Source organism: Phyllopteryx taeniolatus, chromosome 3 (assembly GCF_024500385.1).
Source record: "Phyllopteryx taeniolatus isolate TA_2022b chromosome 3, UOR_Ptae_1.2, whole genome shotgun sequence".
Classification (NCBI taxonomy): Eukaryota; Metazoa; Chordata; class Actinopteri; order Syngnathiformes; family Syngnathidae; genus Phyllopteryx; species Phyllopteryx taeniolatus.
Genome location: NC_084504.1, coordinates 20,707,928 through 20,762,058, shown reverse-complemented (window position 1 = coordinate 20,762,058; position 54,131 = coordinate 20,707,928). Strand labels below are relative to the sequence as shown.

Here is a 54,131-nt window from a genome sequence, read left to right as displayed (position 1 = left end):
TTTTTGGAGAGAAAAGCACAAGGATTTAATTTATCATCCTTGAGAGATTTCTGGGAGAGCACTGCTCCTATTCCGGCATCAGACGCATCAACTTCTACCACAAACTGCTGTTTGAGATCTGGCAAAGTAAGGATGGGATCGGAGGTAAAGCTCGACTTGAGTTTTTGAAAAGCTGCCTGACAAAGCGGGTTCCATACAAAAGGTTTGTGTGGCGAGGTAAGATCATGCAAAGGAGAGGCTATAGAACTGAAATTTCTGATGAATTTTCTGTAGAAGTTTGCGAACCCTAAGAACCTTTGTACATCTTTGCGTGACGTGGGAGTAGGCCAATTAATAACTGCATCGACTTTGCAAGGGTCCATCTTGACTTCACCTTGAGCCAGGACGAAACCCAGAAAAGAAATGGACGCCTTGTGTAACTCACATTTCTCAGCCTTGACATATAGTTGATTCTGCAGTAACTGCTGCAAAACAGAGCGGACATGAATAATGTGAGTCTCCTCATCCGGGGAGAATATCAAAATGTCATCTAAATAAACAAAAACATAAACATTCAACATGTCACGCAGGACATCATTGACAAGGTTCTGGAAAACAGCTGGAGCGTTAGTAAGCCCAAAAGGCATTACCAAATATTCATAATGTCCCGTTGGTGTGTTGAATGCTGTTTTCCATTCATCCCCCTCCCTTATCTTGACTAGATGATATGCATTTCTTAAGTCCAGTTTGGTGAAAATCTTGGCTCCCTCCAGGAACTCAAAGGCGGTGGAGATGAGAGGAAGAGGGTACCTGTTTTTTACCGTGATCCCGTTCAGACCCCGGTAATCGATACAGGGTCGCAGGGTCTTGTCTTTCTTGTCCACAAAGAAAAATCCTGCTCCCGCAGGGGATGAAGATGGGCGAATGATCCCAGCTGCCAGTGATTCCTCCACGTACTCCTTCATGGCCTTGTGTTCCGGCCATGAAAGAGAGAACAACCTCCCTCGTGGGGGTGTGGTTCCAGGCAGCAAGTCAACAGCACAGTCATAAGGTCTGTGGGGTGGAAGGGATTTGGCCTGGGACTTGGAAAAAACGTCTTTAATATCCTGGTAACAGGTGGGCACTTGAGATAAATCAGGATCCCCAGATGGGGTCTGTGGATTGTCCTTAGAAACATGACCCTGAACATCACATGGCGGTTTGAAACAGTTCCGGGCGCAATTGTTGCCCCATGACATAACCTGCCCAGAGGACCAGTCAATGTGGGGGTTATGTAATTTCAACCATGGGTTCCCTAAGATAAGGTCATCATTCATGGCGTCAAAAACATGAAAACTAATGCGTTCCGAGTGAGAATCAGGAAATGGCAATGTGAGTGTTTGGGTGCGGTGAGTGATCTTGCCCATAAAAGTGCCGTCTGCAGCATAGGTGTTGCGGTGGAGTTTTATTTCAAAGGTTCTAAGGTGCATACGTCTAACGAGGAGGGAGTTGAGTAACTTTGCGTCAGAACCAGAGTCAATTAATACAGGTGTATGAACTTCTTGATCAGGAGAGCATAGTGTCACTTTAGGAAGAACCCGTGTAGGGTCTTCCTTAATGAAATTCAGACTCACCTCTCCCGTGCCCTTGCTACCGGCACCGGCAACTTTGACGTGACAGTTGCTCACGGAATGACCCAACTGACCGCAGTAGAAGCACCGCCCTTACCTCAGCCGGCGTTGACGTTCCTCAGGGGAGAGACGGAACCTGCCCAGTTGCATGGGTTCATCCGTGTGGACGCTAGCCAGTGGGTTGAGACCGGAACCAGGGGATCTGCCTTGGTTTGGCTGGTCACCGAGGCTCGTCCTCCAAGTGCGCGGTGACGCAGCCCTCCGCCGATCTCCATCTAGCTCGCGATCCAAAAGAGCGATGAGAGTGTCCAAGTCGGTCGGCAGGTCTAGCGGGACTAAATGATCCTTGATGGCGGGGGATAGTCCTTGAAAAAAGGCATCGAGTAGCGCCCGATTATTCCAATGACTCTCCGCTGCTAGAATGCGAAACTCAATCGCGTAATCTGACACCCTGCGCTTGCCTTGTTGTAAAGTGACAAGGGAGCGAGCTGCCTCACGATCGGGAGTGGAGTTCGCACTGCGTGATGAACGGCTTAATGTTCCCAGAATTTCCAGAGAACCTCTCCGGTCGAGAGAGCTGTGGGCAGACAGCAGCGGAGGTGGCAGGTGGCTGCATGGTGACTACTTCACATGGAAATGCCGTGGCGGTATTGGGTGTGGTGCCAACTGGTTCCTTCTCTTGAATAATTTTTACAAGAAGTTCAAACTGCAAGGCCACCTGTTTCATCATATTGTCCTGATGCCTTGACAGTCCCTCTAGATGAAGGTGGAGGGCAGCAATCTGCTCATCCTGCTCCCAGAGGCGTTGACCCTGCGCTTGAAGGGCTTTGCGCACCGGGTCTGAGTCTGCTGGGTCCATGTTATGGCCAGTTCGTTCTGTCATGAACGGAACAGAGGATAGGACCCAAAAATGCACGACTCCAAAACAAATGGACAGCTTCCAAAAAGAGAGGTTTAATAGACGGGCATAGGTCGGTACACAGGCAGGCATTCCAAGAAAGGCAACAGTATCCAAAAACATGAGGCAAAGAGGCAAGGTCGATAATCGGAACAGGGTCAAGTCTTACTGTGAGTCTGTGACGTGGAAACAAGGAATGCTGGAACGCGACGACAAGGTACAACGAAAGGGAATGAGACACGAGGTTAAATACAAGGGGTAATTAGGCTGATTGACCGGGAGGCAGGGTACACCCTGAACTGGTCACCAGTCAATCGCAGGGCAGATACAGTACAGACAAGCTATTCATAATTCAGGACCAGCACTATACTAATTACATTTCAGGATGAAAACCAGAGCATATATTGCACTTTTACTTGACAGCATTGGGGTTGAATCAATAATAGATATACTCGTAATTTAGCATGAATTATGTAAAATGTAATGGAATACTGATTAATAAAATACAAAGCCACATATAAGCTATAATATAAAAATATTAAAAACCAGTAAAATTACAAAAATAGTCTTCCAATCACCGGATGTGAGGTCAGCTGATGTCCACAAGTTTCCTATATTCGTGTTTAATGCAGCTGTAGATGGCGTGATAGAAGCGTCGCTCGGCCGCCATGAGGTCAGTGATCATCTCCACGTGGTCGACCTCGGACAACACATACAGAGACGCCTTCACGGACAGTGAGGTGAGGCGCTCAGAGAACTTGGCGGAAGCTTCTGCCGGAACCATGACGTCACTGGTCCCGTGGATCAAAGTAAATGGAGGCACTCTGGAAGGAGGAGAAAGGAGTCTTACAAATAGGTGTTGTCACTTTAATAAGATATCACGTATTAGCTGCTCGCCTGCTCAGTTTGTCCTGGTCGAATGTCTCCAACCAGTGCGTGGGTGAATAGTATGGGAAGTTCTCCACTCCATTCATGGCTTTATGCATGGCCGAGACATATTCCACTCCTCGTTTCTGCTCGTACTCGTAATGCTCCATGATGTTATACACACCACTGAGTCCTGCTCCAAAAAAAAAAAAAAACAGTCATAAATCATTTCCATCAATAGATTCAATAGCGATTGACATTTTTCCACATTTGTAATAATAGTAAACACATCTCGTGACATTCTCAATTTTCCTAATTACACGTAAAAAGGCATTAACCGCTGTTAATATTAATACCTTACCTAACAACCAAATATGTGATGTAACACAAAGGTGATTTGCAATGCAGACTCACCTTTTTAACATTTATGTAAAAAAGACTAATTGCGTGTATACAAATACAGTAAACCCCTGCTATTCAAGGCTTTCTGTGAAGAGTGAAAAAACACAATTGATGGCCCCCAAAAATATTTCCTTTATAAATAGTTTAAACTGTAAATATACCCAAAAAAACTATGATCACAAACCAGTTTCATACAATTTCAAACTCATTTTACAACATTACCCTTTAAAACAAATGGCTTGCAGATTATTTGATTTTTTAAAAATGCACCGGAAGTGTATATATACAGGATATGCACATGTGACAAAAACCTCAATAACTTCCACTATCAACCCAGACTAAACTTAGCTCCTCCCTGACATACAAAGCTTGTCTCTCAATTGCAATGGATCACTTCAACATCCTTCCTTGACACGGATAAATACTTTCCTATTTAACCAGGACTTTAGCGGCATCTTAGAGCGTTACAAAAAGAGCACAAAAAATGCGAATACATGAGTTTATTAGCGAATAGCTGAGGATAGATTCCAAGGAAAAAAACAAATAGGTAAATTTGCAAACTGCGACTCGTGAATAGGCAGGGGTTCACTTTGGTTGGGTCTCTGGAGTGCCTGGCCACCAATCAAGTGTGAAATTTTAGAACCAAGTATTTTTTTTCTTCTTCTTTTATCTGCAATTCACATTGTACATAATGGATAAGGCATTAATATATTTATTTTAAAAAGCATTAACAGCCTTTGTGCATCTTCACTTAAACAGTTAGCATTTTGTGACATACAGTGTATTAATACATTTACATTAGGACCAGCTGACTAGGAATAAGACAAATATTATTTGTACTACTATAAGTTTTGGAAGTGTTCGAATTGTTCAAATTAAATGAAGAAACCTCCCTTCACCTAAACCCTCCTCTGTTTGGGTACACGATGATCCATTTAATTCTTATTCATCTCTGGCCACATTTGCCACGTTTTTCACCCACTTATTATAACTCAAAGTTTTGCCACTTAAAGATCATCAGATTGGCCATATGACACACAGTGAGTACACTGAGCGTTGCACACATACGTAGGTAAGCAATATTGTGCGTCAGTGGACGCAGATTCACCACGCTTTATGCGTCCCTGATCATTTTTGTGCGTCCAGGACGCGGGACGCACATCAAACATGATCCCTGTACAGTATCAACCTGTTTGGAACAAACAATGAGATTCTCACCGATGACTCCTTTGATCATCGACGCCAGGTCCTGCTGCTTGCTCGCCTCAATGAAAAGCTCTTCCCTTGCATCGATGAGGAACAGCGTGGTCAGTGCACACAAATGTGCACCTGCCGAATGGCCAATTAAAACGATATTGTCCTGCAAATGACATAAATAAAATGCGCACATTTTCCCCACTGACTTAGTGTTGAAGACACCAGAGAAAAATCCCATTTCTTTAACTTTGTTAATAAGTTTTCCACTTTGAATAGGACTTTTGAGAAACAAGTTATGCTAAACGCGACTCTGAAAATCAGCCGAATTTGCAAGGTCATGCTGATTTGCTTTAGCTAGTCACAACTGTATAACTAACAGAGTTGGATGAGACTGCAAATAGGGGGGATCCCTTGAGATAATAAACAACCACAATGTCTGCTGATGAGAAGTAGCAATACAGGGTTGTAGTCATTCTTCTGTTTTGCGTGCAGAACACGTCATGTAGTTCAAGAGGTTCATCTTTTATCATCAGTCTAGTTCTGAAAAGGTTTCTGTGAGCGAGTCATTCTGCACTTCCGCGCTACTGTTACATAACAGTGGGGCTAATATACGTAATAACTGCACCCACATGGAAATTCTTCACCCACGACATGAACAGCTGGGCGAGGGCAAAGAAATAGAGCCACTTTCAAGCGACGGCCAGACATCGGAAACACTGTCACATCCCCCATGGGTGCAACGCCACAGCTATCATGCCAAATCCAAAAGGTAAGCAGAGTTGCATCGAGTGTTGGATACACAGATTATCGTTAGTAAAAAGCGTAAAGATACAGAGTGTGAAAATGCTGTAATCCTTTAATTTTTAAGACTAAGGGTATTTCGAAAGTATGTCATACACACGTTAAGACACCAGGAAACTGAACGGCTGTAAAAAACCAAAACCAAAAAGCATGTCTCCTTTAAAACAATGGTTGTACAGTTTATACAGGTTTGAATTAGTTGCAGTTCGGCCTTGGATTATTTCTATTTGCATTATTCTTATGGGAAATTTTGTTTTGTTTTGACAATTTATGATTTATCAAAAAGGTTGATGAAACTGTAATATACCAACTTCTTACACTAGGTGGCGCAGCAGTGCTTATTGTGCTTTCATCCATGGGCGGAGAATAAAATCCAATACGTGTTCGTCTGATAGATTATGGCTAGTTATGACTACTATTCAAAGTGGAACAGCTGCAGAAGTAAACTCAGTGAGGGGAAATGAGTCTGCTTGTTGTGACGAGTAACATCAATGTTTGATTTTTCTCACTTTGTCAAAGTTAAATTGGGGTCCACTCTCTTGAGCCCAAATCAGGCAGTCTGCAATATCTTGTACCATTCCTAAAACGTTCATCTGTCAATCAGAAGAAATGTGTGGTTAGTAACATAGATTATTAATTTATTTATTTTTTTTAAGTCATGTTTTAACTCACTTAACTATTCATATTTCAGTCTTGGAGAGCAGGGGAACATTTGGAGCTCTAACCTTTGGATAGGTAGTGTAGTCAGGACAAACGACAGTTGCATTGAGTTCTTCAGTCAGGTGTCGGGCCAGCAGACAGTAAACGTATCGTTCTCCGGAGGACCAAGCACCGCCGTAGACAAATATCACCAGTGGCAGTGGTGCAGCCATATCTCCAGACTTTGCCAACCCGGGAGGGTGGTACAAGTCAAGCTTGTTCCCACGCCGACCGAATGCGATGCCCTTCAATGTGAGACGACCACAGAAGCGTTTCCCGATGACCAAAAAAGGTAAATAATATATATGTAGGGATGCCTTGAGTGACCCGACTTGTTTTTTTTTTTTTTTTTTTTTAAAGATACGTGCAGTGGTTCGGACGATTATTTTTTTTTTTGCTTTGACAATTCTGTTCATTACCTTTATGGACAGAATTTCCAGGCTGTGGGTCGTGACCCAAAGAACAAGATAATGGATACAAGTAGCTGAAATGAGTTTCCTGTGCAGATAGGGTGAGAAACTCCGTCATCCGGGAGGGGCTCAGAGTTGACCCGCTGGTCCTCCGCATCGAGAGGTGCCAGATGAGGTGGCTTGAGCAGCTGGTTATGATAACCCCCGGACACCTCCCAGGTGAGATGTTCCGGGCACGTCCTACCGGGAGGAGACCCCGGGGACGACCCAAGAGACACTGGAGAGACTACGTCTCTTGGGTGGCTTGGGAACGCCTCAGGATCATCCCGGAAGAGCTGGACGAAGTTGCCAGGGAGAGGCAAGTCTAGGCTTCCCTGCTTAAGCTGCTGACCATGCGACCCGACCTCGGATAAGCAGAGGAAAATGGATGGATGGATGGTTGTTTTTGGGATGTGGGAGGAAACCTAAATACCCGGAGAAAACCCACAAAGGCGTGGCGAGAACATGTAAAGTCCACACAGGCGAGGCCGGATTTGAATCCGGGTCCTAAGAACGGTGAGTTGGCCACCATGCACTTGCAAGTCTAAGCAAAATAACAGCCTATCTCGAATAACTCATAAGTCGGGTCAATCGTATCTCAAGGCACCACTCTAGTTGTTTTTCTTTGCACAAACAAGTGGTTAGTGTGTCTGCTTCACAGTTGAAAGGCTCCAAAGTCAAAATTTATTTCTATTTTTCAAGAATGTTTAAAAAAAAATAAAATACAAAATCAAAGATAGAAAACACACCTTTTCATAATGCATTCTGTTCTTGTCATTGTCATACCATGACTTCAGCTGTAAGTAAAGTCTCCCATATTGCAGGCATTTCAGTGACTCCAACACAGCTCTTGTAATGCAGTAAATCCGTCTGGTTGAGATGGAAAGTGTCATGTCAGATGGAATCAAACTTTTGTTTCTTCAGAGCAAACGACTTCTTTTGCTCATCAAGTTACCTTGGTTTTACAGCCTCTAAGTATTTTTTATATCCAGGTTTGCTGGGCCAGCCAAGCATCAACTGGGCAGCCAGAGAGATAGAGTATGGGAGACCCACAAACATGACACCCACAGCCACTGGCAACCACAAGTGGTACTTGAACCCTGACCTTCAAAAAAAAAAAAAATAGAAAAATTGGTAAAATAATCTGTCACTAGTAAAGTCATCAGTAATGTTTTTCAAACGTAAAAGGCTCTTTAAAATATACATATATATTTTTACATTAATAGGAACAAAACGCTAACTAAAATTTAAAACCCTAGATACCGAACAGCATCAGAGCTATTTTATTGGACGTTTAAGGAGGGTACACACATACCGGTAATCAGGCATAATTATTTTCCTTTTCCCCCCTTTTCCAATAAAAATCAGCAAATGTCTGGTTGTCAGAGGTCTCTGAAAGAATAGTGATTATCCTGTGGTGTGGAGTGTGTTTAGTGAGTTGCAACATCAGATACAGAAAAAATATTAAATATACTTTTTTTCCGTATAAAGCCTCTGCCACGTTTTTGATGAACACTTGGGCCTACTACGCTACTCAATTTTAATGTTGCTCACCTGTCTCAAAACTGATAGATTAATAAGGAAAAATATAATGTCTGACTCTTAGCATCCCCCCAATCAAACACTTGCTAAAAGCAGTGAAACTACTACCCACGCGTTAAACATAATATAAATGTTAAGTATTACATTATTTTAAAACGAGTTATTATGTTACTAAACGAGGACAACAATCCTATAGTTCCCGTTCCGAGATGTAACGTTGCGAGTTTCCCCTTATTTTGACGGGCAAATGGTCGAAAACACTGTGAAACACAACACAATAACATACATTGATGCAGTTACAATTAAGAGTCCCAGTCGATCTCCGAATTGCCGTGGACGTGATGAACTAAGTTAATAGATCGCACTCCTTGTCCTCGAGAGACCATTCAGGTACCGCACTGTTAAACGAGGGATCAACGTTGTAAAACGAGAGAACATCACTTCCGGGTTTAACATGGAAACGTATATGTCAAATTTATAAGGACCTGGCGACAAAGAGTTTGTATTGTGCATTCTTTTGCCTCTCCGTCAATTAATTTTGTATTATGAAAAAGATTATAAACACATATTTGTCATTTTCAATACCTTAATTGTGGCATATAGAGGGTGTTCGTACGGCTACAGATTTCCGTGTGAGAGGATTAACTATTGTTCCCAATGTATTTGCTTTGGCAATAACCCGGAAGAACATGACTTTTCTAGTGGTCGAGTTAATTATATTTTGAGCGTTATGTTTTCGTTTTACTGTCAAATAAATGTGGTGCGTCGCATTTTTAAAAACTATTAACGTCAGTATACTTTGCAAACAAAAAACGCTGCTGGGGAGCACTATGTCCAGCAGAGGGAGCGGGAAGGCCGTATTTACAGTGCCCGCCACAGTTTCACAGGTATAGTTTTACCCCAACACTGCACATGGGCATAAGAAAAGAAAAATGACTAGTGCTTCAAGGTGTGTAAATAAACTATACAAACTTCAGAATGAGGTTCAGGCTTTGTTTTATGTACGTTGAGAACATGCTGGTAAGTTGTCATTCAAAAGTCAACATATTGCTTGGTCACATTTCTTTGACCCCCTCATATTAGATCAACAAATTACTATCTTTAACCTCCAGCATTCATAATGTAGTCCTGGTCTGCTTTCATTGGCCTTGTAACATGGAACCTCTCTGTGCAAAATCACAAAAAGCAGTACCAATCCAAAGGTTATTGTTATGTTTGGCCCCTGGGAGCGTAGCTTCCAAACCTGAGTGGGTGTGTGGTTCCTTCTCCATCTGTTACGATGTGGGGAGTTCCAGGTGTTTTTTTCAAATGCCACAATAGAAATTAAGCTGCTATGTATATATACTGTATAGTGCAAAGTCAGGCTTTCGGCTGACAGCCTGAAGCCGAGTCAGCCCCTTTTCAATTCAGCGGTATGATTTCACAACAGTTGCCCCGCACTTGTTTAGGAATTATATGATCCTTACCGGAATTATTGTATTCACAGTGGTGCTAAGATAATAACTGTGAACAATCCTACATTGCGTGTCGGTACACTGGGAGCCCTTGAAACATGTAATGGTGGAAAAAGTGGGCTCGATTAAAGAACATTTCACTGAGATGGTAGTGAAGTGAGGAATAATAATAATGGAGGTGGTGGTGGTGTAAATTAGACACTGACGGGAACTCTCAGCCTCCTTGCACTTTATCCAAGAACTTCCATCCATTCATTTTCCATACCGCTTATCCTCACTAAGGTCGCGGGTGGACATAATGAGGACAAGTGACATTGAAAATGGATGGATGGATTTTGGTTTGGTTGAATTTTTTGTTGTTGTTGTTTTTTTGTTTTTTTTTTAACCGATAGACATATTGGTCAACTTCAGCACATTCATGGGGAATCCTTTTACTGTAGGTTGTCAAAATCGGTCCCTGTGCGACCGGAGTCAGAGTTTGGTCCGCATATCCGTCAGAAAGACTCGTTTCCGGTGAGGGTTGGACTCCGCCAATGGTGCCCTTTATCACCGATTCTGTTCATAACTTTTATGGACAGAATTTCTTGGCTTGGCGGTAGGAATTCACTTGGTGACGAACACAGCGGGAACACTGAGGACAAGGAGATACACGGAGGTCAGAAAGGAGACGAAGAATTGTGTCACTTATGTGGAGACTGGGGAGCCATTGTACTGCTGGAGAAGCTCTAATACTCTGGCAAAGTTTTCTGGGAAAAGCAGGCTTAAATGCAGGTGGTAACGAGGGCTGATTGGTGACAGGTGCGCAGGCTGGAGAAGGTGCTGGAAAGAGAGAGGGGAAGAGAGAGAAAGAGGGCGATAGGGCGCAAAGCGCCACCTAGCTCCAACAGTAGAACTGCAGGATGTTCTCATGACAGTTAGGTTAATTGAAGACTGCATATTGCCGATAGGTTTGAATGTGAGTGTCAATGGTTGTTGGACTTTGTGTCAGTCACATTGATAGATGATTTATACAAAATCAAAAATTGACTTCATAGCTGGCTGCAGTCATGACCCAGAACTGGATAAATGGTCTAGAAAATAGAATAAAAAAGTGTAAGAGTTATTTAATGCACAATTTTTAAAGTTCATATTGAGGCCTGATCGTATCATTAAAGTTAGGTTACAATGCGTGCACACTGGTGTGTTTACTCCCTCCTGTAAAGCCCTACTCCCCCAAGCATGGCACCTCGCCAGTACTGAGAAGTGTCACCTCTGTGTTTCCTCTTCCACAAGGCACAACTCGAGCAGAGTTGCAGTGTAAAGCGGCTGTCAGTGAGCCTGGGACCTCCAGGATACAGAGCCATCTTTTCACGTGAGCTTCACAAACACATACCAGGCTTAGAGAGGAGCTCCCTTTGATTCTTGGGGGGATACCATGGAAACTGGCAATGACGGCAATGTCCAGTTTCTAGGCATCCCAGTGCCCGGAATCACACCCAGACGGAGGAGTTCTGAGGGTAATGTGGTTTTTCATGGAGGCCCTGTGATTTATTCAAGCAAGACAGAGATGCCATTGAGATGTACGGCATGAATACCAACAAGCCGGTGAGGATGTTCAAGCATGCAGGAGAGAGAGGAAATAACTCAGATAAGAGAGTTGGTGGCAAAAGGAACCGAGCAAATAAATGATGGCTAGCAATTGTGCATGGTGGCTCACAGGTCCCGCAGGTTTGGCTGGACAAACGTCTTTCAGTGGCGGTTGGTGGAGTCTTCTTTGGGGGGAGGGATTCATCATTGTGTATTAATTTTTTAATCACACTTTACACAATGTCCCAACTTCACATCGATGTCCACAGGGAGATATGGAAGTCACGGTTAAGAGAAACAACTCTTCCCAGTCTGTGTTCCTCTACACCATGACAGGTGGGGACAGCATTCTGACACTCAAAGTAATAATCAAGTTGATAAAAGTTCTCTCAAACCACATCGCTGCGTTATTAGCAACTTCAAGCACACGCCTTAAAAGAAATTAGATAAGAATCAATAAAAGCAAATGAAACAGAAAAGTAAGGACGAGAGAAGTGCTGGTGGTCATGCATGGCAGCGCCCACACAGCTGGCAGCCAAGGGGTCCGCGAAAAATTAATTAGGACCTACTATACATGTCAAACTTTTAACGAGTCAATAGGTACAGAGTTGTGCGTCCTAGACCGGAAATATGGCATGAAATCAGTCAAAAGAGATGAACGCAACTTTACTCGTCATTAACTATATGCTATTTATCCTGCTTATCTAAAAATCGATATACATACATTTAGATTTTTTAATCATCAATACTTTTATTAATTTTTTTTTGTCTTCAAGGAATGTAATGTGATTACCACTGTCAGTGGTGGTGGGGCGGCACCCTAGCGCCCTCAATTGACCAGCCACCACTGACATCTTTCTTTAGTCCGAGCCCTTCTGCGGGGAGCGAGGTGTCGAGTTGCAGTGAGTCAACAGAAGCTTCCATCAAAGGCTGCTCTCCTTCAAAACAGACATTTACTGATGCATGGATAGTCAGCTGGGATAGGCTCCAGCGCCCCGTGACCCTAACCAGGATAAGCGGTGTTGAAAATGGATGGATGGATGGAGCTCGTAATATATCAGCTGTGCCACGCAGTGCAACATACCATCCGTGCATTAAAATCCTTATTTTCCATCACGAAAGTTCAAAGGTGAAGGTGCTCATGTCATCAGCTTGTTGCATCTTTTGCACTCGCTCCCTACCCCAATGGAAGAGGCTAATGGGACAATGTATTAATAGAATCAAAGTGACGCTTCTTCTGCGGATATTACGTGTCTAAGATCACGACTTTTTACCTAAGGAGAAAATGTTTCTCAGTGTCCTCATTGACTCTGACGTCTAGGAACAAGTTGGTATTCCTGCCTCTTAGGACAACGATGAATATTCAACACAAGAGGCCACGCTGTAGGAGAGCCACGCTGGAAATATCCTTGAATAACGCAATGTTTCGCCAGTTAATTTTCATTAAAATACTAACAAGAAAGGACACCTCACCTTGGACTTTCTTTCTGTATTTGTTCATTCACTTTGAGGCCAAGGCTGACCACGTGTTAGAAGCAGACAAGACGGCAAAAGTTTTACAGACATTAGATAATTTGCGAAGATCTCTGCCTCACAGCACGGCACTGTGCAGCTGCTGCAAATCATTTGACTACAAACGCTCTGCCTCAACTTGTTTCTCTGTTTATGTAGTTTAATATTTGTCAGAAAATCATGTCCCGTACCATTGAAACAGAACATTAACATCTAACTAATTGCAGAAAAGTGAAATATCTGCCTTTGTCATGATTTCCTGAAGCAGCAGGTTTAGTAATCTCATAAAGCCATCAAAGTGATGCAAATGTGGTCAATCAGAAACTTACTGGACTTTGTTAGCATCCCTTGAGCTTGAAGATCTGGTTTCAATGTAGGAATATGGCATGCTCGAACTGCCTCATTAATGTCATATTACAAATCAAACATGGATCTTGACAGTTTTATCAGAACTGGACAAGAAGCAAAAAGTAGCTCCCAAGTTAGTGTTAAGAGTTTCAAGTTGGTGACCAATATGTCATCCATATTTCGCCCACAGTCATCTTGGATAAGCTCCAGCTCCTCGCAACCATGAACAGGATGCGCCGTATAATACATGGTTGGATGGAAGTCAGGGTTAGGATTTCACGTCAGTTACAGTTAAGGTTTCAAGGGTAGATTGACGCACACGCAACACCTCTCCACACCTAACTGAGTGAGCAACATAAGTCAGCATTAGAGTAAACTTAGCAACCAATGTTAGCAAACTTAGCTTCAAAATTGCAGCGGTAGAATAAGACATAAATCTTGAAATACATAATAGTAACTCAAGCAGACAGCGAGTAAACTTTGAGGAGCTTGACGAGACCGGAAGTCGATTTTTTGTTGTTGTTTTAACTCTATTGAAATCACCAAAGGCGGCGAGTGCATAGAGCCGAGCCGGGATGTGACGTCGGCCAGCTCGGGGTGCTGTAATGTTACACCCCATTATGTTCTATCTATTGCATTTAAAAGAGCTCCTGCGCATATCAAACTTGTAACGAGAGTCAATGGGTGAAATGTTGTGCAGTAAATTTGAGAAGCCACTTTTTCCACAAATGGACTTAAGGATACTCTTGTGAAAGCAACTGTGTCATGTCATCTTTTGGGCTTATGAAATATGCTGTGTGTTTCATGTTGCTATTATCACATTTTGAATATAACAACAATAGAGCTGAGCCAATGAGGTCGTGTGTAAACTGAGCACATTGTGCAGCAAGTTGGAGGTGCAGTGGATTTAGTTTGTTTTTGATGTTTTTTAGTTGTGTGTTGATGGCCTAGCACAGTACGGTAATTAAGATTTTGGCAGCTTGTTTTTAACAGATGATTACAAGGTGGGTGACCAGCACAGAACAGAAGAGTAGGTACCTACACTGCAGCAGAATCATTGAGGTTGAGAAAACGAATGCACGCACATCTGTCCATCACATGGGTCTGTAAAACAAACTGAATATATTTTTTTAAGGCATGGCACACTCCAAACCACTGCTACAGTAAAATGGCATACGTGTACCTTGGTATTTTTAAATTCAGCACCTTTTGTTTGCTTTGCAGTTCTGAGCGTGCAGTGTCCACAGCTAACATTCTTTCCACAGTTTAGCAGTATCAAATACTCTATGTCTAGCATAGGTAAACGCGCTTTTATTTTTTTTAAATTGCGGTGTGCTAATGTATTTTCTAGATTTTCATGGGAAAATGTGTTTTTAATTCCAGCACAAATAATGGTTCAACCTTCACCTAACTATTCTGGCTCGGCCTGTATGCTGACTCAGGCTGGACCAGGCTCTGCCTTTGTCCTCTGCCTAGATTCTTCGCAACACTCCAGGGCAACAAACACCTTTATGAAGAAAACAGGAGGGGTGATATTGACTCCTGCGCTGTGCACTTTGATGTACTGTACACCGTGAAGGCAAACAATGAGAGACACTTTCGTTGTGGCTCCGATGACATTTAGGTGCGCGGTGCAGGTTTTTTGTTAAAGGAGTTGGTGGAACAGGTTGGTTAAGGGGGGCTTGGAGCGTTAAGCGGGGGGGGGGGGAGGCGTGGCCTTGCGTGTGAACAGGTGCACCATTGGGTGGAGAGCTCAGGTGACATGCAGGAAGTCTAACGGCATCTGGTTGACATACCGCTGTAGTAGAAGTAGTGGCTATTTTGTCAGAATTTGACTCTTAATGCAAATCCAACATAGGTTACAAAAAGATCCAACAGATGGTGTTGTTTTTAATTCCAATATGTATTTTTAGATTGAATACAGAGTATTAATTCAATTTATAATGTGTATAAATAAACTAATGATATTAAAAGTGCAGTTTGAAGAAATCCAACTCAAACAGGCTCGCATATACCTTTTTATTCATAGCCCAATTGGGAACCCATGATTTAGCCCTGTGATTTCCGCACGACTTGGAACATAATTAGGACAGAAAATGTACTCATTTGACCTCTTAATCTCAGCAACCTCAGCCGTCTTGTGTTTATAAATAGTGAGAGCTTTAAACTACGACACATGCCTCTGTTTATATGTCTGCATCTGAATAGAGATTTAACACAATCCTGTATAAGAATGTTACAAAACCTTAAAAACACAGGTAGCTACTGGATCCAACTCATTATGACGCAAGTTCTGGGGGTTTTCTCACCGCTTTGGAATGTCTTGCATGGAAATATACATGTTTGCACAAGACCACACAGAGGACTATTGTACAATACAGTATTATAATAATCCCGCCACACCCCACCCGACTGTATACTAATCTTCCTTGTATATTTTTGATACCACGTGATGAGATCGGAATCAGGGATGTCATACTAATTTTTGTCATGGGCCACATTGTGGTAACATTTTCCTCAGAGGGCTGTTATGACTGTGAAACCATATGCCGGTAAATGTTTAATTGCATCATTATATTATTTCATAAATACAACAAGTTGATGGATAATTCGTTTTTAAATCAGAAGTCAAGGATAATAGTTTGTTAAACTATTGTTCAAGTTACTGTTAAAAAGGATTTGGTAAAAAAAAACAACAAGAAAAACCTTGTACATTTGCTCAATGTTTATTACATTTAAAATTTTGGTACAGATTTTAGCAAGATATAATATTGTGAGACTTCAGCTCAACGGGCATCTAAAGTAATGTCTCCTGAATTTTGTTTGACCTTTTAAATTGTGTTGTGGGCCAATAAAACCAAGTATGAACTTTTTGCCTATAATTACGAAATGTCCTGAATGTTTGGTCCAAACACATCACGGTCATTACCAAAAGAACACCATGCCTACAGTGACGCATGATGATGGCAGCATCATTCTTTGAGGCTGTTTTTCTTCAGCTGAAAGAAAAGAAAGCATAGTCAGGGTGCGGGGAATTATGAATAGCTCAAAATACCAGCCCGTGTTAGTGCAAATCCTCTAGGCTTCTGTAAGAAAGCAAAATAATAATAATATGTCAGGAAAGCCTACGAAAACAACTGCACTTTATTTGGGGCTAATCAGAGGTACTTTAACTGGTGACAGGTGTGTGCTGACTCCCTTTTAACATGAGTTTGAATGTGATTTGTCAATCCTGAACCCAGTCACATCGCTGGTTATGAGAGGATCGGCACACTAGTGCACCCACATTATCTCAGTTGTTTATTTTTCTTCATTCATAGTGGAAAAAGTTTTGAAATTATAGCTCTTGGCGTCATATTTTTGTGTCACAAAAACCTTTGAACAGTGGTGTGTAGACTTTTGATATATACTGAAGTTCCTACAGCGTATAATCGTGCCACAAAAATAAAGAAAAACATTTCTTTTATTCTGCATTTTTATTCAATATGAATTAATATTAATATTTATATTACAGTTAGGAAATTTAAACTGTTACCTAAAAACATTTTGTTCAAATGAATCAGAATCATTTCGTTCAAATGAATCGGAAGTTGAGCAGCGTCCCTGCACGAATTGTGTTTGACCATAGTGGTTTCGCTGTATTGTCATTCATTTCTTTGAAAACCTTGCACTAAGGACAACCATCACTTTCCAAGGCAGCTGAGATCCAAGCATATAAAGAATGCAGACAGGTTGAGTATAAAAAGGAGAATAAATGGCTCAATCATGCACGTCGGGAAGTGGTCATTTCGTGTATGTGTGTGTGAGAGAGAAAGAGCAGGCTCAGTTTAATTCACATTTGATGGGTGTGAGAACAAATGCCTCTAATCACCTGGCATGCTACCAACTCAGGGTGCCCTCCTTCCCCTTCATCTCATCCATCTCCTGTCCCCCTCTTGCTCCCCTTTCCTTTCATCCCCTCGAACTCACTGCCACAAAAATGCCTCGTATCCTCTTTTTTCCAGGTTCTGTCTGGAGCTCGTGTGAGCTCGCGATAACATCGCATCTGAGATGGATCCCAAAAAGTTCCGTGGCAATGAGGGAAGAACCTTGTGGAGAACATGTGAGTGCCGTGGTCCGTTCCGTACACACATGCCTCTTGTTTGTTTGTTTGATTGTTTTTTTGTTGTTGTTAGTTTTTAAATCAAACTTCCAACAGAGGGAGATAGAAGAAAAAAAACAGGGTGGTTCTTCAACGTAGGGGCTCTTAAATTTTCAGGTGGAGAACATTTTCCAAGGACCCCCAATAATCCTAATAACAATTACACATTACGACCAGACTACCCCTAACTACCATGAGAATTAAAAAGCAGCCGTCCAGAAAAAAAAACTTAATATTACAATCACAAATTCATGTTGTGAGACTAAGTCACTGATGGTGTAGTGGTGCACTCACCTGACTTTGGTGCAGGCAGCGTGGGTTCAGTTCCCACTCAGTGACGTTATGAATGTGAGTGCGAATGGTTGTCTTTGTCTGTATGTGCCCTGCGACCGACTGGCGACCAGTTCAGGGTGTAGTCTGCCTTTCGCCCGAAGTCAGCTAGGACAGGCTCCCGTGACCCTAACCAGGATAAGTGGTGTTGAAAATGGATGGATGTTATGAGAATAAAGTCATATTTTTTCAAGAAAAAAAGTCAGAATCTTTACAAGAATAGAGACGCATTTTGTCAGGTTCAAATTTTTTAATCTAACAAGAATGACGTCATATTTTTAGATAAAGTTTTAATATTATGATATTAAAGTCGCCGGTACGGTAGAGACTGGTTAGTTCATCTGCCTCACAGTTCTAGGGACCGGGGTTGAAATCCCGGCCCTGCCTGTGTGGAGTTTGCATGTTCTCCCTGTGCCTGGGTGGGTTTTCTCCAGGCACTCCGGTTTCCTCACCACATCCCAAAAAAAAAACCCATGCGTGGTAGATTGATTGAAGACTCTAAATTGCCCGTAGGTGTGAATGTGAGTGCAAATGGTTGTTTGTTTCGATGTGCCCTGCGATTGGCTGGCGACCGGTTAAGGGTGTACCCCGCCTCCCGCCCCAAGATAGCTGGGATAGACTCAAGGAGCCCGCAACACTTGGCGGTTACAGTAAATGGATGTATATTAAAGTCAAAGGTTAACAAGGCAAGAAAGTCTGATTTTCAAAGTGAATTTCAAAAATGTTTTATTCTCATAACATTACACCTTTTATTCTGGAAAATACACCTTTATTTTACCCCCAAAATAGGACTACACTATATTATTGAAAAAATAGGCCTTTAGTCCAGTAATAATACGCCTTTTGTTAAAAAAAAGAAGACTTTATTCATGCAGGACAATACATACATCTTAATGTCAAGATGTCGCTATGAAGATGATAACTCACATTCACACCCTCACTGGGTGGGAACTTAACCCACGCTGCCATGTAAGTCAGGAGAGTGAACTGCTAGCCCATCAGAGGCTTCCTGGATTCACAGTCATTTTCAAAATAAAGGTAGAGGAGGAGAGATGACTGAATTTCCTCAATGACTCAGAATGCGGTGTAATGTGTGTCTTGGTATCTCATCCACGCTTTTGAAACTTCAGCTCACCAACATGAGCAAGTTAGATTCAGATAGCACCCGCATGCTAGCATTAGTGGCGAGGACAATAGAAGCATGGAAAAGGAGTCAAGGAAATAGACTGTTACCTCCACTTGCAAAACCTGCTATGTTTGTACAACAACAGTGAAATGAATCCCCAATCATTCCTAACTCGACCAGTTGATACACTGAAGCAAATCCTCATTAACACATTCTGCTAAATTACTCGTCATTAAAATGACTGTACTCCCAATCCTAGATTACTGAGCTATAAAGACTCCAAACACTCTCCTCCACAAGCCAGACACCATATACAGCACCAGTGCTCCCTTAAAGGGGACATATTTTGCCAAACCAACTTTACTTAGTCCATGTTAGAGAGTATTTCTATAGAAGTCTAAATAGCAAATGCACTCCTGGTTAATTGTCCCTCTCTTCACTCGCGCAGACAAATTCACTGGTCCGGCAGCACGGTGGGTGACTGGTTAGCATATCTGCCTCACAGTTCTGAGGATGGGTTCAAATCTGGCCTCGCCTGTGTGGAGTTTCCATGTTCTCCCCGTGCCTTGGTGGTTTTCTCCGGGTACTCCAGTTTCCTCCCACATCCCCAAAACATGCATGGTAGGTCAATTGAAGACTCTAAATTGCCCGTTGATGTGAATGTGAGTGCGAATGGTTGTTTGTCTATGTGTGCCCTGCGATTGGCTGGCGACCAGTTCGGGATGTACCCCGCCTCTCGCCCAGAGTGAGCTGGATTAGGCTCCAGTATGCCGGTGAGCCTAGTGAGGATAAGCGGTTCGGAAAATGGATGGACGAATGGATGGATGGATAGCAAGTCTCCATCCTATCTTCGCTCTCTGCTCACCATGCATACCACAACCCGCATTCTCCATTTTAGCAGTTTTTATTAACCTCTTCATTCCCGAAGTCCACACTACTTTTGGTCGATCGTCTCTTTTAACTTTCTGCTCCAAATGACTGGAACACTCTGCAACAAATGTTTTATTTTTCTTAAATTTCTTTGAACTCATGGGACTGCCACAGAAACAGTGGATAAATAGTGGAAAGACCACAACCTGTTTCCAAAAAGCGTCATGAGAAATGAGAGCAGGCGGTGTGCTGTGTCACAGGTGTCAAATCCAGTGATAGTCAGACGAAAAGTAGATCAGATAGTGAGTGGTGGGCTGGGGAAAGTACTGGGGAGGTGTCTTTTTACATTTTGAGTAAGAAAGGAAAAGAAACTTGCACTGACTTACCAGAAAGTTACTCACAATCTAATGAGGGCAAGCGCAAACTTTGAATGACACTGTAAGACAAGGAGTAATTTGACAATATGTTTTATATTCTTGTTGGCTACAGTGGTTTTACGTTCAACTTTGACACTGTGGTGAAGGCAGAATTTCAATCTTTGGTCGGGCAGCATAGCAGTTAGTGGTTAGCACATCTGGCTCACAACTCTGAGGTTCGGGGTTCAAATCCAGTTGAGTTTGCATGTGGGGGAAGGGGGTTCTCCACGTACTGCGGATTCCTCCCACATTCTAAAAACATGTTCGCTTCATTGAAGACTAAATTGTTCACAGGCATGAATGTGAGTGTGAAATGGTTGATTGTCTGTATGTGCCCTGCGATTGACTGACCAGTTCAGGCCTTGTACCCCCTCCTCGGACACAAAATCACCTTGGAGTGGCTCCAGTTTACCCCAGACCTAAAATAACAAGAGCTGTAGAAAATGAAGAGATGCATTATGTCTGGTATTTGAAACTTATCAGAGTAGCTAATGATGTGGGCAGTGATAATACAATTATATATACTGTATGTCATAATTTCCTATTTAAATGATCACAAAGTGGAGATGCGGTATTTTTTATTAAACAACAACAATGTTAGAATTTTGCAGACTTAAAAGGCAGTATGGTGTGTTTGATTGTTAGGTGTGCATCAAGATAATAAAGTTTTGCTCTGGGCCTGGTAGTGACAGACTTATTTTTCAAGATCGAGATGGCTTTTGACACAAATTCTGCAAAAAAAAAAAAAAAAAAACAGAGGACAAAAATGCAGTGCTATATTTGCATTCCATGAAAAATTAGCTTTTTTCCACTAAGACCACAATCCTGACTGTACTCAAACAGAAAAACTACCTATTAGATCTCAGATGTCACTAAAAATAATCCCTATGGTACATTTTGTTATTTCCTCAGTAGGAAGTACACCTCGGGGTGCTTTTTGTGTGTTCCTTGTCGAGCCTGTTGTACCCTGCACACTTGTCACTTTTTGGGAAGACACACCTGTTTCTCCACCGTATCCCCTCATTACATGAACACCCCTGGGTCACACGTAACATACTTTGTAATACGATACAAGTGAAGCGCAGACATACTTTTCCGTAGTAAGATGCTTTGTTTATTTTTACTTTAATACTGTACTATCAAACAATAGTTAATATTGCATAATTACTCCCTCTGCCAAGTAGGTTATGTTTTTTTTTTATCATGTTTGTTTGTTAGTTTGAATGATTGCACAAAAACTATTAAACTGATGTCAGACCAAATCCTCGGAAGAAAGTGATCTAGATAAAAAATTGATTGTGTTTTTCGCTTTTCTCAACATTACTGTATGATGCATTCTATTTAATTTTTCAGTGAATAATACATAATTTTTTAATGACCACAATCAGGCATATGTAGGAGGTGTGGTACTGATCCAGATTGGGGTGAGGTCTGCAGTCCACTGGGTGCCATCCTAACTTATGTCCATAGCATTATGTTCAATGCAGTGACACAACTGTCATGCTTAATTTACTAGAATCCAGTCTTATTGTTCTTGTGACCTGCAATTTATACATTTAATAATATCCTAAAATATGTGTTGAAAACATTTGGTTAAACGATGTAGTATTTTATTATGTTTTATTGTTTTTTTATGGCTATTATGACTTCTTTTTTTGTACATTTAGTTTCGAGTAATTGTTCAACTTTATTCTAATAAAAGTAATGCTTTTTTAAAGAAAATATTTTTTAAAGAAAATATTTTATAAATTGTTCATGCAATACATGAATTATACAGTAACTTAATTATTATGAAATTAGTTTATTATTTACTATTCTCATAATATGACTATACAGTGGTGCCTTGAGGTATGAGTAACCTGACCAGTTATTTTTAGATATGAGCGCTGTATAGTGGCAGTGAACTCAACTCAACTCACTTTACAACAAGCAGCAGTTTAGCAGCTCATGAACATTCAAAAAGCTTAAAGCTGTTTCTTGCCGCTCCCAGTTGAACTTTATTATCAAACTAATCATAAAAAGAGAACTACACGTTGTGTATTTAAAACAAACATAGCTTTAAGTGGCAAGTGGCAAAATGCCATAGGTGGGCTAATGAATAGAATTGGTGTTACGGATATTTGAACACAAATGGTGGAGCAACACATGTAACTTGATAATATAATCACATTCACAGGCATATATTATTTATTTCTTGTGCAGAACAACTAATACTACTGCAGCTTACTGAGGAGCTGCAACCGTCTCTGTGTATATGGAACAGATTCATAGCATTTCTATTCATTTCAATAGGGAAAGATGATTTGAGATACAAGTGTTTTGAGTTATGAGAGGGGTCACGGAACAAATTAAACTCATATCTCAAGGCACCGTTATATAGCTTGTATTTATTATATGATTTCATCACAATGGACTAGTGGTTAGCATGTACAGTACATGTCTCAGAGTTGACCCGTCCCAGGTTCAGATAGCTACATATAAATGTAAGCGCGCATGGTTGATTGTCTATATTTGACCTGTCGGCTGGCGACAAGTCATGTCAAAAGGGCATCTGGGCTAGGCTCCAACTCACCTGAAACAAATGCCATTGGAAATGGATGGATGGCACTTTCATACATGTAGTTTCTCATTAGAGCACTTTTTTCCATTTGACATCATTCTTTCACAAAAGTCTACAAGTAAGCAATAATTACAACCTGGATTCATTTATAAAACTATCTCAAATACGTGTAATCGTATACTGAAGGTACAGAGGCATTTTCGCCCCCACGTGTGTTAAATTAGTCAAAGAGCAATCTAGTTTCTCTAAACAAAACAGTGTGGGTGCAGTTAAATATACTTCATGACCTTACATTATATTTACCCTGGGCACTCATGTCCACTGTAAGCATAACGGTTTTCCTCAGAGTGTGGACTTCATATCATTCCAGCATTTTTTTTTTTATGACGTACACATGACATTCCGGCATCCGCTTTCTGTCACGCTGCCAACATTACACTCAGTCGCTTGTGTGTGTGTCCAACATTGACTCAGGCAATGTAAACGTTCACTCGAAATGTTGATATTTGTGGACGAGATCTGAGTTACACTGAGACCAAAGAGATTAAAACTGTGGCATGCTGGAGACTGAAGTCAGTAGATGACTTAAATGTCAAATAGATGGAAGGATTGCTTTGAACCTTTTTCTTATCAATATTAAAATGTATTATATCTATTGTTAGCATCTGTTGATGAAGCATTTGGGGTCTTTTATATATTTTTAGAATGCTCTATAGGTTACTCACCCTCTAAACCAGGAGTTTGTTGTTTACTGAACTGAATATAATCTTCAAATTCCTGCTTACATCATGTGTTAAAGAGTGTAGTTGACTGAGGAGCGACACAAACACACACTTACACACGCAAACACAAACACACACACACACACACACACACGCCCTAACTTCAGACTCAAAAAGGGTCACCGCTTCAACACTATCTATCTATCTATCTATCTATCTATCTATCTATCTATCTATCTATCTATCTATCTATCTATCTATCTATCTATCTATCTATCTATCTATCTATCTATCTATCTATGCATAATGTTACTTCTTAATATTCAGTTACTGAAGGCTGTCTGACATCTGATTGGTGAGGAATGGTGGGATGTGTATGAGGTGACCTTGAGTGAGTGTGCTTGTGTGTGTCACGCTCTGTCTGTTTGTGTTAGCGTGCCTGTGCAGTGGCACGGGAACTTTGTCTCTGAGTCAACCAGCTCACCTCGTTTGAGTCCTACATTGTAGGTCTGCAGTAAGGGCGTAAAACACAGAGTAGCTATATTATCTCAATGTGCATCTCAATAAATTAGAATATGGTAGAAAAGTCAATTTATTTTATTAGTTCAATTCAAAAGGAGAGAAACTCATTTTATACTGATTGATTAAAAACGATACTTTTTAGAGGGCCAATTCTTACGTAATTTATATATTAAAATCATTGTAATTCTTATGTACTATTCTAATTTCTTGAGATCGTGAATTTTGGGCTTTCATTAGCTGTAAGCTATAATTGTAAAAATTGAAAATATGTACCACAATATCGCAATATCGATACTTTCTTCTCCCTCATAGTGTGCAATTCATTTGGCCTTGATCCTTCTATTTTTGTATTATGTGATTTGATAAAGGCTCAAACTTGTTTTAGCTCATTTCTGAACAAAAGCAGGAAGGATGGTGGACCAAAAGGATCAAATTGGCAAATAAAAATAATCATAATATGTTCATTGTTTCAGCGCTTGCAGGGAACAGCAACGTGCAACAATTTCTCAGCCGGATTCCCCTTTGATGAACAAGACCTTAATGTGTGTGGTTGGGGGTCTTCCAGAATGACGTGACGCCCAGATGAAGCGGATGATGCGAGTGTGTCTTGCAGATGGCTGAACACGTTAACAAGTGATGGGAACTTCCTTCTGCAGCCAAACCTTTTGGTCCCGCGACAAATTCTGTGCCATGTGACGTGAACATTCACTTCCGCTGCACATATTTCCTTTATTATCTAAGCATGAAAATAATGACACGTGTGTTGGTGCGGCCAACGCAGCTTGTTAGCACAATTAACTTAATGGAGGACTCGAACTGAACTGGCACTGGTCATATCTATCCTTATTATCGTTTTTATAGACCACGCAATGAAACAGTATACTAGATGAGGTATTAGTTCTACTGACTTATAGTGAGCCGAGTGGTAACAAGCATTGTAGAAGTCCATAACGTAATAACGGCCCATAACGTAATAAAACTCCTGAACCTATAACGTGATAAGTTTTGGCCAATAACATCATAACTTATTACATCATTGGCTGGTTACTACGTTATTGGCCTGGTAAAGAAAAATCTTTACAAATGTAATCGATGAGCGCATAACAAAATAATATACTAATCTCACTTTATCTAACTTTTTATTTTGGGATATAACTGTGAAAATGCATAGTCTCTCCGTTTCGGTCTGCATCTGTCACACCCCCTCTCGAACATGTATTTGTCTATTTAACGTGATGGTTAGCATGATCTCTAGTCCTGTCTGCTGCTCCTGAGCCTTTCAAGCAATCTCCAAATCTAGTGGATGTCATAGGTTCAGGACTTCTATTAGGTTACTAGCCAGTTATTACGTTATGGGCCTTTTACATTTTACAAAGGGCAAATTTATTCCGTCATGGGCCGATATTATGTCATGGGCCCTTATTACGTTATGGGCTTCTACAACAGAAATATTTTGCGAGAAGTTATCATTTTACATGGAAAGAGTGAAAAGAAAAGAAAGAAAAAATGAAATAAAAGGAAAAGTTTGTAGTATTACAAGAATGGAATCACAATATTATATGAATAGAATTGTAATATTGCGAGAAAGTGTTCTAATATGAGAATAAAGTTAGAATGATGTGAGTAAGAGTTGTAATTTTAGAAGAAAAAAACTCCAAACTTTTCAAAAACGGAATAGTAGTGTTGCAAATTTAGACATAATATTATGAGAATAAGTTATAGTGTTATGAGGGGGGGGGGGAAACTTACGGGGAAAAAATCAATATAAAAAGACTCATAACTTTACAACAATAATGTTGTAGTATTACAATGGAGCTGTAATATTATGAGAATAAAGTTGTCGTGTTAAAAGGAAAAAGTCAATTTTATATGGAAAAGGTTTTTACGAGAATAAAGTCCCAATAATATGAGAATAAAGTAATAATATTGTTAGAGCGTCAGCCTCACAGTTCTGAGGACCCGGGTTCAATCCCCGGCCCCGCCTGTGTGGAGGTTGCATGTTCTCCCCGTGCGTGCGTGGGTTTTCTCCGGGCACTCCGGTTTCCTCCCACATCCCAAAAACATGCATGAATTGGAGACTCTAAATTGCCCGTAGGCATGACTGTGAGTGCGAATGGTTGTTTGTTTGTATGTGCCCTGCGATTGGCTGGCAACCAGTTCAGGGTGTACCCCGCCTCCTGCCCGATGACGGCTGGGATAGGCTCCAGCACGCCCGCGACCCTAGTGAGGAGAAGCGGCTCAGAAAATGGATGGATGGATAATAATATTGCAAGAAAAAGCAATTTGACCAAAAAAGTCTCATGAATAGCTAGTATTGCAAGTTGTAATATTCTATAATAAGAATGAAGTTAGTATTATGAGAAAAATCCTTAATTTTCCATAAATCTGGGAAAAGTTGTACTTTTACAAGAAAAATGGCTTACTATTATAAAGACTTATGAGAGAAACGTTGTAATGTGAGAATAAAGTCCTAACAGTGCAAGAAGAAAGTCATATTTTTTTAGAATAAAGTTGTGACGTGAGAAAATATCGTAATTCATGAGAATTAACTTGTAATTTGTGACAAAGAAAAGGTTCTACTTTATGGTCATGCTGTTTAATCTACTCTTCTTTCAGAGCAATGAATATTAACTTCAAGATTTATAATTTCCTTTTCTTTGGGAGAAATCACACAGTGTTACTGCATGAGGCATGTGGCGTCCATTTTAAACCAACAAACATGATCCCTTACGGTTTCTTCTTATGAAGACATTTGTAGGCCACTAAAATGACTAAATGACTTCTGTTTGGAAGTCAGTAGCTTTTTTCTTCTTATATGTTGTTTATCTTATGTCTCAGCAGGAAAAAGACAAGGAAATTGGATGTCTGAGCTGGATTTAAACCCAAAGGGAGTTTTGTGCGTGTGAATTTCTTCCATCAAACACTCTCAATCCAACGCTTTTGAGGTTGCTCCTTTACGAGTATAAGGTGGTTGCTATGTAATTATTGTTAAACGTGTCCTGACTCATTACGGCGCTGCTGGCTGAGTCTGAATCAGATTTGTGCTCTGCGCCTAGGTCATGGTCGTGTGAATGTGAATGCATGTCATTGTGCGGGGGCAGGCAGGCGGTACTGTAAGAATCACATTTCTATCTGCAGTATTTCTATGCATGGAGTTACAGTGGGGCCTTGATTTATGAGTTTAATTTATTCCGTGACCACGCTTATAGTTCAGAACACTCGTATCGCAAATCATCTTTTCCTATTGAAATGAATGGAAATGCTATTATTCGGTTCCATATACATGATGACGGTCACAGTTCCTCAGTATGCTGCAGTAAAATTTGTCGAAAATATTTGTTTTTTTATCAGAAAAATAGCACTCTTCAGTTTTGCAATTTATAACAACATACATTAATAACATACTTAAATAGGATGTAAAGAATTAAACAATGTGTGCATGATGATATCATGCATTCTTTCTGGGTTGGCTATTAGCCTTCACGGGGAACCCAAAGCAAACTAAGGACACCAATAAATAACAGTAGAAATTTTAATTACACAAGGAAGTTCATGAGTAACAAATTCAAACAAGCTAACAAATATGAAAACATGGTGCCTAAAAAATTCTCGAAGTGAGCAGTATACCAGAAAGTTGTGGATGAAGCGTCGTCGGAAAAAAGAGATGGCAGAAAACAAAAATCTAGTTAAACAATAAAATCGGAAATACAAAACATACAAAACAAAAATAGCAGATATACTCACAGTAGAACAGAGACAGGCAATAAACAGTGAACACACTGGAAGAGAAATTGGGAAAAATATTAGAGCTGCAAACTGCAGCTAAACGAATGGTGGTAAGCAATAGGAATAATCCGACGTCTCCTTTCAACCACAGCGGCACCGATAAATCAGCTGATTTGCAAATGGAAAACAGGTATCCAACAAGGAAACTCCACCCACAATTGCTCACGAAGCCAAGTTAAATACAAAACACAAAATCATAAAGGGATATGAGACATTCATTGTGCGGCTCATTCTAATGTGCGTGCCTTGGCCATCAGGAGGCACTATAGTTCTTACATAATCAATGCACAAAGAAGTCTTTTCTGAGCTCAGTAAGGTGCAATAATAGTAATTTTTCTGTGAGCGTTATTATATTGTCTGTCTACCTGTGACGCTGCACCGTTTGTGTTCAAATATCAGTTGTTTGAAGTGTTATACGTACTGCTACTTCGATGCTAGTTTTGTTAGCCGGTCTATAGTGTTTTCTATTGTGTGTTAGTATTAAGGTAAAGTTAAAGTAAACTTTAACTTGGAGTGGCAATAAACTGGTTGAAGCAAGCATAGGTCTTCTCTTTTGAAGAATTGTTTACTATGTCCCATGCTTCTGCTTGTCAAGCTCTCTAATTTTTGCTCACATCTCAAGACAAAAAAAAAAAATCGGCCCAGCGAAATTTGTAAGTCATGATAGAACTTTATATGTTTTTTTTTTTAACTTTTGACAAATAACATGAATGTTTCAAATGAAATTCTGTTGGAAGAGGTGCTGTTCTTGCAGGCTTCTTTTCTACTTTTTAGTCTCTTGTGTTCACTACAACTAAGGAACAGTCATGACCTTTATTTGACATTGTTGCCATGGTGCCAGCACACCATTTGGACTCATGATGTCGGTGGTAACACCACATGTGGCGTACAAAATGTCGTGGTTATTTTGACAACAGTGTAAATTGGATCAAAATATATCTCATTTAATGCATTAGAACAATTTCACATGGTCTCTAATAGGCTTGTACTGTACTGTTTATATGATATCAGTTGTGTTTAACATTTGTATTTCATTACCTCTATTATTATAAATTGATAACTGATATAACAATTTAAATGTGACCCAGGGGGAACACCAAAAGGGATTATTTTAACAGCTAGTGGGCAAACCAGCAGTCTAGATGACAGTTTCAATCTTGCAATAGTGACACTTCAACATCTGAAATGACTAATTTTGCATTCTTTTTTTAACTTTTTGATAAGAATCAGGACACAGTTTAACACACTATAATAATAGGAGAACTACAAAGGATTATTAGAGCCACACCAAATAAAATTCCAAATCACAAGAAAAAAATTATTTTTTTCAAGAATTAAATGTCATCATTTTATGACAATGAAGTCATACCTTTTAGGGAATTAGGGCAGAATATTTAGAGAATAAAGTTATATACAGTATTTAATAATATGAGAGAAGATCATAATATGTGAAAATGAAATCGCATTTCATAACAAAACTCTTAAATCGTGATTTTGAGAGATTTTTTTTATGAGAATAATCTAAATATTAAGGGAGAGAATATTATGATATTCTAATATACTAATATTTTCACGAGAATAAAGTCTTAATTTGTGGAGAATAAAGTTATAATATTACGAAAATAAAGTTGTAAACTATGAGAATTAAGTTGTAATTTTTGGCAAAAAAGCCTTTAGCGAGAAACTCACAACCTATTACTAGAATAAATTCGGACTATTACAGAGCGTAATTCTGAAAGAACTAAATTGTTGGAAAGTTGGAATATTATGACAATGAAATGACTGCATAATGAGAAAAACTATTTTAGAAGAAAACAGGAGTAATACCTCAAGAAAAATTTGTACTTTTATGGGAATATAATGGCGTGTCGCAAGAGAAAAAATTATTTTACAAAGAAAAAAAAAATCACAATATTATAATCTCTTTTGTTGGGTTTGATCCATCATCAACCAGTTGCTGGTCTCTTAATGTTGCCTTCAAGTTCGTGTCATAATTTTGACATTCATTAGTTTTAATTCAGAGTTCATTCTTGTAACATTACAACTTCTTTTTTTCTCATAACATGATAAAACTGCAGCACAGTTTAATTTTTTATATCCATGTCATTTCACTTAAAAAGTCATACAACGTCTCCCTAAACCCACTTGAGATGTGCCAACCATCTAAAATCCAATCTGTAGTACGTCTGTGCATGTGCGTTCATGTGTTGGCATCCCATACAGAGGTGGCAGCTGCAGGCTCGTGTTCCCCAGCTGTCCTTTCACAGCCTTGCAGCTCAGAGTGTCCATAACGTACACCCCCATGCCCATTTCCCCCTCCCCCCTTACCTCTATATGGCCTCATCTTCAGACTGCGGTGCGTTTGATGTGTCAGTCCATTGGAAAATACATACTGTACATGCCACTTTATTAGGTACACTTGCGCAACCTAATGAGATGTTCGGGAGTGCCGATATTCGGCTAATGAGAACACTGAATTATAATCTTAAATCTATCACAACATGTTTTCTTCCAAAGAGGGATGGTGGAGTCATTCAGTCTCTCTACAGGGAGTTGTGGCAACACTCGAACAATGCTGGGATCTTGTATTCTTGCAGGTTTAGTTCACAACAATACTGTCTTGTCATCTATCCATAGGAAACATCAGAATTTTTGCCATAATGGATGTCTTGTGTCTAAGGCTGGATTTTCACTGCAGTTCCAAGTGCCCAATTTTGAAAGTACCTTGACTTACGAGTTTTATTTGTTACATGTAACTCAGATCGCTTATATCTCAAAACAACTTTCCCCCTTTAAATGAATGGAAATGCCATTAATCCATTCCAGCCCCCCCCCCCCAAAAAATCTAATATTTTTTGTAAAGTGCTTCAAAATTAGAGAAATAGCACGGCACTGTACAGTATTGTACTTTACCAAACATAGAATAATAACGTACTTAAGTAGAACGTAAACAATGTAACAGTTTGTGCATCATAATTAATTCAAATGGACTGAGAATGTAAAAAACAAATGAACTGCTACGTTTTTATTTACAGTTGACCTCCGCTGAACTTAAATCTTCCAGCCACAGAATTCTATTCATAACACCTCTACAAAATAAAGATATTTCCCTTTCAGAACAAAATAAGCCGAAGCGTGAATGTTTGTTTCTGCTCTGTGTCAAGGTCGGATTTGTAGAAACATCCATCCATCCATTATCTGAGCCGCTTCTCCTCACTAGGGTCGCGGGCGTGCTGGAGCCTATCCCAGCTGTCATCGGGCAGGAGGCGGGGTACACCCTGAACTGGTTGCCAGCCAATCGCAGGGCACATAGGAACAAACAACCATTCGCACTCACAGTCATGCCTACGGGCAATTTAGAGTCTCAAATTAATGCATGTTTTTGGGATGTGGGAGGAAACCGGAGTGCCCGGAGAAAACCCACACAGGCACGGGGAGAACATGCAAACTCCACACAGATGGGGACAGGGATTGAACCCCGCACCTCAGAACTGTGAGGCTGACGCTCTAACCAGTCGGCCACCGTGCCGCCGATTTGTAGAAACATATCACAAATTATCTGAATGAAGTAAACACTCCTTTTAGGATTGTTCGTTTAGTACGGACTGCTTCCGGTTTGGTTGTGAATATGGAGATGTGATTCTGCTGCTGCTAGTGCAGGGGCGGATTTATTCTAATGTACAACTTGTAATACCGGGACATGGGCCACCCCAAAATTCTGAAAAATCCTAAACAATTTGCCTTATCAGTTTCAACAGAATGGCTGCGATGAAGCAGTTTTTGAAAATAGATATAATTGCTTAGCATATCTTTACCCACACTGATGAATTGATTTTAGGGTGTTTAATAAATTAAAGGTGAGAAATGTCAAAGTTGCCCCTGCAGCTTTAGTTTTTTCTCAGAGAAAAAAAGTTTGAACACCCCTGCCCTAGAGGTTCCACTGTAAGGCTTTGTGTGATGTGTTGACAAATATGTATTACATTTGCAGCTCAAATCAATCAACCAATCAGTCAGACTTACCGATTGTGTGCGTGTGGTCAATCGGAAACACGCTCAGGATGTAACTCATCACGAGCACTTTCCCACCGAAACGACACAAAGTGTCTTTTGTTTGGCTCTGTGCCACACATTCATTGGCTAATATTCAAAGAGAGTACGAGGTCACGGCACAGGGATTAGGGTCACCCCTAAAGGCATGTTGGGGGGAAAGTGAGCAGGGGGGGTTCAGGGTTAAGGTTGTCGTGGGGTTGATGAATGTGTCCATGCCAAATAATCAATCTTGTTTAAATGTTGATTTTATGCTACCTTGCGCTGCTCTCCAAGCCATTATTTTTAACCATTACATTTTAGTAAGATTAGAGTAAAATTGTGCCTGACACAGATGATGCTGAGTTTCAGTGCAGTCCTTTAGCTACTGTAGACTTACACTGGTTTCACACGAATGGCTGCTCTGGGAGTTCTGTGTTTTCATCAGAACTGGTAATAGCAGGCCTTCCGCTGTGTGGTTTATCAAGAATCGATCCTGTTTCGAGAAACTTGCCATCTTTAGCGTAAACTATACTATGCTTTGGAGCAGTGTGACAGCCATGAAGCTTCTCAAACCTGTGCTGAACTGGAGTTTGGGACCGAAAAAATTATTACTATGCGGAAACTCTGCAACGCTGCTCCAATGTCAATTGGCGAGTCATGAGCAAGGGAATGAAATACTTACAATAACTGCAAAGCCTGAGCTGTCAAATGCTGATGGCCTCACGTCACTCCGAATGATACCCAAAATGAAATAGAAAAAGGATGTTTAGTGACTTAGGACACTCTGTACTTTAAAGTCTTGGTTTGGGTATCCTTTTTTGAATAGAAATCTTGCTCTGACAGACAGCTTGAACACTGGATGGAAATAGAACTATATTGAAAATGTATCAATTTGACATTTAAACTCAGCTACCGTAGCCATTGCGTGTTGAATATTAGTCAAAACCAGCAGTGTTCATACTTTGGTATGTGAGTCAATAGTCCTGGAAATTCTATAAAGATTGCATGAGAATTTCTAGAGCGCACTGACAGAAAACCCTGTGGTGGAGGTACTGGACAACTGAGGCATTTCATATTTTCCCCCCCACACTCCGGAGATTTGTCATGCATAATCCCGCCGGAATCCACACATTCTTGTCAACGGCGAAGTTGTGAAACATAGACAAATCAATAAGTAGTGATGTGACTGTGAGGGAAGTGACTGAGGGATGTGGAATGTGCAGAATGTCTGTACACGCTGACATGACTGTTGCTAATTTGAATAACACGCACGAGTAACCAACCGACGCACACAAGGAAATCTCCATGTCACTGAACCGGAGTAACCCTCAGTTAAGGTGAGGCCATATTTTTCAGCCAATCACAATGAACCAAGAATCAAGCGGCATGCTCTCAGCCAATCATGTCTGTTGTGATTTTTTTTCTCCCCTTCTTCCTTCTCTGCACGCCTTCAGTTTTTGCAGCTCCCTTTCATCTCTAGTGAAATACGCTTTCACAAGCCCCACGGGCGGAAGTTAGGTTACCGTTTGTTGGTGTCCCACTCACTCACTTTTTTGTCCTTTTACAGCATCTCTTCTAAGCTGCTCTGCCACACCATTGTGTGGCGCTCATTCATTTGCGTGGCGCACAATAGCCGGGGCAAATCCCAGCGTCAACAAGCCTGCATTCTTGACACTCTACCATTGCCAGCAGCCATTTATGATCGACTCACAACTTTAAAAAAAAGTTGTCCCATGCATTCGTGCTGGGATGTATAATTAGATGCCGCATGACCGCCGTGTAATTTGAGGTGGGAACGGCGACATCTGTGGACGACGGTTACGTAATCTGCGCGTCAAGCTAAGACAGGACTGTGTCTGTTTCGTCCTCAACTCGCATTCCCACAGAATCCCGTAACACGGCTGACTTCAAGACTCAGGTGGTCTGTTCCCATACGTGAGCGAGATGGAAAGGTTGAGAGATCAGCTCCTCAAAACATTCCTTGTTTGATTTAGAAGCCATCTTTAGTGGGAAAGTAACAGAAAACGCTCTATGGAGTGTATATTTTTCATCAAAAACAAAGGTGGTGATGGGAAAGGAAAGTTTATATGTTTGTTTGAGTTGACAGCACGGGGAACTAGTGATTAGCACGGCCGCCTCACAGTTAGGAGGTTCTGGGTTTGAATGTGTGTTGTCTTGCGTGGATTTCTTCAGGTAGTATGGCTTCCTTTCGCATTCTAAAAACGTGCATGTTATGTTCATTGAATAATCTAAATTGTCCATAGGTCGGAATGTGAGTGTGACTGTTTGTTTGTCTATACTGTATGTGCCCTGCGATTGGCTGGTGAACAGTCCAGGGTGTACCCTACCTTTCACTCAAAATTAGCTGGGATAGGTTTCAGCTGACCCGTGACCCTGATTAAGACAAGCTTTCACCGAGTCATTACATTGTTTCACCCAATTCGGTAATAATTTGGATTTAGATTTTGTCATCTCATCTCTGGCCTTTCTGGGTGGAATTCTCGGAAAATGGATGGGCGATGACTCGACAACAAATAAGTTTCTGTCCCACATGTAGCTAGGCAAACATTGGACCGGAGGAACAAAAAGCTTTGAAGGACCATTGTGAGTTTGGACCCTGCAAACTACATATCGTAATTGATCAGGACCTAAAAAAGATCCCGATGATGGGTAGTCCTTTTAAGAGCTCCAGGGACCTTCATGGCTAACACTGACCGCGTCTGATTAGAACTATTTAGTTGCAGAAAGTACAAGGGAGTGACGACTAAAGATGTTTTTGTTGTCAACGTTAATTTGTTGGAAAAAAACCAACTATTTTTAAAAACATTTTGGGATGATCTTAAAGTTGGGAAACCATGCAAAAATATAAGAATTTGAGAAGGGGGCCAATCATTTTCACAGCACTGTAAGTCATGCTATGTTGTAGGTCATGCATGTATAAGTCATGACATAAGGAAAGGAAAACATTATTGGACCATCCTCGTTTCTTCAGTTTCTTGTTCATTTTAATGCCCTGGTACAACTATAGGTGATTTTTTTTTTTGGGGGGACAAATATAATGATGCCAACAAATATAGCTCATAAGAGTTTAATTTAAGAGCTGATATTTAGCCATTTTCCATGGTTTTCTTGATAACAACCGAAGTCACTGGGAATACAATTAAGCTTAAGCATGTGAAATAGGACATAAAGTACTGTACTATGGCATCAGCTGCATTGTTGTCGTGTTCATTGTATTATTCAATTAGTAATATTTGTAGCTTTAGTGCTACCAGACATTAAAACGAACAAGAAATTGAACAAACAAGGGTAGTCTAATATTTTTTTTTCCATGACTGTAAGTCATTTCGCATATGTAAGTCATGCGACGTGCAGTATGTAAGTCATGCGATGTGCGTAAGTCATGACTTATGAAGGTCATGCGAAAAGTATTGTGACATATGTCACTCATGTATATGCAAGTCATGACGTATGCAAGTCGGGTGATGTATTTAAGTCATGTGACACGCGTAATTCATGTGCTGCACATAAGTCACGTGACGTATATAAGTCATGTGACGTATGTAAGTAATGGGATGTAAGTCATGCTATGTATGTACAGTAAGTAATTCGATGTACAGTAAGTCGTGATGTACTGTAATACACTGTATGTGATTTGATCATGTGACATACATAATTCATGTGATAGAAGGGACGTGGGGTATGTAAGTCATGCAATGTATGTAAGTTTGTGCCCTGCTGAAAAATTACACTTGGACCACTTCAATGCCACAAATAAAAAAAGATGATTTTCTAAGTCACCTGTCAGTCACGGCCTCTTAGAAATACGTTTTTCCCCGTTACGCCCCTGCCTGTACCGTGCAGTAAATACAGTACATGTTTTATAATGGTGATGGGGTTGCCATTATTTATTGTAGGAAAATTGGTTTCCAAAATTGGTAGTACCCCATTATTGCTGTCCCTGTAAAAGTCATCATCAGTCGTTCATCGAACTCGCTGCACTTAGCCGCTGCTGTCCTGCTCACGCTCACCTGCAGAACATGTGTTGGCATTAAGAGATTAACAGTAAATCCTCTACTGTAGTCCTGACGAGGGATGAAGTTTGCTTTGAGGTGGGATCTGTCCTTCGCTGACACGCCACTGTGTTTTTTGATCTTCACATCTTATGAATCAGCCCGTGTGACTTTGCAGCTCAAATCCCTTCTACTGTATTGATCTGATGGAAAAGCCAGAGAGCACAGCGCTCGCCTGACCTGAATCCACAATGTTAAAATGCCGCTCAGTCCTGTTTACAAAACCAGTCGGAGATTAGTTAAGAAACAGTGTAATATAATATGCATTTGTCATAAAGCAGAATACTGCATTATGAAGACGCTGTACGTGCCATTAAGAGTACAAATGAGCGCTGTACAGATACAGTAAGTCAATACGTAGTCAATTTCAATAGTTTTCCTTCTAGTTGAAAAGGAGGTGTGTATAAAAAGCCTTAATCAGAGCAATATCTGTCAAATTTATGTTAAAAATGAATCCCATATGCTGTGAGTCATGTGTTATACTCCAATTAATTCAGAGACGGGGGGATTATAGTGGAGTAATATTTCATTATTTACATAATTTTAGAGCTTCAACTTTGAAATAAACATTTTAACCCTAACATTATAAGTATGTTAGACCAATTTTAATTTCTAGTATTTGTAGTATTATATTTTCCTATAATGATACATTTTTCAATCATTATCACAGGTTTTCTGCATTCATTGGGAGAAAACATGATTTATGGCGTATTGGGTCCTTTTTGAACAGGTTACCAAATATTGTTCCACTTTAAGGGCTGAAATGTGCAAATTTCAATTTCAATTCATTAAGTCACAAAAACAACATTATTCCTCTATGCAAACTTTCCCATTTGTAATCGTGTCTTTAAGCTTTCAAGCCGTGCGGGCGCCAAAATAAATCAATTTCAATGCAGCTCCTTTTTAAATTGAAATGGGAATTACTGTACATGAATGCCACATGTTTTGTAGCCCCTTCCAGCTTTCTTTGCATTCCTCATATTTGTTCCCATGAGAAAGTCCCAGCCTTTTCTTCAGAGACCCAAAAAGGCAGCGAAAGACCAAAATGATAATGATGCAACCAGCGTCTTGTGTGTGTGTGTGTGTGTGAATAAACCATTGTTTCATTGACCGTGGTGGTCAAATTTCTTGCTTTGGCGGGATTTTTTTTTCCTGCAAACACCATGTCTAAGGTTTCCGTCCTTATTCAGAAATGTTAAAATACATCACAGTCAGACAACTTTTCTAGAGGGAAAGTAAAAATAAACTGAGATAATGTGAGATAATGTTTTTGGAATATGGGAGAAAGCTGACGTACCCCCCCCCCTCCACAAAAAAGACTGCTCCTTTGTTATGAACATGTTTGCATTGCAGAGCATACATATATTTGGCATATTTACCTCGTTCGATCTTTGGCAGCATTAAATGAGTCTGATGCCATTCTAAGGTTTAGTTTGTCACGCAAAGTGAAAAATAATAATAATAATCTTATCTTTCACAATGGACCTATTTTGGAAAGTCAGCCAGAGGTGACACAGCAGTTAAACCCTTGCCCTATGGACTGTTTTAGTTATAATTTGTATAGCATTTAGGTGAGGGTTCAGGATTTATTTTTCTTAGACCTCTGCCAAGGCCAAACTGTTCATAGCATAGTGTCACACTGGTGTTTGTTAGTTACTGTACCACGCTATTTCCTGGTTCACAGAGGACGTCGGTTGAGTACCATGATACAGTAATTATGCATAAATCCTACATTGTATGTCTATGAGGTTTTTTTTTTTTTCACAGTACTTTGAGTTTGCTATTAGCGGCACGGAGGCCGACTGGTTAGAGCGTCAGCCTCACAGTTCTGAGGACCCGGGTTCAATCCCCGGCACCGCCTGTGTGGAGTTTGCATGTTCTCCCCGTGCCTGCGTGGGTTTTCTCCGGGCACTCCGGTTTCCTCCCACATCCCAAAAACATGCATGAATTGGAGACTCTAAATTGCCCGTAGGCATGACTGTGAGTGCGAATGGTTGTTTGTTCCTATGTGCCCTGCGATTGGCTGGCAACCAGTTCAGGGTGTTCCCCGCCTCCTGCCCGATGACAGCTGAGATAGGCTCCAGCACGCCCGCGACCCTAGTGAGGAGAAGCGGCTCAGAAAATGGATGGATGGATGGATGTGAGTTTGCTATTATGAATGCCGTATTAGAATTATTTTAACATAAAGCCTGGAAGTATTGTAGTTGCCCACCTAGCCTAGTGATATACAAATAAAAAAAAATGAATGTGGTTAATAATGCTAAAAACAACAAACAGATGCTGTGTAGGAATTGTATGAATGTAATGATGAAAAAAAAATGGTTTCATTGTCAGAAGTGACTGAGCATGAGAAATTTCAATTGAGCTCACTAGGAAAATGTCACCAGATTCATTCTGTAAAATGAAAAGATGAGATTTTGTTTGTAGGCTTGTTGTCCTGTTGTGCCAAAATGAACTTTCTCACCAAATACAGGGGTGTACACTGTACCAAATGACCGGATAGTTGGCATAATCCAAGTGAATAGAGTGGGCTGCTCGGAATCACTGAGCGATCTGGATGAGTAGGAGTCTGACCATTCACCCAAACCTTTGGCCTTTTGCTGCAGACAAACACGCTGGGAGAGTCACCTTTAATTCTATTCTGATAACTCAGTTTGAATTAAGACATTTTTACAAATCTAAAATGCATGCTTTTGTAGATGTATTGTATAACTTCTCACCTTTACTGAGGGCAACATAAAAATGGGCCGCTGCAGCAAAGTGAAGACTGTGGTGTATAATATTGCAGCATCCAGAGCTAAGGCACTGCAACAGGGTCATTTAATATGCTCATTTCTAGCAATGCATCCTGAAATGTTACAATGACGCTGGGGTTATGAATTCCCAGTGAGGAAGGAGACGCTCAGTTGCCAGGAATGCCACGACAGGTCAGAAATTTCGGAAATTCAATCCAATCATTACTCGTTCCTCCTTGTGCATCACGTGATAAATGCTGCTCGACGAAACCTCCATGATGTATTTACATCATGGAGATTTAAGATTGCTGTATTTAGTCAGCGGCACGATGGATGACTGGTTAGACCGTCTGCCTCACAGTTCTGAGGACCGGGGTTCAAATCCCGGCCCCGCCTGTGTGGAGTTTGCATGTTCTCCCTGTGCCTGTGTGACACTCCGGTTTCCTCCCACATCCCAAAAACATGCATGGTAGGTTAATTGAAGACTCTAAATTGCCTGTAGGTGTGAATGTGTGTGCGAATGGTTGTTTGTTTATGTTCAGGGTGTACCCCGCCGCCTGCCCGAAGATAGCTGGGATAGGCTCCAGCAGTCCCGCGACCCTTGTGAGGATAAGCGGCTCAGAAAATGGATGCATGGGTGGATGTATTTAGTCACAAAGTCATGCTGTAAAAGTAGGCCATGGCAAAGCATTCTAGGAGTGTATTTAGTATTTTTATTTCAATCTATAAAACAGTAAAACTAAATGTTTTGATTTTGAGAAAAAGTAAAAATGTTAAGTCCAACATAAGCCTCTAAAAATGATTATGATTGATTGTTGTATTGTCGAAGCCCAATGTAGATAAGACCCTGTAAAGTGAATTCAGCGATTTGTTTCTAAATACATCATAAAGGTTTGAAGATAATTTCAACCCCAATTCCAATGAAGTTGGGACGTTGTGTTAAACATAAATACAAAGTAAATACAATGATTTGCAAATCATGTTCAACCTATATTTAATTGAATACACTACAAAGACAAGATATTTAATGTTCAAACTGATATATTTTATTAACTTAGCAACACGTTCCAAAAAAAGCTGGGACAGGTGGCAAAAAAGACTGAGAAAGTTGAGGAATGCTCATCAAACACCTGTTTGGAACATCCCACAGGTGAACAGATTATTGGGAACAGGTGGGTGCCATGATTGGGTATAAAAGCCATTTATCAGCAACACCCAGAAAACCCGCCGGCTTCCCTGGGCCCGAGCTCATCTAAGATGGACCGATGCAAAGTGGAAGTGTTCTGGGGTCCAACGAATCCACATTTCAAATTGTTTTGTGAAATTGTGGACGTCGTATCCTCCGGGCCAAAGAGGAAAAGAACCATTCGGACTGTTATGGACGCAAAGTTCAAAAGTCAGCATCTGTGATGGTATGGTGCTGTGTTAGTGCCAATGGCATGGGTAACTTACACATCTGTGAAGCCACCATTAATGCTGAAAGGTACATACAGGTTTTGGAGAAACATATGCTGCCATCCAAGGAAGGTCTTTTTCACGGACGCCTCTGCTTATTTCAGCAAGACAATGCCAAACCACATTCTGCACATGTTACAACAGCGTGGCTTCGTAGTAAAAGAGTGCGGGCAGTAGACTGGCCTGCCTGCAGTCCAGACCTGTCTCCCATTGGAAATGTGTGGCGCATTGTGAAGCGTAAAATACGACAACAGAGACTTTGGACTGATGAACAGCTGAAGCTGTACATCAAGCAAGAATGGGAATGAATTCCACCTACGAAGCTTCAACAATTAGTGTCCTCATTTCCCAAATGTTTATTGAATGTTAAAAGAAAAGGTGATGTAACACAGTGGTAAACATGACCCTGTCCCAGCTTATTTGGAACGTGTTGCAGCCATAAAATTCTAAGTTAATGATTATTTGCTAAAAACAATAAAGTTCATCAGTTTGAACATTAAATATCTTGTCTTTGTAGTGTATTCAATGAAATATAGGTTGAACATGATTTGCAAATCATTGTATTCTGTTTTTATTTGTTTCACAAAACGTCCCAACTTCATTGGAATTGGGGTTGTACTACAAACATGCAAAGACTAAGAACTATGTAGTACTTTATTGTGGAGAAAACTGTTTTTTCACCATTTCAGTTTTCCTGATTTTTTTGGGTGCAGCTAAAACACGGCCCAGTCACGCACTTGGACATGAGTTGTCCCTGCCGCACGAACTTGAGCTCCTTCGTTCGCATTAGCGGCTGTCCGGCACAATTGTGAATTGCAGCTTGCTAGCTAGGCGATGCCTACACCCCGAAAATACATCTTCCCTTCAGATAATCAGCTGGCATGGCCACTTTAGGGTGCCTCGTCGTCAGCTGTGAGTGCACGCACGCCACGTAGCAGAAGACAGAAGAGCGAGGAGGAGTGATTTATTTATTTTTTATAGTTTTAAAAATCAAATTTAACAGACACCCTGTGGACCGGGGCTTCAAGCAGGCATGGCTGCTTTAGAGTGCCTCATTGTCAGCCGTGAGTGTGCACATGAGAGAAGGCGGAAGAGCGAGGGGGTACAAAAGTCTGGTGTGACATCCAGCATGTGGACGAACCCTTTGCACTGGTGTAGCCATTTTAGAGCGCCTCCCTCACTGTTGGCACTGGAGGATCTATCTATCTATCTATCTATCTATCTATCTATCTATCTCTCTCTCTCTCTCTCTCTCTCTCTCTCTCTCTCTCTCTCTCTCTCTCTCTCTCTCTCTATATATATATATATATATATATATATATATATATATATATATATGCTGACTGGATGAGAGTCAAGCATGAGAAATTGTAGCAGACATGCCAAGTGTTTGAAGGCAGGTTTCAAATTTAAAAGACTCACTTTACAGGCATTTTGTCATATTTTTGTTTTGGACAAAGTAACTGAAAAGTTACGCATAACAAGTGGAATACATTACAGTTCAGAGACAGCGATTATAAAATAATTATTTTTTAATGACAGTGACTAGTAATCCATCCATCCATCCATCCATTTTCTGAGCCGCTTCTCCTCACTAGGGTCGCGGGCGTGCTGGAGCCTATCCCAGCTGTCATCGGGCAGGAGGCGGGGTACACCCTGAACTGGTTGCCAGCCAATCGCAGGGCACATACAAACAAACAACCATCCCCACTCACATTCACACCTACGGGCAAATTAGAGTCTCCAATTCATGCATGTTTTTGGGATGTGGGAGGAAACCGGAGTACCCAGAGAAAACCCACGCAGGCACGGGGAGAACATGCAAACTCCACACAGGCGGGGCCGGGGATTGAACCCCGGTCCTCAGAACTGTGAGGCTGACGCTCTAACTAGTCGTACACTGTTCCGCCGTGACTAGTAATATATATTATAATACATTTTGGAAGTAACTTGCCCAAGACTGTTTTTTCCCATTAAGGGGCTACAGTGCTACTTGTGGTTGCTATCCCCTTCTATAGGAACTGTTTTGTTTTAAGTCCAATATGACTTCCACTGGTCGTCACAAAACTGTACTAAACCAACGTGACACCACAACATTGACGTCAAGTTGTGTTTGAATTTCACCTGCTGTCACGCATGTAACTTGAGCCCCGTGCAAACAAATGTGCCTTAAACACAACCCGGACGACCTGGCATGTGCTCCACGATTGGACGTTCACTGGCCATTCGGTTGTTGACTTATAATAATAGTTACACTCAACTCTGTTTTCTGCTCTCATGTCATCACGGCGTTCCCGTTAGATGTAATAGGTCGAGGTGAGCAAGGACATTACATTTAATATGACAATGAGATGTCAGAAAACAGTAAACATCATGACTGAGAGGTGACTTTAGACATAGATTAAGGCCCAAATTTCCCCTTGTGACAGTACTTGTTATAATTATTGGGGAATGCTGAAGACGTATAAAGAGTTAAAACACAAAAGTCAATATCCATCCATCCATTTTCTCTAGCACTTAACCTCACAAGGGTCGCGGGCTGGTGGAGCCTATCCCAGCTAACTTCAGGCAGGAGGCGGGGTACACCCTGAACCGGTCGCCAGCCAATCGCAGGGCTAAAGTCAATATAAATTAAGCAATTAAGAGGCAAACTTTTATTGAAAAAGTCTTTCAAACAGGTGTCTTTCCTTTTTGGGGTTGCCCCCCCCCCCCACCCCCCACACACACACACATATATATATATATATATATATATATATATATATATATATATATATATGCTGACTGGATGAGAGTCAAGCATAAGAAATTTCAGCAGACATGCCAAGTGTTTTAAGGCAGATTTGTCACTCTTCTCTGCAGTGTTTCAAATTTAAAAGACAGTTTTATTTTCACTTCACAGGCATTTTGTCATATTTTTGTTTTGGACAAAGTAACTGAAAAGTTATGCATAACAAGTGGAATACATTACAGTTCAGAGACAGCGATTATAAAATAATTACTTTTTAATGACAGTGACTAGTAATATATAATATAATAAAATATATTTTGGAAATAACTTGCCCAAGACTGTTTTTTCCCCTTAAGGGGCTACAGTGCTACATGTGGTTGCTATCCCCTTCTATAGGAACTGTTTTGTTTTGTTTTGAGTCCAATACGACTTCAACTGGTCGTCATAAAACTATAGTAAAACAATGTGACACCACAACATTGACGTCAAGTTGTGTTTGAATTTCACCTGCTGTCACGCATGTGACTTGAGCCCCGTGTAAACAAATGGACCTTAAACACAACCCGGACGACCTGGCATGTGCTCCACGATTGGACGTTCACTGGCCATTCGGTTGTTGACTTATAATAATAGTTACACTCAACTCTGTTTTCTGCTCTCATGTCATCACGGCGTTCCCGTTAGATGTTATAGGTCGAGGTGAGCAAGGACATTACATTTAATATGACGATGAGATGTCAGAAAACACTAAACAGCATGACTGAGAGGTGACTTTAGACATAGATTAAGGCCCAAATTTCCCCTTGTGACAGTACTTGTTATAATTATTGGGGAATGCTGAAGACATATAAAGAGTTAAAACACAAAAGTCAATATCCATCCATCCATCCATCCATTTTCTCTACCACTTATCCTCACGAGGGTCGCGGGCTGCTGGAGCCTATCCCAGCTAACTTCAGGCAGGAGGCGGGGTACACCCTGAACCGGTCGCCAGCCAATCGCAGGGCTAAAGTCAATATAAATTAAGCAATTAAGAGGCAAACTTTTATTGAAAAAGTCTTTCAAACAGGTGTCTTTCATTTTTGGGGTTGCCCACCCACACACACACACACGCACACACACACGCACACACACGCACACACACACACACATGTTCATACATATACACGTACACACACACACACACACACACATATATACTGTATGTAAAAAGAAATCGCTGACTGGATGAAAGTCAGAGTACACCTTGGACTGGTCGACAACCAATCTCAGTCACATATAGGCACATTTACACCTATTGACAATTTAGACTCTTCAATGAACCTTACTTGGATGTTTTTATAATGTGGGAGGAAGCCAGGGTACCCAAAGAAAATCCACACATGCAGCAAAGTCCACACAACAAAGCCAAAATTTAAACGCTCAGAATTCAGACAGACATGAAATGTTGTTGAGGGCCAAATTGCATTCAGGCATACAATAATTATTCCTATGAATTGATGGCAGGCTCATTTGGCTGAAGATATTGATACTGTCTCTCTATAACTGTAATTGTAAAATTCTTGAAAAACAGATTTTTAATCTTAATTATTTTTTATTTGATAAACGTTTCATTTAAATAGGTCATTCAATAATTTTACCAAATCTCCATGATTCTGTCACATTAACCGATATATTGCAGGATATGCATTATGGACACGTGCGCAGTGGCTATGGACAAATGTGCAGTATGATATACAGTGGGTACGGACCCCCTCAAATATTTCTCTCTTTGTTATATTACAGCAAATTGCTACAAATATTTAAGTTCATTTTTTCCTCATTAATGTACATACAGCACCACATATTGACAGAAAAAAAATTTAATTGTTGAAATTTTTGCCGATTTATTAAAAAAGAAAAACTGAAATATCACACAGCCATAAGTATTCAGACCCTTTGCTGTGACACTCATCTATTTAACTCGGGTGCTGTCCATTTCTTCTGATCATCCTTGAGATGGTTCTACACCTTCATTGGAGTCCAGCTGTGTTTGATTATACTGATTGGACTTGATTAGGAAAGCCACACACCTGTCTATATAAGACCTTACAGCTCACAGTGCATGTCAGAGCAAATGAGAATCATGAGGTCAAAGGAACTGCCTGAAGAGCTCAGAGACAGAATTGTGGCAAGGCACAGACCTGGGGGAAGACCCTTGGTGAGAGAGGTAAACAAGAACCCAAAGATCACTGTGGCTGAGCTCCAGAGATGCAGTCGCGAGATCTAAGAAAGTTCTAGAAAGTCAACCATCATTGCAGCCCTCCACCAGTCGAGGGGTTATGGCAGAGTGGCCCGACGGAAGCCTCTCCTCAGTGCAAGATACACGAAAGCCCGCATGGAGTTTGCTAAAAAAACACCTGAAGGACTCCAAGATGGTGAGAAATAAGAATCTGGTCTGATGAGCACAAGATAGAACTTTTTGGCCTTAATTCTAAGCGGTATGTTTGGAGAAAAGCAGGTGAAGCATGGTGGTGGCAGCATCATGCTGTGGCTTTATTTTTGCGCAGCAGGGACAGGACGACTGGTTCCAATCGAAGGAAAGATGAATGCGGCCAAGGACAGGGATATCCTGGACCAAAACCTTCTCCATAGTGCTCAGGACCTCAGACTGGGCCGAAGGTTCACATTCCAACAAGACAATGACCCGAAGCGCACCGCTAAAATAACGAAGGAGTGGCTTCTGAACAACTCTGGGATTGTTCTTGAATGGCCCAACCAGAGCCCTGACTTAAACTGAATTGAGCATCTCTGGAGAGACCTGAAAATGGCTGTCCTCCAACATTCACCATCCAACCTGACAGAACTGGAGAGGATCTGCAAGGAGGAATGGCAGATCCCCAAATCCAGGTGTGAAAAACTTGTTGCATCATTCCCAACGAGACTCATGGCTGTATTAGCTCAAAAGGTTGCTTCTATTAAATACTCAGCAAAGGGTCTGAATACTTATGGCTGTGTGATATTTCAGTTTTTCTTTTTTAATAAATCTGCAAAAATTTCAACAATTCCATTTTTTTCCTGTCAATATGGGGTGCTGTGTGTACATTAATGAGGAAAAAAATGAACTTAAATTATTTTAGCAAATGGCTGCAATATAACAAAGAGTGAAAAATTTAAGGAGGTCTGAATCCTTTCCGTACCCACTGTAGACAATGATCAATAATGTGGAGAATTAACCATGCTTCATCAACCTCATGACCAAAAAGTGTTTTTCATATGAATATCAACTGTAATCATCAGTTTACTACTGTGTGTTCCGATTTGCATACAAATTCGGTTTACAGTATGTCGCCGTAGGAACGGACCTTCGTTGTAAATGACTGACATGAATTTTGTAATGTCAGACTGACGTTTTAGGATTGTTTCGACTTTAAGGAGGCCTGCACATAACTGAGTAAATATTACACTGTAAAAAAAGAACCTATAGAATCAACTGTGGGATTTGTGATACTGGGTCCAAAATCCCTTCAGATCATGTGCTTTTTCACTTGAGAGGATTTGTCGTAACAGTATGGTTCGACCGTCTCTTCCCAGTTGTGTCGGAAAATTATCAAGAGAACTGCAACACCATATTGTGAATATTTTGTTCCTTGGTGTCAGGGTGTGTCTTGACAAAAAGAGAAAACTGGAGCATTCACACTCTAACATTATTAGTTGGAGGATGGTTTTGGAGCTGAGGATGGGTCTTCATGTTCCCTCCCTGAGGTGACTAAACCTAGTTAGTGTCGATACACTTTGGCCCACATCAAGCCCTACATTCACATGCGCATGTTTGCCAGCATCCCAATTCTAGTTGGCGAGTACTAAAAGTCAAATCAAATTGGTTATATTTGTGTTTCACAGGAATTGGACTTTTGGAACAGACTAGTGAATGTAGAAAATCACAAAAGCCTACACCACGTTCTAATGGACTTACGTCCAAGTGGGTCAAGCCAGTGCTGGTGTATATGTACAGTGGGTACGGTAAGTATTCAGACCCCTTTAAAATGTTCACTCTTTTTTTATATTGCAGACATTTGCTAAAATAATTTAAGTTCATTTTTTTCCTCATGTACACACAGCACCCCATATTGACAGAGAAAAACGGAATTGTTGAACTTTTTGCAGATTTATTAAAAAAGAAAAACTGAAATATCACACAGCATAAGTATTCAGACCCTTTGCTCTGTATTTAGTAGAAGCACCCTTTTGAGCTAATACAGCCATGAGTCTCTTTGGGAATGATGCAACAAGTTTTTCACACCTGGATTTGGGGATCCTCTGCCATTCCTCCTTGCAGATCCTCTCCAGTTGGCGGGTAGCGATTTTCAGGTCCTTCCAGAGATGTTCAATTGGGTTTAAGTCAGGGCTCTGGCTGGTCCATTCAAAAACAGTCACGGAGTTGTTCTAAAGCCACTCCTTCTGTATTTTAGCTGTGTGCTTAGGGTAATTGTCTTTTTTAAAGGTGAACCTTCAGCCTAGTCTGAGGTTCTGAGCACTCTGGAGAAGGTTTTCGTCCAGGATATCCCTGTACTTGGCCGCATTCATCTTTCCTTCGATTGCAACCAGTCGTCCTGTCCCTGCAGCTGAAAAACACCTCCACAACATGATGCTGCCCCCACCATGCTTCACTGTTGGGACTGTATTGGACAGGTGATGGGGAGTCCCTGGTTTTCTCCACACATACCGCTTAGAATTAAGGCCAACGATTTATATCTTGGTCTCATCAGACCAGAGAATCTTATTTCTCACCATCTTGTAGTCCTCCAGGTGTTTTTTTTTTTTTTTTTTTTTTTTAGCAAACTCCATGCAGGCTTTCATGTGTCTTGCACTGAGGAGCAGCTTCCGTCTGGCATTCTGCCATAAAGCCCTGACTGGTGGAGGGCTGCAGTGATGGTTGACTTTCTCCCATCTCCCGACTGCATCTCTGGAGCTCAGCCACAGTGATCTTTAGGTTCTTCTCCCCCAATTGCTCAGTTTGGCCAGACGGCCAGCTCTCAGAAGGGTTCTGATGGTCCCAAAGGTCTTCCATTTAAGGATTATGGAGGCCACTGTGCTCTTAGGAACCTTAAGTGCAGCAGAATTCTTTTTGTAACCTAGGCCAGATCTGTGCCTTGCCAGAATTCTGTCTCTGAGCTCTCCAGGCAGTTCCTTTGACCTCATGATTCTCATTTGCTCTGACATGCAATGTGAGCTGTCTTGTATAGATAGACAGGGGTGTGGCTTTCCTAATCAACCAGTGGATAGTGAAAGTCACTCCACAGGGCAAGAAACGTGCTCAGCTATGGGTGCCTAGCAAGCATTCCAAACTCTGTGCCGATCACTTTGAACCGGCGTGTTTTGAGAACGCTTTGGATACACAGATGTAGTTAGGCTAAGGCTGAAACCAGCTGTGGTGCCAACTATTTTTCCTACGGCTATCTGGAGCTCCACCGCCAGCAAGAGAACTAAATCTCGCATTTCCCTGTATATACCTACGACTCTATTATGGTTACTATGAACTGGACAGTATGAAAAAAAGACCCACGTAGTGCTTTTCAGTACTGTGGTCTGTACTTTTTCCTATATGACAAGCCAATAGACTTCCTGTGCGGCGTGTTATAATGCAACTCGAGCGAGGAGCACACAATATATAGGAATACTGCATCTATGTAAAAGCTTGTACTGTGTCACTGAAGCATATATGAATATATAATGCGTATAGTCGTGCTAACAAACGTCACTTCTGGTAGCCCTTGCAGTGGATAGAGTAACCACAACCCGGTGTTTTGAGCTTCGGGTATGTTCGGGGAGGACTCAATATGCGTCATAAAAACCAAATTTTTAGCTAAACTATGGTTGAAGACTTGCTGGAAGTTACGTGCATGTATTACATAACATATAAACAATGCAAATATGAATTTTAACTGACCCCATAACATCTTTGTCATCTGACCTTTTAGGATGATCAGAAGAAATGGACCGCATCTGAGTTAAATATATGAGTGTCACAGCAAAGGGTCTGAATACGTATGGGTGTGTGATATTTCAGTTTTTCTTTTTTAATAAATCATCAGAAATTGCAACAATTACGTTTTTTTCTGTCAATATGGGGTGCTGTGTGTACATTAATGAGGAAAACAATGAACTGAAATGATTTTAGCAAATGGCAGCAATATAACAAAGAGTGAAAAATTTAAGGGGGTCTGAAAACTTTCCGTACCCACTGTATATCCAAAAAAGCCTGATGCATATGAAAGTTCCATTTTGGTGTGGTGGGGTAGTGCCCCACCAGATGAAGCTGCAGTGTTTTGCTCACTTTGTAATGCACATTACCACCATGTACAGCTCTGAAGGGGAAAGGTATTCCCCCACATGCCATTACAGGGGGTCCTCGGTTTATAAGGGTCCTAACATACGACGTTTCAAGGTTACAAATGGCATGCAAGGAACTAATTACCGCAGTTGTGTAAAAATATGTTGTGATGCTGCACAAAAAGGCATGATCAATACTTACTGTTTTTCCATTTAATTGTTTTATGTATCATGGCCAAAAATGTATACATATGAATATCTACTGTAATTATCACTTTACTACTGCGTGTTCCGACTTGCATACAAATTTGGTTGACAGTATGTCGCCGTAGGAACGGAACTGTTGTAAATCATTGACTTGAATTTTTTTATGTCAGACACTTTAGGATTGTTTTGCCTTTAAGGAGGCCTGCACACAACTGAGTAGATATTACTTTTAATTTGTTGTTAACTGCCTATCTCCTTCAAGACATCATTAACTTATCAGCATAAAGGACAGACTGGTATGTCAAGTGTATTGCCAAACCAATCAAACCTATGTTAAAAAAAAGAAAAAAAAATGCAATTGCTTGCAAAAACTTGACGGGTGCAAAACTTGACTTCTTCAGAATGACTCCTCTCAGGTGGACTGTATACTGTTAACCATGTATTTGTTCTACAAAAAGCTCCCCCGGTTCTCACTTTAAGTTTCCTAGTAAATCTGCAGGACCTCTTACTTGGAAAACCAGACAATCCATGTGATCTGAATGCTTTCAACTCTGGCCAAGATCGGACTGGCATACCAGAACCGCTCAGGTGGGTGCTCTGAGGTCATTGCAATGGCCCAGAGTTTCCACTGCAACTGCAGTCACGTCATTAACTATTTGGGGAAGTTGATCCAAGTGGCTCCTCACCGACATGGAGAACATCAGTGTGTGCATCACTTTTGGTGTCATGGGACACAGGCGGCACCAGCTGGTGTGATGCTCGGGCCAATATTTGCTTAGCACGTGCGGCTACTAGGCAACAGCTGATGCAGGAAGTCTTTAAAAGAAAGAAAGAACATTTAACATACTGTACCTGCATGTTTTTGGGATGTGGGAGGACACCGGAGTGCCCGGAGAAAACCCACGCAGGCACGGGGAGAACATGCAAACTCCACACAGGCGGGGCCACGGATTGAACCCCGGTCCTCAGAACCGTGAGGCAGACGCTCTAACCAGTCGTCCACCGTGTCACCGATTGATATTTAATATGTGATTATTTTTTTCAAAGTCCTCCTTGAAACACAAGCAATAATTTTTTTGTAAAATATATGTTTTGGCTCAGTACAGTTTGAGATAAACTGGTTTAGCTGAGCTAGTGAGACTAGTTAGGCCACATCTCTTCCACTGGATCTCATGAGATTATGCAGGTGTACCTTACATTATGTCCAGAGTGTTTTTCTGAAACCTGCAGTATCTTACATCAAGCACGAAAATCATCTGTGGGATTTGTGATACTGGGTCCAAAATCCCTTCAGATCATGGGCTCTTTCACTTGAGAGGATTTCTGGTAACAGTATGGATTTACTGTCTCTTAACTGCAACGCCATATTGTGAATATTTTGTTCCTTGGTGTCAGGGTGTGTGTTGACAAAAAGACAAAATTGGGACATTCACAGTGTAACATTATTAGCTGGTGCGTGGTTTTGGATCTGAGGATGAGCCTACATGTTGCCTAAACCTTGTCCGTCTACACTTTGGCCCACATCATGCCCTACATTCACATGCACATGTTTGCCAACGTCCCAAGTCTAGTTGGCGACTACTAACAGTCAAACCAAATTGATTATATTTGTTCTACACGGGAATTGGACTTTTGGAACAGACTAGTGCATGTAGAAAATCAGAAAATCAAAAAAACCTACACTGCGTCCAAGTGGGTCAAGCCAGTGCTGGTGTATATGTCTATCCAAAAAAAGTGTGACGCATATGAAAGTTCCATTTTAAATGCAGTCAGTGACTAAAGAGTCTGTGTGGTGTGGCACATGCGAGAGGCAGATGGACTATGAAGTCACCAAAGCAACGAGGCACAACATCAAACTCCCGGTTTGAGGTTGCTCCAGCTTGTCCCGCTTAGTGAAAATGGGTCACATGCTGCAGTGAGTGGTGAAGTTAAGAGCAGCCTTAATAATAGAAATTCTATTGTATTGTACATACAGGGTGTCTCTAAACTCTGGAAACATAGGACATCAAGTTCACGTGAGTTTTGCAAAGTGCATCAACCTTTGCGTCACAGAGTTTGGAAATCAAGTTATCAAGTCATGTTATCTATTAATATTACATTTGAGCAAAATGTTTTAAATTTCATTTGCCTTTAAGGGGCATGGCCTAGTAAGTGACATCAGGAAGATGGCCGATCTGGATGTGAGTTTTGATCTACTATCCAACATTTTTGTTCACAATTAGAATTTTGTAGAATTTATACAAAATGATTGTGATAAATATGCTACTTAAGTCACACAAAATCCAGACGAGTGCATATTTTGCCAGATCGTATGAGACTTCACCTCTGTGCTGCTCACAGCTCACTGGATGATTCATTCCACAAATGAGTTTTGATTTTTCTTTGTTTTTTCCTCTTGTCTGTTTTCCTTTTTTTTTCTATCGCAGTGCTCCCAGAAGGGTACCAGTGATTTAAAAAAATTAATTGAGCTTTTTATGCACAACTCTGTTCTGGCTTCTGGCTGACTAACTTCTTTACAAAGCTGTTTTTGGTGACACTGTATCTACAGTACTTGCACAAGGCAAAAACAAAAAAAAGTAGGATTGGACACCTGTGGACACACCAAGTGTTGTATAATGTAAAAGAGCCTGTCATCTTCTAGCTACGTTATGTTAATATTATTTGACAGGTCAAAGCATAGGGAGAAAAAAGAATTTTCATGATGCAGTTTGGCTACACTGGAAAATGTGTTACAAGCATGCAGGAATGTTGTTAATTACCATGCAAAGTCTGACAAGTCCATCACAGCACTCTGTGTGTACGTGCAGTATGTATGTACACAGTGTGTGTGTTTGTGTGTGTGTGTGTGTGTACACAAAATGTAGTACGAGAGCAAACTTGCAAGGCAACAAAAATGAGTTCAAAGACGAGGATGGGAGTGGGTTTGTATGTGCAAACTTAGTTCCAAGTACAACCCCAATTCCAATGAAGTTGGGACTTTGTGTTAAACATAAATAAAAACAGAATATAATGATTTGCAAGTCATGTTCGACCTATATTTAATTGAAAACACTACAAAGACAAAATATTTAATGTTCAAACTGATAAATTTTATTGTTTTTAGCAAATAATCATTAACTTAGAATGTTATGGCTGCAACATGCTCCAGAAAAGCTGGGACAGGGTCATGTTTACCACTGTGTTACATCACCTTTTCTTTTAACATTCAATAAACATTTGGGAAATGAGGACACTAATTGTTGAAGCTTTGTAGGTGGAATTCTTTCCCATTCTTGCTTGATGTACAGCTTCAGCTGTTCAACAGTCCGAGGTCTCCGTTGTCGTATTTTATGCTTCATGATGCGTCACACATTTTCAATGGGAGACATGTCTGGACTGCAGGCAGGCCAGTCTAGTACCCGCACTCTTTTACTACGAAGCCACGCTGTTGTAACACGTGCAGAATGTGTTTTGGCATAGTCTTGCTGAAATAAGCAGGGGCGTTGCTTGGATGGCAGCATATGTTTCTCCAACACCTGTATGTACCTTTCAGCATTAATGGTGCCTTCACAGATGTGTAAGTTACCCATACCATTGGCACTAACACAGCCCCATACCATCACAGATGCTGACTTTTGAACTTTGTGTCCATAACAGTCCGAATGGTTCTTTTCCTCTTTGGCCCGGAGGATACGACGTCCACAATTTCCAAAAACTATTTGAAATGTGGACTTGTCGGACCACAGAACACTTTTCCACTTTGTATCAGTCCATCTTAGATGAGCTCGGGCCAGCGGCGTTTCTTGGTGTTGTTGATAAATGGCTTTTGCTTTGCATAGTAGAGTTTCAAGTTGCACTTACGGATGTAGCGCCGAACTGTATTTACTGACATTGTTTTTCTGAAGTGTTCCTGAGCCCGTGTGGTGATATCCTTTACACATTAATGTCGGTTTTTGATGCAGTGCCGCCTGAAGGATCGAAGGTCACGGGCATTCAATGTTGGTTTTTGGCCTTGCCGCTTACATGCAGTGATTTCTCCAGATTCTCTGAACCTTTTGATGATATTATGGACCGTAGATGATGAAATCCCTAAATTCCTTGCAGTTGTACATTGAGGAACATTGTCCTTAAACTGTTTGACTATTTTCTCACACACGTGTTCACAAAGTGGTGAACCTCGCCCCACCTTTGCTTGGGAATGACTGAGCAATTCAGGGAAGCTCCTTTTATACCCAATCCTGTTCCCAATTAGCCTGTTCACCTGTGGGATGTTCCAAACAGGTGTTTAATGAGCATTCCTCAACTTTCTCAGTCTTTTTTGCCACCTGTCCCAGCTTTTTTGGAACGTGTTGCAGCCATAAAATTCTAAGTTAATGATTATTTGCTAAAAACAATCAAGTTTATCAGTTTGAACATGAAATGTCTTTGTAGTGTATTCAATTAAATATAGGTTGAACATGATTTGCAAATCATTGTATTCTGTTTTTAATTATGTTTAACACAATGTCCCAACTTCATTGGAATTGGGGTTGTACAATCAGCAAGGTTGTGCTTTAATTCTTATTCTTTCCTGTTAAAACGTAGTATTGTGTAAGTTTCAAGTTCCATCTGAACTTAGTTAAGGTGGAGTGTTCTGTTTTTATGCTGTATCGTGCTTCAATTAGGAACTCTTTTTCCAATAGAAAATTTGTCTTCATTTGGTCGGCTGGACTAATTCAACAAATTTGGTCGAGGAGCAGGAAGCCCGTTGATCTAGTGGTTAACACATCTGCGTTGCAGTTCTGCAGTTGGGGGTTTGAATCTGGGCTCTTGT

General features: G+C 40.8%; 1 protein-coding gene across 2 annotated transcripts; it reads right to left on the bottom strand.

Moving 5' to 3' along the window:
* Positions 1-2,523: 2,523 nt before the first annotated feature.
* Positions 2,524-9,145, bottom strand: si:dkey-193c22.1 (uncharacterized protein LOC567837 homolog). Of its 2 annotated transcripts, none has more exons than XM_061767498.1 (8): positions 9,030-9,145; positions 7,858-8,007; positions 7,652-7,772; positions 6,480-6,698; positions 6,264-6,347; positions 4,975-5,116; positions 3,385-3,547; positions 2,524-3,311 (listed from the first exon to the last, which is right to left on the bottom strand). In XM_061767498.1, exons 1-8 carry the CDS (start codon positions 9,041-9,043, stop codon positions 3,077-3,079), a joined length of 1,128 nt encoding a protein of 375 aa, XP_061623482.1. In that variant the 5' UTR covers positions 9,044-9,145; the 3' UTR covers positions 2,524-3,076. The 2 variants fall into 2 exon arrangements, with proteins under 2 accessions (XP_061623482.1, XP_061623483.1); XM_061767499.1 differs by lacking the exon at positions 9,030-9,145 and adding an exon at positions 8,731-8,880.
* Positions 9,146-54,131: the final 44,986 nt, after the last annotated feature.

Excerpts from the sequence above, each read along its gene's own strand:
- si:dkey-193c22.1 (XM_061767498.1), bottom strand. Across the intron at positions 5,117-6,263 it reads CCCAATTTAACTTTGACAAA|GACAATATCGTTTTAATTGG; the intron begins GTGAGAAAAATC and ends TGTCATTTGCAG. Across the intron at positions 3,312-3,384 it reads GACCAGGACAAACTGAGCAG|AGTGCCTCCATTTACTTTGA; the intron begins GCGAGCAGCTAA and ends TCCTCCTTCCAG.